This window comes from Ammodytes marinus (assembly GCF_949987685.1).
Source record: "Ammodytes marinus genome assembly, chromosome: 21".
NCBI lineage: Eukaryota > Metazoa > Chordata > Actinopteri > Uranoscopiformes > Ammodytidae > Ammodytes > Ammodytes marinus.
In genome coordinates this window covers 20,985,389-21,057,477 of record NC_137225.1, presented here as the reverse complement: position 1 = coordinate 21,057,477, position 72,089 = coordinate 20,985,389, and the positions used below count along the sequence as shown (strand labels likewise).

Here is a 72,089-nt window from a genome sequence, read left to right as displayed (position 1 = left end):
AAGTAAGTTCAGGGGATCACCAAAGTCAGCAGGCTTCATCCACAGAGGAGCATGAATGTGTGGACCCCCTGGAGATGATTCATCTCAAGGGGTGTATCCTCCTAATACACTCTATTTAAGCATGAACAACTTTTCATTACATCCAGACTGACCTCACCACCCAGAGAGCCTTGCTGTTGGCTAGTTCTGAAAACATATGATCACCTACCACAAACAAATGTAGGCTATTTATGCTACTTTACATGCAACTGCAGCTACATAAACTCTTGGTGATAGGCTATTCCAGAAGTGCAGTCATAAAGTCAGTGGTCACACTGGCGGACTCACACTCAACTGCACACCCAGACACACACATGCTCTATCTCATAGATCCCTTTTGTATGGCAACTATACAGAGGTTTAAATGGTTTCAATGTTTGAAGATTTGAATAATTTAGTAGTATCACAAATAGATGAACCTGTTTTTAGGAGTGTGTGTGTGTGTGTGTGTGTGTGCATGTGCGCACGCGTGTGTGTGTGTGTGTGTGTGTGTGTGTGCGTGTGTGTGTGTGTTTTTGTGTGTGTGAGGGAGAGTGTGTACATATGTGTGAAAGCAGAAAGGGCTTGTCTGGCTTAGCAGCGTGGCGTCAAAGGGCAGCTGCTACTCATTGCTAACATAAATATCCCGTTGTGTAAGCATGAGCGTGTGTGTGTGTGTGTGTGTGTGTGTGTGTGTGTGTGTGTGTGTGTGTGTGTGTGTGTGTCTGTGTGTCTGTGTGTGTCTGTGTCTGTGTATTTTTGGGGGTGTCCAGGCCTCTGCTCTTCTGTCAAGGGCAGCAGGTCTCTCATTGTATGTTGTTGCTCAAACAGCGCCCTGGAAACGGTTTCTAAGCGCTGCCATCAAACGCAGCGGCAGCATTAGCAGCAGCCAGAGGGCCTGGGACTGTGTGTCTTTGCTCTGAGCCACTTGTAGATAAGATAAATAAGAGATACATAGGAGATACATGGGCAATGGAAACTTAGACGTAAAGAACCACTTTGCAAAAGGGAGGGATAAGGTAGAAAATAACAAATGAGGGGGACACCCTGATGGATTAATATAGGTGTGTAGGGTTAAGATAGATAGCCTATGTATTTTACAGCAACTGACCATTTGATATGTCAGCTGCCATGGCTCTGTTTCGCCTGTCAAGCCTAATTGCACAGCCAATTGCCCATACATTATGTAGGCTACTCTTTATTTTATTTACCATTTGAAATGCGCTGTCATTTCTGAAACGAATAACATTATTGTATTTATCATCAACCACAGCTAAATGGTTAACTAAGCTAATATTAGCTCGATGAGTTGGTTACCATCTCTGGGCTGGCTGACTTTTTACTGTTTCCCAGTGTGTCATTTTATAACAAGAATCTAGTAAAAGGGGATATCATGTTACAGCTGCATGCACTGTGCATACAGTCAGAGTCCTCACCAGTCAAATTACAGTCATGTGACAATACTGTGTCTATCAGTGATAAGTGTCTGATATCAAACTCCACTGCTCCCTATATAGAGTTAACTCAGTGTAACAGGCTGTGTTTCTTTTAAAACGTATGTTTAGATATTTCTTTCTTTGGGAGACATGCTTGATGTCTATCTTATCGAAAACAAGACCTAAACTAAATGTACAAGATGTTATTTTCTTCATTTTGACTGAGCCTGTAAAAAAACGTATACATGTGTGTTCCGTCCTCATTGGGAATGAATGTGCTTCAGGCAGTTTGTAAAGTGATTATAATTTGGCCTGGAACAATCAACAAACAAGACTAAATTCCCATATAAATTGGCTGCAAGTTGAAAGAACTGGTTTTTGGCACTTAGTTACTCTTGAATAAGAATATACATACTATTTGATTACAGCATGCAGTGTATGTTGTTTGTTGAGATTACAATTGAATCAATAACCCAATTTAGAGCCTGGAAGAGTAAAGCTTAGGTGAAATGCATACAGGTCTACATTGCAACAAAAAAAAACTACACCTGGCCCATTGCAAAGTTCCTCTCGCTCGCGCACACACACACACACACACACACACACACACACACACACACACACACACACACACACACACACACAAGCTGACACTTTTATTTTGACATTTCCCTCTGTCTCTCTCCCCCTCATCAATGATTCAGAGAACAGTTCCTCTACCTGCCCCGGTCTGTATGAGTCGCTAAGCAACGGAAATGCTATCCCGGGCCTTGAGTCCCATTGACCCCAACATTCACACACACACACACACACACACACACACACACACACACACACACACACACACACACACACACACACACACACACATGCACACACACACACACACACACACACACACACACACATACACACTGTTTTAATGTCAGTGACCTGTGTTTCCTTCAGGTCAGTGGACTAACTGGAGGGATTATGTCCAAACCTTCCACCAACGTTAAGGCCCTTCAGGTAAAATATTTTGATCTCTAAAGTGTGATGTTTGCACTGCATGGAACTGTCACTTTATAGGGTTAAGACATTTTTAACTTAATATATCTCCATGAAACGTGTCCAACGTGTTAACAGAACAGATTTGGGATACAGCCTTTCTTCATTCTAATATATAAATGAAAAAATACTATATGTACAGGTCTTAGAAATGCATTTTCGGCATGTTTTTGAGAGCAACATGTATCATAAATCAGACAACTAACACCATATGAAGAAATCCTTCTGTCTAAGAATGATAATGGACATTGTAGTTAATGTAAGCACTCAAGAAGTTGATTTGTTTGGGTCAGAATATTGACAAAAACGAATTTCAAGATAATGGACGATGTTAAAGACGAATGTATAGGAGAAATACATAGATGCAGACAGGCATAAGTACAGTAAATAAACATCCAAATGATTTGTGTTGACCTTTTATGACCTTTATAAAAGAAGACATGTAATGGAAGCAAAATAGACAAAAATCCAAAAGTGAGGATTTTCACAAACAACTATGCACATGCAAAGTACACCCAGGTTATGATTGGATACACGCTTCAACTAAATGTGATAATAACTCCAGATGACAAGTGTTTCCACATTTAAGTATTTATTGGTGAAGGCAAATACAGAGGTCAGACTGTGTGCATATAGAGTATTGAGGCTTTTGTTAGTCCAGTGTTATAGAGCAGAGGATGAGGAATCGCCTGTTACACTGAGTGTTTTGTGTTTAAGTTTTGAAGTGTGTGTCTGCATTTCTGTTGCGAATGGCTGTGTGCTCGCATGTCAGAGAGGGGGTTTTCTTCCTTCCATGGTCTCCCTTCTTTTTATTGTGCACTTCTCGTTGTCATGTCTAACCATGGGACAGGTGGATGCAGGGTTTTCAAAACACAATACAGTAAAGAAACATATACGGTTCTTAATTACATCTCAATCAGTGCCCAATACTATATCAGAACAAAACTCTTAAATAAATAAAATATAATGTTTGTATGTTTGCATCAAAATGATTCACGGGTGCACCTTTTGACTCTTTTCAAAGAAGAAACAACTCATTGATGTGCTTTATACAAAACTCAGTATTTTTTTGTTCCTTTTTCTGTTTTTGACTGTTAAATTCCATCTTGTGTATAAGCATTATTTTTTCTCTCTGGTGGTTTTATTTCCATGCCCTCAATTCACCAATAAAAATATTGAGTAAAAAGGACCATAGTTGCCTTTTAATGATGAAGTAAAGAGTCCCTTTAAGTATGTTATTCAAGTAAACTGCTAGTGCTTTGCTAGACATTATAACTATTATTATTTGTATTACAACTTCTTCAGAAATGTTTAAATAAATATGCAAATTTGGCAATATGCAAAAAAATGACTTTTAAGGAATAAACAACGTGTGTTCACATACCTTTCTCGAGGTTCCTCCAAGAGTGACGGCTGTGAGTTCACTCTGCGCTTTATAAGGACTTAGACAAAGGGTGTGTTCATTTTTCACTGAAGTTTCACTTATTTCAGCATTTTGTTCCCTCAGACGATATGTCTTTGTGTGATCAGAGGCAGACTTACCATTGGGACAAGCTACCAAGGCCCCCATAAAATGCCTTAATATTTATGGTAAAGGCAAGACACTTCCTGTGATTGGGTAAAAAACGTTAACTTATAGATATCATCATGAAACTCTGAAAGTTAATTTTTTACATTAAAACAACAATTGTTTGTGATACAATTTTCTAAGAAATCTTTCAATAAATTGGCAATTAGACTATATCTACATAATTAAATGTACATTTTCATTTCTTTAAAAACCAAAAATCCAGAAGTTGCCAGAGTTAAAATCTTGATTTTACTCTTTACAACATATCCAAAGTTTTTGTCGAACGGATTTTTTGATACAGTCTTTTTTCATTTTATAAATAAAAAAATATTATGTACAGGTCTTAAAAATGTATTTTCTGCATGTTTTCCAGAAGAAAATGTATCATAAATCAGACATTTAGTCATTCAGTAATAATCTTAAGAATAGTGCTATGATTTTGAAAAGCTATCATGATGTAAGTGCTTTAGAAGTTAGGGATTTTTGGTTCAGAGAAAACAACTAAATATACATAGAATAATCTATAATGTACAGATGCAAATGGAAAGATGTATTCAAATATACAACTAAATGAGCATTGTGGACCTTTTATTATACTTTAATGAAATATGTGTTATGGAAGCAAAATAGAAAACACTTAAAACTGAGCTGGTGAACTGGACCTCTCAAGCTACCAGTTCTAAATTGCACTAGGGATACACATGAGGTCCCCTTTAGACTGTTGTGCAGGTACTCCAGGTTGGAGCTGCAAAGTGAGAATAACTGGGTTTTCCAACTGAGTGTTTTCCAATCACTGTCTGTAGGCTCTGGCTCAGCAGGTAGCGCAGGTAGCTATCACAACAAGGTTGTAAAGAAATTCTGGTACAAGCTTAGACTGAAATGGTGCAGGACTTTACACATCATTCTTTATAGTTGGATATTTTAATTAAGGCTGAGTCTCAAAGGCTTTTTTTATACTTACTAAATTGTTTGAGTTTTCAATACAAACAAGCACAGTTTCATTGATCAAGCAATAAGCTTCTGAAAAGCTTGTTTTTTAACTCAAGTCAATATCACGATTAGTTGTACATTTTACCTGGACCTTGTTTTTGAGTGATTTTTTTGTTTTTTTGCCCTGATAGATTAGATCAATGACAATATGTTCACTGTAAATATGTTCAACTGTTAAATCTGAGATATTTTTTCTAATGAAAGAGAATTAAAATAATTGTTACAAAAACAATGTTAAAATGATTGTTCTATAATAAAACATGTGACCATTATTAAATATAACTATTTAACGAGTTCAGGTCCAAATGTTGTGTTATTTCAATCGGTGTTATATCAAGTATGGTCTTGAAAATAAAAATGTCTTTAATAGTTAAAATAATTCCAAGAAACACTTGTTGTTGGTGTTTAGTTCGGCAGATAGATAAACACTTCACAAAATGACATACCAAGGCCATCCGCTGTTTATGATTGCGTTTGACATTTCTCGGAATGGGCCAAGTGTGGCACTGGCTCTGAGAGTCAAATATTAACGCGGTTGGTATAAACAGAAACAAACATTCGCCAAGTGTTCGCCGGAGATTACCTATATGCCTTTAAAACAACATAACATGATGTACTCCCCCACCTTAACCTAGGGCAGGTGGACTGGGTACCACATAACTGAGCTGAGGGGGAATGGAGGTTGGCCAGGGAACTTCTAAATCTATAATTTGACGCCTTATAAATGCCTTGTAGGCTTCCCACATAGTTGTGGCCGAGGTTCGGGATGTGTTAATCTCAAAACAAATATACATTTGTTCTCCGAGAAATTGTAGAAAGTTTAAAATATTCCAGTCTGGAATAGCTTTTATTTTATTTGAGTAACAGTACAATTCTTTATTTGATGAATTCAGGTGTCTCCATATCAGATAATAAGAATTTAAATATATTGTTGTACAGTTTTGGCTGGATTATTTTACCTCAGTCGTTCCGCTACTTTTGTCTGGGTGTTCTATCAATTGTGAAAATTATTTGGACCCCTCAGGTAAAACAGAAAACAGGTGTACCTTTTGTAGTTCTTCTACATTCTTATAAAGTAGACAGGGTACGAGTCTACAAACACGTTTAAACTCCAAACATACATTTTTGTGTCTTTGACAGCATTGTCTTCGTGTTGACATGACCAGCCAGATATAAGTAAAAAAAAAATTCCATTAGCTGCATGTAACATGCCGGACATACTACATAGACCAGACCGAGGTCTCACACCATCGGGAGGTCTGACCAGTTTTTCACTGCATTTCAGGCACATGGGGAAATATTTACACCATATATACAATATGTTATAAATAGTAACATACAGTATGTAAAGAAAACTGTGGGTCCTGTCACTGTAAACAACAGTGAAACAGTACATTTGCAGGTCCCTTCCTAACTTCAAACAGTGTTCTAGTGATAACATTTTCCTATGAGGAAAGTTTGTTTATTAAGAGAATATATCTTAGAATAAGTTCCCTTTTCCGACCCACCCAAAAATACATAGAGCACCTTTATCTTCCATTTCATCCCTTGAATATGAAAATATGTGATCTTTGGTTTTGATGTGTATGCTCATGTTGTTTATGTGGATTGATTTCTATTGTGAAGGCCTTTAATGTGACAGCAGCACTGGAGGCCACAGCAAGTTTTCATAAGGGGGACAATAAAAAGTTACTTAATTTAAAATCAATCAGTATGTGTTTAATAGTAGTAGCTGCAAAATCCAAGATTTAGGGGGATGTTGAAAGTCAAATGTAAACCATATTAAATTGTTTAAATCATTTGTATGGTGTTTTTGATTTACGTTTTACACAGCACATGCTTTTGTGACCATCAGATTAAAATGTACCATGCAGCAATAGCATATATTTAACCCTAAAAAAAGCAAATAATCCTAATGTCTGCCATTTGTTTTGTTTTCTTCATTTTGCAAATACATTAACGGAAGACATACAAAATAAATGGCCTGTATAGAACAATTAGGCTTATTTGTCTTCTGGCGACAAGAGGCTGGGCCCGCAGTTTTGTTTACGGACATATTCTTGTTCCAGGTCCCTTACACTCATTTTATTTTCATTTATGAAGACAGCATTTTTCAATACTAAGAAGTACATGTAGAGTACACATGTTTTGTAAACTAACTGCGGGCTCTCAAATTGTAAACAAATTACCCCTTCCCTTGAAACTGCATAGTGCACCTTTAATTTCTTGCTGAAGACACTAAAAAAGGGGGAGGGCTTTTCAACACAAGGGAGAAATCTTGCAGTGGCTGATTGCAACACAAATCCTGCCGGCCCCAAAGTTATTGGTCTTCCATCCTTAGCTAGACATTCCCTTCGCTTTCACAGAAGCTTTAAAGGCTCAGTTCACTTTTCAAAATAAAATACTACTCTGTCAAAACCGTCGTTCAAAACTCCCGTTAACTTTGTAGGATTAATCAACACGCTCTGTGGTTCCATCTCAGCCTCCTCCCGAATTTACGGCCACAGCATCTTTTTACAGCTTCAGAGAGCAAGCATTAAAAAAAAACCCAATTCAATTTCTTGGAACAGCTGGTGCAGCCCCACAAACAACATCTTCCAGCATGATTCCCAAAGTCCAGTATGTACTTCTCTATAATACACATCCTTCACTAACATCTGTCTATGGTAGGAAGGCAGAGTTTAGTCATTCGTTTGCATTAGTAGTAAAAAATAATTAGATGGTATTGAGTAAATATTTAGGCATTAGTGCAGATGTTTGGATACAAAACACTTGTGTGCCGTACAACAAAAAGCACATATTATTCACATAGCAGACATTTGAAGAAATAGTTTATTTTTTTTTTATTGTTTAGCCTTTTGCCTCACACTTTGCATCAAGAAAAGGCAAAAGAAACCGTTCCTTTAACTGTGCGTGCATTTCTGATGAAGAAATGGGCAATGGCCGCTCATCCAGGTTAGCTTAGCTCAAACACTGGAAGTCAAGTGTAGCGTTAGCCTGCCTCTGTTTACAGTCAGAAGAAAGTCATTACATCATCACTATACGATCATTGGTTTCCATTCAAGTCAGACTCTCACAGGTGTCCATCGAGAAATGCAAAAAAATGTTTGCCAAAGACACATTATCGTCCGCTAATCAACTCTGAATTTTAAACTGTTGAATCCAGAATTTGTTGGAGCTTGATCAAAACTAGAGACTATAAAAGTCAGGATATCTTGGCCTCCACTCTATCAGTTTGGATGATCTTATTTTAGATCTATCAGTCTTGTTGTGAGTCCGCCAACAGTGCAATGCTACACTTCGTGGGTGCCCCATTGAAGAGCTAAGACTTGCAAAGACACACTGGTATGTCCTTTTAGTAATGTAGCTTGTTGTTTAGCTTAGCATACAAACTGTAAGTAAGCTGAAACCGCTAGCCTTAAAAATAAAATTAAAACATTTAAATAAACATTTATATAAGCAAAATAAGTATTTTTCCTATGATAAATAATTACATACATATGATTGAATTTCACATTTTAGGGTGACTTTCCTATAATCTTTGGTGGAATGTCAGAAGATGATTGCTAACAGCACGCTAAGCATAAGACGGTAAACAGTCCCAGCCAAAGCAACATTACAGGGACACAACTTTGAGCAAACAGGCTGCAAAATGAGGCGATTTCTTCCAATAACACACACACACACACACACACACACACACACACACACACATACACACCAAACTCCCTTTCTGTACAGCTTTACAATATGAGCATGTATACAATACATTACAGTACAATGCAAAACACATCAAATCCAAAGGACAGGACGTCAAGGAGCAGGCAGCAGTAGAACATCAAGCAGGTCTGTGTGTGTGTGTGTGTGTGTGTGTGTGTGTGTGTGTGTGTGTGTGTGTGTGTGTGTGTGTGTGTGTATGTGTGTGTGTGTGTGTGTGTGTGTGTGTGCCACAATTTACATAAAGAAACATTGCTCTTTTATGGACATGATGATAACCAGGAAGTACCTCCTGGTCATAATCAAAACAAGAGGTTTCGAGGAAACAGAAGGAGTACACACAGACGCACCCTTACACACACACACACACACACACACACACACACACACACACACACACACACACACACACACACACAGAACATGTTTTGTTTGTTTAAGTTTTGAAGGTATCTCATTGGCTGTTCCTTGCTGTCCGTCAGGCTAATTTGAACATCCCGATGGGAGGTCTGCGTCCAGGGGCGGGGCATCCTGTCAAGAGGAGAGAGGAGACAGCAGAACACACAGAAGAGGTAAGACAAAACACACACACACACACACACACACCCACACGCACAGACATACTTCGGTAACTTTCGGGGACTTTATAATAATCTCTTTATAATAAACTCTATAATCAGTACTTGCCTATTCTCAACAAAGATAACCTATAACCCAAACCTTAACCATTGACCCAAAAGTCAGTATTTTACAAAAAGGGGACTCGGCTAATGTACCCAGTTGCACAAGGCGTCCCAAATCACTTGGTTTTAAGTATTTTATGTCCCCAAAAGTCACTTCAGTAAGACACACACACACATGCAAGAAAGTGAAAGCCAACATTGTACTTGCAGGTGTTTTGCATGGAAACAATAAGCACATATCCTCAACTGTAGTGTCTTTCACTTTGTTCATGTTGTGTCTATTCTTCAAAACTCTATAAAATAATTTTAAAAACTTAAACCATTACATGTTCAGGACCTGAAGTGGTGGTTGCAGCTATTCTGCTTAGCTATGCTAGTAATATGCACAAAGTAATTTTTACATTACTTTTTTTCCACATTAATCTTGCAACTTGTAGTGAAGTTAGCACAGTCCACATATTTACTTCTGTATAAAGGGGATTGTTTTCCCTCTCAGGCCCCTTTACCAGAGCCGCCATGCGCTGCGGCCCAGACGCCAGAGGAGAAGAAGGCGTTGCCAGGGGCGGTGAAACTACCCGGGCCGGCGGTTAACCTATCAGAACTGCAGAATGTCAAGAGTGAACTACGATATGTCACCAAGGAATAACCAACACGTAGGTGAGCACATCTTCCATATATCTTCCATATTCTTAAGGGATACCACAGACCCGACTGTTTAAGTAAAAGTAAGAACAACATCTGAAACATTTTAATAATTGAAATGTTTATTTATTTTTCATTAATCTGACCTTATTAAAGTTATACGTTGAAAGTCTGGAACACCTTCTCTTGACTACAAACTGGACTTTTGATGAAAAGCGACCATAAAGCATTTTATCCAAATTCTCGCCAAGAGAGGTTGTGAGGGCTAATGCCACAGAACAAGTATTCAGTAATGCATTATATAATTTGCACATAATGCAAAGGGAAGAAGTACAGGGAACAACTATATTGTGCTATAAGTCCTTTTTTTATTACCCAAAACATATTTATTCACTACAAAGTATTAACAGACTTGGCCTATATGTCATTTAAAAACTCATGACAAATCCAAAAAGCCAACATCCAATTAATGTCGCACTAAAAACAACAACTTTATAGTAATCAATTCTAAACCCTGTAACTACACTCCAATTATAGTGAAAGGGGAATGAACAATGGACAACATTATTTGAAAGCCCAGTATTTAACTATATCGATTTCAAATAAAAACCTAACCAATAAAACGTCAAGGTATTTTATTGTGCATGAGTAGTAATTTCCAGGTGCATGAGTAGTCATTTGCAAAACCAGAGCAGACGTTGTATTTAACCGCATTTTACAACTAGGCACGCAAGGCATGGCAAGTTTATTTATACAGCACAATTCAGAACAGGAGTCTAAGAAATGTGCCACTTTCTGTGGTGGTCTTTTGAAAAATGGTGTCAGTAAAGAATCAATCATATGTTAAAACAATGCTAATAAAGGTAGAAAAGGTCAGAAAGTGTTGAAATTATATAAAAAAACAAATGCTAAGTCAGTTGTATGAGCTGTTAACGACATTTAACATAACTAGTGTTTATTTAACTAGTGTTAAATAAACTAGCTTCAAATGTGAAGAATTTAAATAATTTTTTTCATTTATTTTAGATGATAATTTTCTTCCTAAAGTTTTAAAACAGACAGAAAAGCCTGCACATTTCAACCTTGAAGGAATCACTGAGGGGCTACTGTGTATGCTATTGTATTCAACCGCACACGTGTGTCTAATCAACAGGTGAATAGTCTATCCATTGTCATCATTACTTGGTAACACCAAATGTTCCACTGAAGCTTCTTGATAACTTTGTTGGATGCAGCTCTTTTGAGGCCGACGTATTCAGGCTTAAAGGGTCCAAAGAGACAAATGCAAATTAGAACCAAACTACAGCGACAAAGCACAAAGATGGGTTTACCAACTGAGTCACCGGGCCTTTGTGAATGATGCAAATCCAGTCATTCAGTCTGAAAACTAAATATTGATGTTACTGTACAAATACAGGTCTACACACAGTATACACATGGATACGCTTTTGGAGAAATGGTGAAATAATTATTTAGCTCCTTTACTGAAGTCAAAGTATTAATGCTTCCTGTATTGAAAATGAGTAAAAAGTTAGTTTGAGAAAATATACCCCGAAAGTATCATTTACATTAACATTTATTCTATTTACAATGATATTGTTTTGCAATATCTCCCTCTGAAATGTAGTAAAGAAATATAACGTATCAGAAAATGTAAATTCTCAGGTACAAGTATGTCTGTTCGTCACCTAATTATAAAGTCCTCTTACAGCCGCACACAATGCAATCACCAGATTATCAGTCCACGTCTACACCCAATTTCTACACCCACTTCTTTACCTAATCCGCGCGTGGTTAGACTGGAAGAGGAAATGACTGTGACACTGGGAGGACATGCAAACTGGATTAACCCCAGCTGGACAGAGCTATTCACTGGCCAGAGACAAACTAACACATTTAGCAGTTCATAGCATCTGGTCAGCAAGTCTGAAGAGAAACAGGGTCAAAGTCAAGTTAAACGTACAAGGAAAAACTTTTTAAATCAACAAACAAAAAGAACACTATATAGTCAATGTTATTGAATTTTTACTGTGAGACACTGCAGGTGAATAGGGTAACATGTTTAACTTGTAGCTATCATCATGAAACTTTGCATACATATGCAAAATGGGAACATTTTACTAATTATGTATACATTTAGGGAATGATTATGGGAAACTGAGTTGATATAAGTGCTTTAAAAGTTGAGTATTGAAGAAAACAAATGTTGAGATATTGGCTGTTAAAGATGTTTGTATTGGAGGAATATACAGATACAAACGGATAACGTTTAGTAAAATCAACACCTGAAATAGCCAAAAGACTCAAAATTGACCATTGCTTGCCCGTGCCTCACCTTAAATCAGTGTGGTAAACACTGAGATCCTGGAAGATAGCAGATAGATGCCACATGTATTACATGTAGTGGAGGAAAGTCACCACAAGGGGTCAGTGTGGGCTGCTGGAGTTTTTGTTTTGGTCCAGCGGCATGTGTTGTTGATGCCTCAGTGTGTGGGCTGGAGGGGCTGACTCCGGCTCTATATTTATACCTGTGTGTGTGTGTGTGTGTGTGTGTGTGTGTGTGTGTGTGTGTGTGTGTGTGTGTGTGTGTGTGTGTGTGTGTGTGTGTACTTGTTAATGAGTCTTTTTGTGGACTAATTTAAGCTTTTAAACATCGGAGTGAGGACATGTTTGGTAAGTGAGGACATTTTGCCTGGTCATCACTTCTTAAAAGGCCTGTTTTAAGGCCTAGGTTTTAAGGTTCATGTTAAAATAAGGTTTAGGTTAGTGTTAGTGTTAGTGTAAGGGTTAGTTTTAGGCATTCATATTTGATGTTAAGGTTAGGGGCTAGGGATTGCATTATGTCAACGAGTGTCCTCACAAATATAGAAGTACAAGGAGGTGTGTGTGTTTTACAAAATCTGTGTGACTTACTCAGCAGGACAAATGACAGTACATACTGATTCTGAGCAGTGTGCGATTACACTGGGTGTCAAAATGACTCAACTGAAACTACATCCACCTGATTTCTGAGTGAACTGCTCATGGACCGTCTTTGACCCACATTCCAATGCACTGTTAAACAAAGTTGCCCACAACACCAGAACATTTTTTTTTGGAACACGCTGACAACAGAGTATTAAAACTATTAGAAAAACTGTTTGTTTTCTGTTGGGAAGGTTTAAACGATAATAACTAATGGCAAGCCTTCATGCATTGACGTCTAACTTGACACCTGAGACCTGCAATGTAATCCGAGGAGTGTTTGTATGACGGAAACTCAAGTATGTGGGATGGAAATGAGTAGAAAAGGTGAGAATAGAAAAAGGTCAAGAGAGAGAGAGAGAGAGAGAGAGAGAGAGAGAGAGAGAGAGAGAGATAAGCACAGATAGAAAGCAGGTGATATAGATCAACCACATCTTAGATTTATTAGCCCTGCAAACCCAAATCCACAAAATCATTCCAACTATGTTTAGTTGGTGAGTTAGTTTCATGTTAATAAGCATCTGAAAAGAGTGAGGCATATTTATTAATCCAAATGAAACACATTGTCATTTATGTTGGATCCACTTCACAGAAATTAAGTTTAGATAAGGTGGGCTATACTCTGGTTTCTCATGACACAATAAGTATTTTGTACCAATCATGGCAGTTCTCTGCAAGAAAGTTCAATAAAAACAATGACTGTTGCCATAGAGACTTTTTTTATACTATATTTTATAATATGTATCGACATTTTTTTGCAATCAGATTGTTGTGAAAGCTTATTGAGACACCCAACTGTGATATCATACATAGATTTTTACAATTTCAGACCAGGTTACCAGGGGCTTTAATGGTGAACACAGTGACTCGGCCTTCACTTTCCAGCCATATCTAAGGGTTTGGCAGCTCGTAGACCTCTGATAAACGGATGGTGAAAATCCCTCACAATTTCATTATCTGTATTTTCCCTCCCAGGATCCCCGGCCAGGCGCAGAGGAAGGCGGTTAATCTTCATAGACACAGACTTGCTCCACTGCCACCGATGACTAGCAATGTACAATCGAATTTCAAGACATGTTGGGAAAACCTGTGAAGCCAACGTCCCGCCACCAAGAAGCTCTCTATCCATCAGTACTGAAATAGGTTGAAAAATTATATTTATTTAACAGCTGAGATCATTTTGTCGACAAATCCAAGTCATTATTTATACAAAAAAAGTAACTACGATCGAGGTAAAGCAAGATTATGGATTTTTCTTTTGGTTTTTTTTGCTGCAGATAAGACTCCACTTTACTTGGAATTTTTTTTAGAAGTAAGTGAGTTGTATTGCAATAACGGCATGATCTTCTGCATATTCTTTGCTTTGTTTTTTTGTGTTGGGGTTATTTTAAAACTCCAAAATAAGTTTGTTTTTGAGGACATGTGTTGAAAATTGACATCAATTTACGAAATCCATCCGACAAAAAAAAAAAAAACATGATCCCCTTCTATCCCTGTGATGACCAATGTTAAAGTTATAGTGCGTAACTTCTGCTACCCCAATGAGGACTTCTGAATGATTACAACACCACTGTTGGCGCATCTACATGAGGTAAGCCTTCAGTGCATTGTATTCCTTCTGCTGAACATCCGGGTTTTTTCGAAGCAGTAAAATCAACAACTGAAACATTGGGCGCTTTTTGAGCTTGTAAATGATGCTATACTGAGAAATACATATTTGCTTAATCAACTTTGTGTGAACTCATTTGGATATGGCTTGAATGTAACCGACAATCATTCACATTCAAAAGTTACGCACTATAGCTTTAAGACACTTCTTCCCCAGACCGTCCAAACTCCAATTATTGATTTATACTGATGCTTTCTATGAAAATATTCATTTCTGAATGTTCTTAATGGATTTTGTTTTTTGTTGTTTCATTGTTAAATAAACTGGTATCTTCAGGAAAATATTGCAATAAATCAAGATGGTTTTAAAAAATGAAAACATTTCCAAACTGTATTATCATTATTATTATTTGATGTTGATGGTGTTAAAGAAAAATACTAGTGTAAACATACCTGCAAAACATCAGCATTTAATTGTCATTTTTCGCATGATAGCATGCTGACATTAGCATTTTAGCTTTGAAATACATCCTCACAGAGCCTGTAATGTCGGCTGACGTTTTGTTTACATGTCACAATCTTGCTGTTGAGGTTGACAGCTGTATCAGCTTACACAGGCACCCCGCATAAAACCGACAGGGTGCAAAAGTCATGTTTTTTAAGATGACATGTTTAAAAAGGATAATTTCCTTGCAGAGGCTTCCTTTTTTCTCCTGTGGCTGTCAGGAGTTTGACAGTGAACATAATGCATGCACTGATTAAACATATATTTTAAAAAATCCTTCCAGGCAAAAGTTAATTATGTTAAAACAAAGAAAAAGCCAATTAAAACGTCATGGTTGCCTTGATGGAAACTGTCATGTGTAGAGTAATATTTCCAGCTGTTGTAGTTTTATATTATTAGGTGCATATGTGATGGGTATTAACAGGTTTTAGGTGGGAGTCAGGGGCATATGTGTGCATGCAGTCACCTTGATCCTGACCTAAACCTTAAAATCCAACCGTTTCAAGAGGGAATTCCATATCAATAAACACATGGCATCAGACTCACCACAAGCCAAGATAACCCCATTACAACTAGCACGTATCCATCATCGCATCACATGTCCCTTCCAGGCACACATACAAACACAACACAACACACACACGCAGCAGCTGTAGCTAAGTTTAGCCTCTATCAGGTCAACAGTGCAATACAAAGCAGGTGGTGTTTTAATAACCAGGATTTGACATTGTGTGGGAAAGAGTAAGCGACAACAAAAAAATTCTGCTGTTTTTGTACGATTGTTTTTCAAACTAGTGTTTCCCTTCCATAAAACAACAAACACACCCACACATACACACCCACATACACACAAACTAATCCCGGAGCGTGAGCCAGCATCTACTCAGAGATAATAACTCACTACAAAATGCACGCTGTAGAGGCAGAGAGAGCGCACTGCAAACGCTTGTAAGTGTGTGATAAAGTGAATGTTGTTTGCATATGCATGTGTGTGTGTGTGTGTGTGTGTGTGTGTGTGTGTGTGTGTGTGTGTGTGTGTGTGTGTGTGTGTGTGTGTGTGTGTGTGTGTCTATGTGTTTGTGTGTAGGCCTATCACACCAACAGTAGCACACACTTGCACGGTTGCTCAACATTAATCAGATGAATGTAAACCCGTTTGCACAATTTGAAACCTCACACTGAAAACAAATCCTTTCTTTATTGTTTCTCGCCCCCTCTCGCCCCCGCCTTTAACTCCGCATAAAAATAATAACGTGACATCAATCATGCATGATCCCGAAGCGATGCAGGTCGTTGCGTGGTTAAATGCCTCGTAAAAGGTCACTGCTTACTCCAATACCAAAATGCTATTTCAACCCCTATTGACACTTGCACTTTTGACATCTTGGCAAAAGTTCCTCCGGGGGGCTTTGATATGTACCTCACGCTAAAAGGCTCAACCGAGTCTGTGTCTGTGTTTCTATTTATGTGTCCAGGGCGATGAGGGCACAGATAGGCGCCGTGGCAACCCGTGCCCTGGAATCTTGGGTCGCAGACTAAAGCAGCTGTATTCACCAATGAGTTCATCCGCGGGGATAGACACTTAAACCCTGCCAAGCTCCCTCTGTGCATGATGTGTGTGTGTGTGTGTGTGTGTTGTATCTGCAGTTGGTGTGTGTGTGTGTGTGTGTATGTATGCCGGACGGATGAATGCGGGCGATACTCCCTCCCGGACGCAGAGGAAAAGGGCAAGCGGACAAAAGAACACTCAGCCATCAGAGCTGGGACATCACAGAAAGAGACAGCAGGCTTTGGGACAGACCGCATTAAAAGGAGTGGGTGGGGGGAGCGATGTTTGTAAGGGGGGTCGTAACCTTGCTATCAAATGGTGTCACATGTCCCCCGCTGCAGACAGAGCAGGACAAAAACACAGATGGAGAGACCTCGACTAAGGACACACTCTTTACTCTCTTTTCCTCACGACTCTTCTTTCTTTCATTCATCCCCTGCTTCTCGCTTTTCATCCAGTTTTTAAGTGCGGCTTGTCACTCTCACACTAGTCTCAGCTTTTTCCTAATGTGTCTGCCTCTTGCTCGCTACCTCACTGCTGCGTAGAACCTTCCGTTACCCCCATGAGGAATTCTTAGTAATTACAACAACACTGTTGGGGCATCTACATGAGGTAAGTCTTCGGTGACAAGCATGGATTTCAAACCTTCTGCTGCCTGCCAGGTTTTTTCTTAGCAGTGGTTAGGGTTAGGGTTAACTAAAACATGTCTTGGGCGCTTATACAGAAAGAGTTTTGTGGAGCTGATAGGCTTATTAAACTTTGTCTCAATCTCGTTTGGCAATGACCTGAATGTAACCAACATTCATTTATATGAACAAGTGTATGCACTATAGCTTTAGCTTACTTCTAATCCTCTCTTTGTCTGTGCTTTCTCCTTCATCACTTAAAAGGAGTCTTCTTGCTCTCTTGGCCTTCTATCTTTTGGATGGATACCAGTTACTCCGTCCTCTACAGTTCTTGCCACAGAACTGGACTTCTCTCCGGCTTCCAGCGCCTGCGCTCTCAAGGAAAGATGTGTGATGTCTTCTTGGAAGCCGGCGGTGTGTCTTTCCCATGTCATCGCGCCCTTTTAGCCAGCTCCAGTGAGTATTTCTGGGCCCTATTTGGAGAGACTACAGCAGAGAGATTAGCGGGCTCCATTAGCCTCCCAGCGCTAACCCCTGAGGGTTTAGATGCCATTCTTGACTTCCTGTATTCTGGGTGGCTCAGTGTATCCAAGTCAACACTTCCTGTCGTCTTGGAAGCAGCCAGGTACTTGCAGGTGGAGCCGGCTGTGTCGATATGCGAGCGTTTTATAACCGATGGATTAAATGTCGAGAACTGTTGTTGCTATGCTAACCTAGCCGACCATCACACCCTTTCAGATGCACTTGAAGCTGCTAATCAAACCATTGCTATGGAGATGGGGACATTGCTAAAGGAAGGCAAGGATGACCTTCTAGGGCTGAATATCCAATCGTTGATGGCGGTGCTCGATGCTGATGAGATACCTTCCGTCAAGGAGGTGGAGCTCATAAAGCTGGCTCTGGATTGGCTGACTGAGAACGGGCCCCTGTCTCTGCTGAAGTCAAATCTCCTGCTGAGTCGTGTGCGCTTCGGATTGGTCGCCCCCTCTGACCTCAATGATCTAAGCCACGCCCACAGAGCCATGGCCACTCCCCTTATCAGAAGTCAGCTGACTCGGGCGTTGGAGTACCACAGGCAGGGTCCAGCTCAGCCTATCAAACAGAGCAGGCAGACGACATTAAGAGCATCGCCCAATCGCGTGTTGCTTGTGGGCGGGGGATCCAGCCCTGATTCGCCTGAACAGCAGTTGTTGGTGTTTGATCCTAGAAGCAGGAAGTTCTCATCTGTGAGTTCATGCCTCCCGCTAAGACTGAGATTTCACTGCGTGTGTTCTGTTGGAGGCTTTCTCTTCGTGATCGGAGGAGAAGAAGTGAAAGAGGGGGATGAAGATGGGAAAAAGTCTGTCACCGTGGCAACTTCTAAGCAGGTGTGGCGCTACGATCCACGCTTCGACCAATGGGAGAAGATGGAGTCCATGCGGGAGATGCGGGCGCAGTTCAGCTGCTCTGTGGTGGACGATGTCATCTATGCCATCGGGGGGCGACACACACGACCAGACACCAACACACACGCCTCCTTAGCGTCTGTTGAGTTTTACGACTTGGTGACGGGAAAGTGGCGGAGAGGAGCCACGATGCCTAGACCCATTTACGGCCATGCGTCTGCTGCGCTTAACAACAGCATCTACGTGTCAGGTGGCTTCCCCGGCAACCCGGGCAGAATCCACGGCGGCAGTAACCAAGTCGATAACCATGGTGATAACGAGGATGACCTCAGAGGGAGAGGCTGCAGAGAAGTTCTATTCTGGGACCTCAAAGGTAAAGTGTGGGAGAAGCGAGCATCCATGTCCCTTGCTAGGTTCTGTCACCGCATGGCAACCGCCAACGGCCACATCTACGCCCTGTTGGGAATGTACGAGCCTTTCTGCGATATCGAACAATACGATTCGCAGTCGGACCACTGGACCCGCCTTCGGCCGCTGCTCGTTGGCTCCTTCAACTACGGGATGGTGACCATGCCATCTGGGAATATCCTGGTATTCGGAGGGAGACGGTGGAGCGACGGACAGGAGGTGGTAGTGAAGAGTGTGTTGGAGTACGACACAAAGAAAGACCGCTGGAGGGAGATCTGTCAACTCCCCAGACCACTCACTGGGACTGAGTGCACACTGATGCCCCTCCCAGACTGAAGTGCACAATAGTGAATGAAAATGTTAAAATGAGAGTGAGAACATTTGATATATAGTCTCAAAAGGACACGTTACAATGATGGCGGGACAATATCAAGCATTGTACCCTCAATATGAATGTGTTTAGGGAACTCAAATAATTGGGTTTGAAACTCTGCTTTATGACTATATGCTAAGCTAAGATGCTAACCTATTCTGAGATGTACTCAGAATAGGTTAGGATGCACTTTTTATGCCGAGAGTTAGATGAGAAGATTGTTACCACTCTAATGTCTTTACGCTAAATATGGGACTAGCATCTGGAGACATTTAGCTTAAAGCATGTAAACTCACATAAAAACCACAACTAAGTAACTTTTTGTACTGATAAAACAAACTAGCTATACATGTTAATTACCTTAAGAGTTGTTTGTCAAAATGTTACCCTAGCCCAGACGGAGCCAAGCCAGCTAGCAAAGCCAGCGCTCCTGATTCTAGCTATTGGACACAGTGGCAGATATCTACCCATCTAACTCTAGGCAATAGAGTGAATATGCACTCTGAATTTTTAAAGCATTTAATGATTTATGTGTTATTGTTTGTGTAATGACATGCCTGTTGCTGCCAAACTGCCTGTTTTTCAATTTTTTATTATTTATACGTTTAAGAATTTGGCATACACAGTTATTAAGAGCTAATTGCAATGACAACAACATTAATAATTGAAATACTATAGTCCAAGCTGCCTTGTCAATCATGTTCCTGTATCCATCAACATGAAAATGTTCTAAGAAAAATAAACCAGGAATTAAGAGAGAGATAAAGGGGATTTGAGCACAGGAGAGGAGAGGTAGAGATTAAGTGGGAAGAAGGTAATTCCTGAACAGATGAGTTTCCAGGAAGAGGCTGAGGCAGGCTGCGGAGGAGGCTGTCACACATAGCAACAGGGAAATGAGAATAGGTCAATACAGGAGATAAGGCAATGAATGTGGAGGAGGACATCTTTGAAATAAAAACAACAGCAAAAGCTGATCTGAATATTTTATTGGAGATAAAAGTTACATGCATGTGACATTCCTGTTTATTGATTGAGTCATGAATTATTGAAGATTTCCATAAGATAGATACAGAAATAGAAGCAAGCTTAGGGTATTGAGTGACCTTATTTTCCGGCTTCACCCACTTCCATCCGCGCCCACAACCAAACGCTTTCATCCATAGCTGCAGAAACCATTACATGGGGATTGTATGCATGATATGATGCCAATAGTTAACCTCCTGGAGTTAATTATTTATGGCTTGTATATACTTCCATTTGATGCTGAATACATGCTATGCTGTATGGTCAAACATTATTTATTTAACGTGTTTTATTATGTTTGAAAGTGATATCGGATTCAAAAATTAATTGGGTTTCTCATTACATAGGCTATTTTTCTAATTGTTAATAAAAAGTGTATGAAACCACTTGCTCAAAGCCTTTGCAACATTATACATTTAAACATTCCAATTGGTTATTGTCATGAAGTAATGAATATGTTTTATCATGTCTAATGGATAAATAAGACTGGACAACAAGATTATGAACAACTGAAAAGCAATTATGCATTCATTCAATTACTATTAATACCTTAATAAAACTACAATTTAAATGGGATTATTGTGTCTCCTTTTTCTTTGAAATTTTGATATGGTCAGGTTAGCTAACATCTAGCTTCGGTTGTTTTTATTTTCATCTCTCTTTAATATTCTGATAAACTGGGGCCCAGCACATTCCTTTTTCACTATCCATGACTGCTATCCATTAGCATATTGCCCATATAACTACTGGGGCTACTGGACAAACCTGGGAAATCATGGACCAACCAGCAAATCCAGGAGATCACCCAATGTTGAGCGCAAATCAAAAATGTGCATTGGAACCACACGGTCTATGATTAAAACATGTGGATGGGGACATGGCTAATGGAAGAAAGTCATTTAAATGGCAGCTGTTGTAGAACCGTGTCAGTGCTAGTTGCTATAGAAACAGAACGTTTAACTGAAACCCACCGCTGCTGTCAGGGTTGTGGCCATGGTTGTGGCACTCCAGAGTCGTTAGAGTTTTTACTCAGCTGTGTTTTTGTAGCTTCTAGACCAGAGGATCTCAGTTACTTTGTCATGGTCTCTCTCTTTCTCTCTCTCTCTCTCTCTCTCTCTCTCTCTCTCTCCCCATCTCCCTTGTTGACAGAGACGGTGCCGCAGCTGTTACCGATACTCATCATCATTTCTCAACAGGCCCTGTCAACCTCCTCTCCTTTCACACAAGCAACCAAAAATGAAAGAAAAGAACACAAAAATACATCTTAATCCCAATGACCACACTTTATTGATCCACCCTCTCCTTTCCAACAGAACACAGTAGAATGATCACATAAATAAACACTGTTATTTCATCACCATTTATAGGTTGAACGATAAACAATCTTTAGCCTATACTCAACTGTCCAAAGAACCCCTGATAAAATCATTATCCAAGACACTTTAGTTTGCACTCTGTAAAGAGAGGTCTACCGTATCTAGAGATTTCAAACACAAAAACCGAAAAGGAATACTGTGTTTATCTACAACAAAGACATGCTACTACAACCAATTACGGGCAGCAGCATATAAATAGCATTCAAACGGTGTCTGTGAATTCTTATTGGTATGTGCGCATGTACAGTATGTGCATTTCTTTGTACGATTGCTTTCATAGTTTTTATGTCTCTGAGTATTTAAGTCATTTGCCAGTAGCATACAAATAACAAACTAATATATTTCTATTAGATCCATAAGTCAAGTGACTCAAGTCCTATGCAAATATATCCTCATTTTCCCTATACGTGGCATGCAGGATACAGAGAGGTCAAAGGTTCTCTGAGGAAAAATCCACCCGTAGAAACTTTTACATAGTTATATAAAATATAATAGTTCTTTCTATTTTACTTATTAATTTAATTTGAGATGCGTTGGTGTTTCTAAGGGAGCTTTTCCACGGCAACCAGAACAACCTTCACAAACTGTACCATGTGGTCTTGACTCATATACTCATAGTTGTAGTTGCCATGGTCACTGTGCACTTGGCGTAAATGTGAGGATGTCCATTAAAAACGCAGGAAATCAAGGAGGAAAAAAAGGCATCAGGTGCAGAAGCAAAACAGAAAATAATCCGGTCTTCCTTTTGAAGGTACTTCTAGTTTACAAGGTCTCAAATGATGTCAGTAAACCTGATTTTAAAATAAAAGGATTTTAATCAAATCTAGATATCGCGCAACAAATTAAGATTTATAAAAACAGCAATAAACAAAAATTGATTTATTGTGATATTATTTATTTTGATCATAATGGAGGTCCTATGCCATCTGTGCTTGTAATAATGTTTTAATGCGTTTTTTTCTCGTGATCACGACCTAATCATGTTATGATCTCGAGAGAAAAAACAGTTTGAAATCATTTTCACGAGGAATCAAGCTTTGTTTTTCCAGAGATTCTGAGAAAATGGCATTTAAATGGTATCTGTTCGAACATAAGCTTTTTTAGTATCATGCATTATCACATTTAACCGGATGTTTTAAAGTGATGTTGCTGGAGGTAAAGTGATGCCTACAGTGGACTGAAGCAACATTTGAAGGATTTGACAGGTTAACGCATCTGTTTTGTGCAAAATATCACCGCGTGGGCTCACTATAGCTGGTTTGAAAACAGTGTTAAAAGTGTTTTTAGGGGTGGACTTCTCCTTTTAAAAATCCTATTTGGGAAGTTTGCATGCTTCAGGTCCAGCCCAGCACAGTACAGTACCTATTTCTACTAAACCAGCACAAACAAAAGTCTCTTAAACTGTATAGAAACCGATAATATTCCATTTAAAAAAAGACCTGTGCTTATAGATCTCTCTCTGTTACACTCACTGTACAGAAAATACCGTCGGAGACACCGAATATAAGGCTTGTGAGAATAAAATGAATGTCACTCATGGCTATTGTGCTATGCAGTCAGTATAAACATGATGTCACAACAAGCAGGATGTTGATACTGGTAATGGCTGCCTATGAAGACACTATTATTCTGAGATGTCTGTCCTCTTCAGTATGGAGCAAAAAACTGATGAATGTTGTCCAAGGTTAAGTTTGTGTCGTTCATTCTTTATATGGCGTTTTCATGTAGAGCATTCAAAGAGCACAAAAGCAATGTACATGTACAGTAATACTTAAGAATCAGTTTAGCGTCCTCCGCCCCCCTCTGAGCACAGCTGTAGTGGCTTGACCAATCAGCTTGCGGGACTGACATGATGTCATACACTCAGGCGTCTCCTCCGAAAGCTGTCATGTTGCACTTGTACACTTGTATACTGCGATGTGAAGCCAGGTTGTCCCTACTCCCCCATCACCAACGCATTGAAACGTCCGCTTCAGTTTTATTCAACTCAAGAGTGTCTCAAGCAAGTTAAAAGCGTGTTAGAGCGTGTGTGTGTGTGTGTGTTTATCAGACGTGGGTCTCGATGTAGGAGTGTGTGTGAGCGAGTGAGGGGGTGAGGGGCGGGCCTTCGTCAGGCTCAGGTTCAGTGCTGGAGTCTGGCTCCTGAGAGAACAGCTCCTGATAGGCTCGTTTCCACTCCCGGAACTCTGCCGACGACAGCGCCGGATTGGCCAAGAGCCTGTCAATCAGCGCTAGCTCCCCCTCCCTGTCCTATAGAAGGGGAGGATGCAGAAAGGCTTTTTAATTTATTATAATTTAAATAACTTTAAACTTGCTTAGCTTTTTTTTAAAACGCAGGACACACGAGAAGCAAGACACACACTTAAGGGGATGCACTAAGTTTGAGGGAGAAGGATGAGAGAATGGACCCAAGATAAGTCCTTTATTTATCAGTGGATTATTTGTTATAATGTGAGGTGAGAAGGTACAGTTTGACGCCCACAGCCACTCTAATGCTAAATGGTTAATAAGGAAGCATTCAATAAGGGTAACCGGGTTGTAACAAATGATTAATAAATAATGTACCAATTATTTTGTGGGTACTACAGGCCATTAACAAGAACAACAATTGGGTTGCCAGGTTGTTGAAAATACCCATTTCACCCCGTTCAACAGAGAACGATGTATCTCGACAAAGTAGCATTGCCGTATTCTCCCACTTCTTGTTACGTTTGTTAATCTATTCAAAACACTCTGCAAATGCATCATTACAAAGCTGTAAACAGGGCTTTTTTTCTCACCTCATGAAAGGTTTTGGAGATTTCCCAGGACACAGTGTTGCTGCAGACTAGACGGCTTTTTAGAAAGTAAGAAAAACATGAACATTTTATTAATAACTTACTTTAAGTGCCAATATCCAGTGGCTTGAGGTGTTCCTTATAGCCTATACCTGAGCTATAAAGCATTAGTAAATTATTTATTGTCCATTATTAAAGGCATAATTTACAATTTATAAACACTTATAAATGGTGCCTTACAAAATAAATAAATTAAATATATTACAGAAATAGGTTCAGATGAAATATACTATACTTACAGGAGTGCTAAAGGTTAAATGGTTTAATGAAAATGATTCTTAAGGGGAACAAGATCTGAAGCAGTCAGATATAAACACAGATATTTTTGTGCTACATTTTGTCAATCTTTGGATTAATAAAAGGTACGTTGTCTTACTAAGACGCCGAGTTCTTTGTCATTTTTTAGGAAAATGTTTGTCCAAATTGATTAACTCAAGTGAGATCAACAAAAAACTGGAAGGTGTCTTCATATGGCTATTCAAATAATAATTCTAAACTAAAATTTGTAATAACGTTGAGTGTTAAACGGCAATTCCTTTTAGACACTGAACCCTTAAAGCTGTACTTTTGTTTTGGTTCAAGCTATTTAGGGATGTCCAGGGACTCATGGTTGGCTTTAGCGTTGACTCCACACTGTATAATATCATTATTTGTCAAACGTATATTTCATCCAAACTCCCCCTTGAAAACTTGGTGTATTCCTTTAAGAGACGCCAGACAGGGAACAGACATGTAAGCTCCTCCACCCAACCTGTACCAGCAGCAGACAAAAGCCACAGACTCTCGCTACAAGCTAACGAACGAAGCTACACAGCACGAACAAGCGACAGATCCCCGCCCACGTACACGGAGGAAGCAACAGAGATATAAACGTCTAGAGACAAAAATAAATGATGAAAACAGCCACAGCACAAGAGCCATTCACAGGCAGACAGCCCAGGAACACAACCAATGTTCATACAGCAGAAAGCCACAGATGGGCGCTCCACAAATGTCCTGCAGAAATCACTCATAGCAAACCAAAGAGACAGACTGGGACAGACTAACAAGACAGAGACATTTTTCCAGCATGTGTGTGTGTGTGTGTGTGTGTGTGTGTGTGTGTGTGTGTGTGTGTGTGTGTGTGTGTGTGTGTAAATCAGTGCCAGAAATCCATGGCGTATTACAGCTAAAGTTTTATAATAGTGACCCTGCACTCGTTTCATGTAGTGAGGTGCATTCATGTGTGGATGGTATAATTGTAACCCAATGGGCCAAGAGAAATACACTGTGAGAAAAAGGTCAAGCTTTCATTCCATACTGGATTAGATTTTTTTTTAGTTTTGGTATGAAAATGAGTAGCAAAGTAGTAGCAAATGTTACCACCACAAAGTGAGGTGTATACCAAAATGCCAACCGTGTTAAAGTAAAGAATTCATAACTCGAAAAAAAATGGATGGAATAATGGCTTGTGACTATCTCCTTTTGTAATAACTGCAACAGAACAGTGGAATCAGTTATTAGGCATATTGCAATCTGAAGTTATAATCAAACCATGGTATGGACTAGCCAGTCATGTAATTATATGCATATGCATATTTGTATATTTTTGTTTGGTAGCTTGCTAGGTTCGCCATTTCTGCACTGGGTCGAGGTTGCCTTGAAATGATTCACAGAAAATTATGCAAGAATGTTGCAGGCATCCTCCCCGTCTGTCATTTTCACTTTATAGCAGCTCCACTTTTGACTGCCCACTCTCCTCCAGGTGTAAAAGAGCTGTATTAAAACCAAAATGTTCCTACTGCCGCTGATCCACATTAAACAATTTTTACCAGCAATTTTTGTCCTACTTTTTTGGGGGGTGTTCAATCGTTCTAAAAAAAAAACACGCCCGAAAAACAATGGACGGCCCTTTTCAGCATTTTTTAAGAGCGGCTCAGTTTTAAATATTGCAGTAGTTGATGAAACAAGAAGAGGCAGCCGCTGCTGTTGCCGTGCTCTGCCGTCACATCGTGTGCAGCATGAAATACAATCGCGGCTGTGATTAGTTTTGACCTAAACTCTTGACTGTTGAAACATTTGAGTTTGGCTGGCTTATAAAACAGATTCGTCACTAGCCTTTGTATTTCTGAAAAAGTGTTTGCTGTAGATTCAAACCACTCTTGGTAAAACCAACAGGAGCATGCATGTGGGACCAAATCGGCAAAGACTTTATCTTAAGGATTATAATTAATTAAAAAGCAAACATATAAGTTAAATCAAATTGAACAGAACATGTACTGAACTGTCATTTACATCTTATGTTCACTGTCTTTAGGTTTTAAGGAACTTTGCCTACATTTGGCCAACTAATTTTATTGAGCTAACTGATCACTCATATGTCATGAAAATGTATCTTCCATGTGTATAAAAACTGGAATCTTGTATGTGTTTGTTTGTGTTAAATACATCCATGTAATCTCTGCCAGTGGACCAACCTTCAGTGTGGATGTGAGTATGCGTAGGCGGTGCAGGCGGTCGTTGAGCTGTGGGTCTGCTGCCCGGCGGAGGAAGGACTGTCTGAACTCTGCCTCTCCTCTGAGCTCTGTGTCTCTGCCCAGTGGACACACTCCGCTCTGCTCACACGCACGGAACAGGTCGCCTAGAGACGCTCCCTCGCTGCCACCTTCAATCAGACAGAGAGAAAGAAAGAGATGTTGCACGCTTACTGTCGCTATTTCAAAAAGGTCACCCATTATGTAAAATGCACTTATTCATGGAATTTCAACATTAATATGGGTCCCATGTGTGTCTAGAGATTTCTAAAATGATGAGAGAAAAACCACAGTCTCTCTTTTTTTTTACCTTTACCTGTGTTCAAAAACCAAAATCAGATTTCCCTCCCCTATTGATGTCATAAGGGGAGAAGCCAAACCCCCGATTACCAACCTAACTTAGGACTACCTCCACCTGTGATAAGCCACACCCCCAGACTCCCCTGAACCTAACTGGCAGTTAGATTTAAACCACCAGACAGATTCAGGGCCAATCAGAGCAGACTGAGCTTTTTGGAATGCGGGGCTTAAAGAGACAGGCTCTAAAACAGAGCGTTTCAGACAGAGGCTGAAAAGAGGAGGTTCAGCAATGGCACTGTGAGAAATATAAAGTTTGTTTTGGGACACTACACCATGAAGCAGTTTCTACTAGAAACCCAGATTACCATTTTGAACCTGAAAATGAGCACAACATGGGACCTTTATACACCTTCACTCAGAGGTTGAAGTTAAACACAGTTTGAAGTTAAAAGCACAAAATCTTGTCCAAAAGTTGATGACATTTCTATAGTCACATCTCAAATGACCACTGGAGGACAGCAGCACAACACTCCTACCTACACAGTATCATAGTGTTCGAAATGCTGGAACAATCCTATTATCTCTATCCTCGGGGAAGATGTCTTACTTCCTTTACTTGACTAATTAGAAGTGATTTGACAAGATTATTGCAAGTCATTGTTCACGTCTTTGTCACTCTCTCTCCTCTTCGTAGTTTTAGTTTTAGCACTTTGCATTCTGTTACGCCGCTGGGCTCACCTTGGCAACCGGCTCACGACTGTCTCATTAGCCTCATTAGATCTGTGTCTGACTGCAGTGTGTGTGTGTGTGTGTGTGTGTTACTCTAATAGATTTAAATGATCATTATCTAATCGGAAATGTGTCTCTGCCTGAGAGCACTTTTATTTTATTTTTATATCTGGCACATGTACTGACGTCAACATGTTCACCTTTAAAAAATATATATATAAAACAAATTCGACTCTCTGGTGGCTGTGATTCAATTGTGAGACGCATTTTTCCTCTACGCTCTGACCTAGCGTCCACCCACACACACACACACACAATACAAAGTTAGACGTAATTGCTTTGAGCTCTCTCTCTCTCTCTCTCTCTCAGTAAACGCATGTCCCTGGCCCATACACTCACCGTTGTGTGTTTGCAGGTCCTGTCTGGCCGGGGGCGCGAGCAGAGCGTGTAGGTTGCTGTCTCGTGGAAGCGTGAAGCTGCGGGGTTTCCCTCCCTGGGTTGCCATAGGGATCAGCCTCTGCATCGCCATGGGCAACGGGACATTCCTCTGTGCGGGCAGAGTGTAAACGGCTCCGGCCATCATCGCCGGGCCGGGCTCCGCAAACACAGCGTCCTCTGTGAACATGACACAAGGGTTAGGTTTACAGGATTCTATCCAATCAAAATAATCAACTATTGGCTGTAAACAATTAAAGGTGGAGTCAGTGATACGCCTGTCAAATCAAATCACTGTTTCTTAAAATCAATGAATGGGTATGTCAACAAAGGGGGCACATCATAGCTAGCAACATGCCCATTCACAGAGCCTATTCAGTGTTATAACAATGGGTTTTTCTTTCTCAGTGCACACACAGTAAAGGTAGAGGGTCGTGAGGAGATTCACTGATTTTGACTAAATGTTTTTTTGACAAGAACAAGCATTCCAAAGAATCACTGACTCCACCTTTCATACCGCATCACATACTTGTATGTATAACTCACAACAGAAAGATGTTAAAAAAAAGTAAAGCAGCTATTTATCATGCAAGCTAAACCTCTCAATCTTATTCATGTATTTGGTGCATAATTATGAAATATCTGCAACAAAAAACAGAAGCAGCAATTCTTTGTAAGACTACCGATCACTCGTCGCCCTTAGCCCCCTTTTCAACATGAGTTATTACTTTTAATCTGTGATTTAACATGAGGCGCAGAGATTACTCTTTCATTCAGATGGTTTGAAAAGTCATTAAGCATTCTCAAAACACCCTCAGAGCAACGGTAAATTGTGTCCCACCTTCTGAGTTTTCCAAAAAAAAAAAAATTATTTATGGTTTGGATGTTTAGCTCTGTGACCTGAATGACAAGAAGGTAGAAACACGAATCATAAACAGATTTGCGTGAGAGTATTGATGTCAGATAAATGCACCAAACTTTTTCAATTTTCTGCCAACATGCACTTCTGTTAGAATGTGAACACAGTTTTTTGGAATACAAACACACAGATATTCATCAAAACCCAAACCAGGTATTCATCACGCATTAATAGCATAGATTCAAGAATTGTATTTAAAAAGAAATGGTCATCAACTGGTTGGATCCATGAACCATCTGCTTTGTGTGTGTGTGTGTGTGTGTGTGTGTGTGTGTGTTTGTGTGTGTTACCTAGCGGTCCAGTCTGTAGGTAGTGCAGTCCAGCCTCGGTCAGTGGCGTCTCAATCAGGTCCTGCCAGGAGCGTCTCTGAGAGGAGGAGGACCGACCCGGAGACCCCGTCTCACTGCTGCCCCCCGCGGGACTGGAGCGGTACTACAGGGGAAACAGCAATGATAAACATTCTATAGGTGTGACCAGGTTTTTTTTGGCCTTTTTGTTTTTTGACTGGGATCATGCTAACTGAAGCTATCTCTCAATCACTTAAGATGATGAGTGAAATTTGTCTACTGATATTATATAAATAAAACATAATGAAGCTCTGCCAGTGGTCCCTTGAAGTTTAAATAGTATCTACACCTACAAACGTGTTGGCTAAACAAACACCATAGGGAGACTCTGAGCCTTGCTATGGCACTTGGTCTGCATAAGTAGATTGTGTGGCTGGTGCTGGAACAATTCAATCCAATTCCATTCAAATCCTTTCTGAACGGTAATTAAAATCAAATAGTCCCTCCTGGTAAATTGGATTAATTCAGCTGACTGTGTGTCCCAATTATATGAAGACATTATATTTGCATGACAAATGTGACATGTAAGCCTGAAAACACCAGATTTGTTTGTGAAGAGAGTGGCCTCTTGGTGATGCTAAAAGAAAGGACAAGTGTGGCTTACAAAAAGGTACTAATAACTGTCTATGGGGATCATATATATTCACAGTTAAACGCATTTCATTTTTTTCTACGCTCTTTAATGCTCATACGTTTGTGTTTGTATTATTTAAAAATGTTCAACACATTTAAAAAAATTAAAACAATATAATAAAAATGGATATCTAGACATCTAGCTAATGAGCTACTGTATGTTGCTATGGACAGACTTGACGCGTACCTCGACAGGATCGCTGCATCTGTACTGCATGTCGCTGCTGGTGCTGCCGCCTGCTTTCCTCCCGCTGTGTGTGGTGCCTCCCCCCAGAGGCCCGGGGTGGTACTGCGGCTCGGCTGCCACCGGCTCCCCACACAGGAAGTCCTCCTGGGACGAGCGGGAACGAGACGTCTCCGTGGACGACAGGCGTGTGCGGCCCTCCAGGTAGGCACTCATCTGTAGAAGAGAGGAAAGAGTGAATCCTGATCTGGTTCAATTTTAATGAGAGATGCATCCGTTGAGGGAGCTGCTGGATTATGGATGACTGCCAAGGAGACAGAGTAATGATTGAATAAGTGTGTGAGAGACAGGAAGACAAAGAAGATACACGTGCTTGGCCATGAGTAGACTAACAACTTAGCCGCCTGTGTGTCTGGTTTCTAAAAAAATGTCTTATATATATATTTTATATATATTTGTTGTTTTAGCTTTTTCATTTTATGCTAGACAGAGGAAAAAAAATATATGCACTAACTCAAAGACAAAGACATTCAATTTGGAGCAAATCAGCGTGGGGGCCATTTATAGAATCAATTATACCAATTTTAGACCCAACACTCCCTGTAGGCCCAATTGGCAATAACTTGAAACTGTTCAAATGGACTGCGGAGGAGCAATGAGTATGACTTTTTGCCTACAAGTACAGTGTTCACTTTAGATGAGCGCGTAATACAGTCATGTGCTTTCATATGTGTGTGTGTGTGTGTGTGTGTGTGTGTGTGTGTGTGTGTGTGTGTGTGTGTGTGTGTGTGTGACTCACGGATGGAGGCCGTGGGTAGGTATCGTATGGAGGTGGGGGGCTGTCCTGTTTGGGGCTGGAGGTGGTGTCCTCCTCATGTTCACTCTCGCTCCAGTAATCTGCAGGAAACCCACACACAGACGGTCAGAGACTATATCTATCTATCTATCTATCTATCTATCTATCTATCTATCTATCTATCTATCTATCTATCTATCTATCTATCTATCTATCTATCTATCTATCTATCTATCTATCTATCTATCTATCTATCTATCTATCTATCTATCCATCCATCCATCCATCCATCCATCCATCCATCCATCCATCTATCTATGTATGTATTAGTATCTTTGGTACTACTGTATGAACCCTCACCCTGTTCTTGACGTATCCTCTCTCGCTCGGCGTAGCCCACGGCGGCCATGTTGAGGCGACTCAGCCATCTGACAGAAAAGAGTTCGGGTTCAGATTAAAGGGTTAATGTCATAAACAAGAAAATTATAAATGTAGAATCTCAAGCAGAGAAGTGGGCTATCTGGAAAGCTCACTTTTCTAACTTAAGCCAAATTGTGATTTTCTTCACATCACCCATTTCTTAGCTAAACCAGTTAGGCTAATGGTAGCCTACGCTTCTTCTCATCCAACTCTCTGCAATAATAGTGTATAACCATATTTACAAGATGTCAAACTATCCCTCAAGTCATTTTATAAAAGGTTTTCAAAGACTGATAAAACAGTTCAAAAAGAATCCCCCAGTAGGATTACATTCTTCTTATCTCCACTTCAATTGAACACATTACAGACAGTTTACATTTATCACCTTCCTCTAGTATGATTAAGTTAATTAAAACGGTTTGGAAAGCCTTTGTTCAGGTCGAAATTAGTACATCAATGGACATATCTCTGAAATTATGTTTTTCTTAAAAAAAGACCTTCTTTCTCAAAATGAATGAGCAAATGAAAAAAACATGCCGTGCTTTGTGGATAGTAAACAGGAAGCTGGCCTCTCTCTCCCCAGCGGGACTTTGCCCTTGTGCCTAACCTCTGTCCGTGTTTAGCACAGGCTGCCTTACCTGTTCATGTCATCCACTCCATCTGCTGCAAAGTAGAAGCTCTTGACCTTGGGGTGGCACGCTTTGAAAGCACTAGAGAGACACGGTGAGGGGAACAGAGGCAGTTATTCATGCTGGCAAAAACACATTCATATGTACGAGCATGTAAACAGCACATGTCAAAAGCCTACATGCATGAAGAAATATGCAATAGAGTGTTTTACTACGTGCACTTACTACTTCTTGCGACATTCACTCGCCCGGTCGATCTTAAACTCTGGAAGACTGACGAAACCCTCGGCCTTCTCATCCTGAACGCAAAGGGAAATGAAAGATATAAAAAGAAACATACGGAGAGCAAGCTAATGGGGGGTGATAGAGCGCAAAGGAAAATGTTTCAGGAAAAGAGATACAATTTGGTGTATTTTCCACACAAGTGGCTATTGCAACCTAATGGTTAAGTACAGCAAAGACTGGGTCATGAACTGAATGACTGTGGAAAAAATAAGAACTTGAAACGGAAGCCCTCCAAAAATTTAAATGTCAACCTTAAGGTGGAGAAAGTTTTAGAAGTCTGGGCCATATTATTATATGTAAAGGATTTCATGGCAATTCTTTCATAAGTTTTAGTATCTAAATCTGGACCATCCAATGTCTCTAGAGCAACGCTGCTAGCACGGCTAAAAGCCATGAAGTTCTCTTTGGTATACAGAAGCTAATACGTTACGCAAATTAAAGCTTTAATCCGGCTTGTATGTCTTTGTCTCCAGTTAAGTTGCAGCACAAACAGATTACATTGCCACATGAAATAAATGTCCTTTTTTTGTCTAGTGTCTATGAAAGTTGAGATAAGAGGCTTAAAACAAGAAGCGTATAAAATGAGACCTGCCTCTTCGTTCATGTACCAGTACAGGCATGTGTCCTTCAGAACGAACCAGTACTTCTTCCATTTCTGGGAGAAGTAACCCTTTGCGTCTCTCTTTCTCCACAGCCAGCCCTCGCAGTCTCCTCGGCCCAGCGCCTTGCAGGAAACACGCCTCCGACTCAGGGACGCCAAGCTCCGGCCTGGAAAAAAAACAAAAAAGATGGAGGAACCATGAATGCAGCTTTCGAAGGACAAGAGAGAGAATACATTAGAAAGCGAGATGAGAAGAGGTTGCTGATGAACGTTTGATTATCCAACTTCAAACTAACTTCCCTGCAGTGTCAGATGACATAGCTTTCACTGGCAGTTCCTGTTTTCCTACCAGTATATCATTCTAAAAGGACATAACGAGTAAAAATATAGTGTGCAACATAACGTGGTAAATAAACAAGTCCCAGCAAGCACACCAGACTGTTTAGTGATTATATTTGTTATGTTGTGAAGTTTATAGTTTGACTGTAAGCAGAGGCAGGCTAACGCTCCCCTTGACTAGCAGTGTTTGAGCTAAGCTAACTTGGATGAGCGACCTTTCCCTTTGATTTGTTCATCAAAAATGAACACAAAGTTACAGGAATGGTTGCAGTTGCCTTGTATTTAGAGCCAGAATGTGAGGTATAAAGCTTAACATTAAAATTGTTGAACTATTCCTTTAACATGACGGCAGCGATCTAACGACAGAGAGAGAATAAATCAGAAAGTGTCAGTCAAACGGTGGAGGATAATACTAATCCTGCTTGTAAGTGCTCATTCTTTCATAGCAGGGGCGATTACAAGCATTCACAAAATGCCACATCCTTACATAGCAATAACTCTTGGCATGAGTTCAGCATTGGGATTTTACAGACCGCTGCTGCACTGCAGTAAGGTAAGAGGTGTTTAATCAAAATCGGCTTTTTTTTCTTCTTCTCTGCCTTCCTTCTGGCAAAAAAGCCCTGTAACATTTTTCACAGCAGACTCCTCATTAGAGATTACCAGGGAAAACTTGGCTCCCAGGCAAGAAACTTTTATTGTGCCGTATCAAAAGCTTTACGGCTTTAGAGGAGAATAGGCTACAATTCAATATTCCATTTATTCCGGCGTCAACAGGGAAAAGTACAGCATGCGATGTATCTCCAAACGAAGGAACTCGCTTCCAAAAGAAGACTGAAGCTCATCCACGCAGTGTGCAAAACGTTTTAAGGCTAGAGAGACTCTACAGATAATTAAGGCAAGACACAGCAAGCAAAAACATTGTTTTTGTCAAGCACTTGCACGTTTTGAGATTTTTGGTAATTTTCTTCCATAACATGTTTTATTTCATTATAGTATCAATAAAAGGGCCAAAATGTACATTCAGGTGTTTATTTCACCAAACCTGTCTGTTTGCACCTGCATATTTCCCCTATCTATCACAGCCGTTATCTCAACATTTGTTTTTTCAACACTCACTTTCAAATCTCACCTCCTAAAGCTCTTACATCAACTCAACTTTCCATAATCATTCTTAGCATTATTCCAAATGTTAATGCTGAAGGATTTGTTCATATGTTGTGAATTGCATTTTTTTTTTTAGATCTGTACATATTATCTTTTGATTTATAAAATGAGAAAGAGGCTGTATCCATAATCTGTTAAGTAAAAACACTTGAAACTAGATTTTTTAACTTAATTTATTATTAATCAATATGTTCTGATATTGAGGAAACTGTACACCCTGAAAAGTGCACACTCCTTACTATCCCCAATAGTAGTTTTGGCTGTAGGCGAGTCGTCTTCATTTATTTAAGAAAAAGACTGTCCTCAGCCTGAACCCAAAGAATCCACAAATATTTCATAACCCGTTTGATAAAGGTGCTACTCGGGGGAATTTTTTTTAAACATTCCTAAATCGTTGTCATCACATTCAATTTCTAAAACTTTTTGGTCCGATTGCTGTAAACAGACAAAGTGGTCACCCGAAAAGAAGCGCAGATGGAGCTAAGGCTTTTCAGAGCCTGTCATGATGGCAGATGGTGAAAAGGCTTGTGGGTAAAAATAAATACATAAATCATTTCCAACATGTTGATCCTTGTTAGTGTGGTGAAAATGAGAAAATAAGATGAGAGTTGGTCAAAAAGGCAAATACACTGATACCAGGCAGTGAAAATCATCTAAACAGAGGAATCAAAGGGGTTCATGGGATATTTATTTTTTTAAGAAATATAATTAATTTCAACACAAAGTTATGAAATACATCATCTAACATTTGGACATATACAGTATGTGTCAAAATAGTGTATGCTTTCTATCATCTTTACAGTGATGCCCCTTGAGACATAAAGAAATGCTGAATCACTGGCTGCTCACACCTAAATATCCCTCCGGCATTCAGTAGAATCACAATCCAAAGCAAAAACTGCATCGCCCACAGTCCACTCTGCACTCCTGAGAATATGTGAAATAATAACGATGTTCTAAAATGCAGATACAGCCATCTGACACGCTAAAAAAAAAATGTTTCCCGGGTTAAAAAACGATTCTGTTGCAGACTCAGGTTGAAGCTGATAATCATTTTAACAACTCCACAGGGATCAATTCCCCACTTTTGCCATTTATTATCTGACGAGATGTAATAAACAAGAAGTTGATTAGATTACTGGCATCTTTTCAGCTATGAATAAACATTAATTAATGGGCAAAAGGCACAGCATCATTAGACAGCAAAATGTTCAACCATTTTGATGAGCAATTGAGCATTTATGTTGTTTACAAAGCAAATAAAAAAGATAATGTTATTCAAATGTGAAGATGTGCTACTTTGTATGTACTTCATGGCTATTTGAATGATCAAATTGCCAACGAGAGCATAACACAACGTAATAATCATTAGTTGCAGGCCAAATTCTGTCAGTTAATCAAAAATAAAAGTGAATTTGTGAATGCATAGTCTATAGTTTCCCAAAAAGGCTGGTGCTATACTACTGTAAATGAATGGCAATGTTCCTAGAAATAAAGTGGTGCTAAATGTCTTCAATGGCGCATTTCTAAGTATTTCTTTCCAGTTAGCAGCGACCATAAGTGAGTCCTTAAAATCCACTTAAAAATGTGATTTGCCAATTGTGTGGTTGTCACTGTTCAGATTTATACATGTGCAGAGTTTGACAGTAGCAGGCAGTTCTCACAGTGATTTGCATATAGCGTTTCTCTGAGCTCGCCTTAGATACGAGTTTAGGATGTGGAAATATGAGACTTTGGTGACTAGTGTGATGTGGGAACGCTTCAAACCTAAAATGCACACCCACACAAATGGAATGCAAATGGCCTTCTCACTGGAGGAGGAGAGACGTCTTGATATGAACGGTATTTGCATATATATGAGAGGCATTAATACTGTACGCAAAGAGTATTTTTATGTCAGAAAATCATGTCTGGATGGGACCTTTCTCCACGGGCAATTATAGAATAGAGAGAAGCCGGTTTTCCTAATAATGAAATGCTAATGAATGGATATTTATTTGGGTTCAAATGGAGCCTGTTATTAAATGGAAATTCATCTACAAAATCTACGACTGCTTTTAAACACAATACAACCAATACGTCTCAGGATATTACCTTGCATTTGCACTGAAACACATATCTTTTGCCAGAGCTTTTCAGGAACCATTAAAAAATTGCAAGCCCAGAAAATAGCGCCTTTCTGAGGTAATTGGTTTTAACTGGAGCAGCAGCTGCTCTCATATTTTGTGTTCAACGTCCATTAGCTTTGGCGTCCCCGAGAGAGGGAATGACCACAACTGGCGCGTGTCGTTACTTCACTCACAGCAATAAAATGGTAGGGGAAAGCGAACAGGTGGCTCACCTTGCTTACCTTTAGTCTTCTTCCTGGTCTTCGACTGCAGGGAGGACTGTTGGTATGTCTGAGGGAGAGAGAGAGAGAGAGAGAGAGAGAGAGAGAGAGATGTCAGGATGTATCAGTGGCCTTTGTTTGTGTGCAAAGACTCCCAGGATATAAAATATGACAGATCATAGGGAGCGGAGGAGACGTGGAGAGGAGGCAGGCCAATACAAAGAGACACTGTTTCTCTCTCATTATCGTCTCTTTCTTGCACACACACACACACACACACACACACACACACACACACACACACACACACACACACACACACACACACACACACACACACACACACACACACACACAAACACACACACACACACACAATAACAAACACACACACACATGTGGGGGCGGAAAAATTGTGGACCCCATGGAGGGGTTGATCACCTCTCACACTTCTAAACATAGAACAGAGGGATGAGAAGAGGAGGGGAGGGAACAGCGGCACAACGGGACATCCAGGTGACGGAGGAAATGAGAAATTGAGAGAGAGTGGAGCTCTCAGGCTCTTCTGGGATTATGCAGAAATCTCAGTGAGCTAAAACATAAAGGACGAATATCTAAACAAGGAGTTTGTCAAGGTCTGACACTGGGAGCACTCTTAGCAGGCTTAAAAGGTTATTTTTGCAATGCTCCTTCATAGTACGCAGGCAGGTAAGTGGTGGAGTTCCTTTCTTTCCAAGTGGTTTATCTGATTTGGAGGTGCAGTGTATACAGGGAATGGCCGTTTTTCAGAAAAGACTTTGTAGAAATGTAATATCCTTTGTATCATGTATGTTTACATTTGTGTATAATCGCTTGAAAATTAAATAAATATATTCTATTTTTTACCTTAGAATGAGTGTTTTATAACTACATAGGATCTGGTCGCACCGCCATGTTGCACCGCCGTGTTTCGAGGGTAGCACAGAACAGACCAACTTAACGGCCTTACGCGTTTTTTATATATAGTGGGTGACCACCAAAAATGCACCTGTTTGAAGACAAAGAAGTACTATACACTTACTATATCTATAAATATACTAATAATAACTAAATACATTTTCACCTCATCACTTGATATTGTGGAAAAAATTGAGCCAGTGGTGGATGATGCCATCTTTAGTGACTGGCTTCTTGTCCTTGAAGGCCACCGTAACTTCTGTAAATTCACTGAGCATTGCAATCTTTTTAATCTAGATAACGTATTACTCCTTTATTACACGCTGTAGCTTTAAATATATGCCCTAAACCTGCAGATACAAATAATGTGTATCACGTCTTTGTTCAGATTTGACGGAGTTATGACTCAGAGACCTAAGAGCTTTGATGCACTGCAAAATGTGTCGTTTGAAAAGCCTTCGATCTGAAACAACTCAACAGCGTACTTGAGACAGTGTCCTCGCTCGACACGGTCGCGCGGGGCAACACACCAACTCTAAGGTTATGACATTACCCATGTCAGAGGCTGGAGCTCGGCCAATCACAGCCCTGCGCTCAGCAAAACAGATGACATGGGCCCGCCCACACACAGTGACACGCCATCTGCCATCGCAGAATCCACACACACTGTAAACACAATCGCACACACACACCTACTCACACACACACACCCACGCACGCACGCACACTCACATACACACACACAGACAGACACACACACACACACACACACACACACACACACACACACACACACACACACACACACATTTGATTTACAAAAGAGATGCTGTCAAGACGCATCAGGTCACCGCCGAGGGCCCAGCTCAGACAGACAGGCGTGGAGGACACTTGTCATGGGAGTGACAGGGGGTAATAACGAGTCAGCATTCACTCACATCACAATTCACTACAGCAGCTTTTCCTCTGCCCAAAATGTTTTCTTTTTTTACCGGGTAGTATCACGAGAAATTTAGAGAGATCAATTATCAACTTTTTAAACCTAGTTTGATGGAAACATAATGAGCTACCACATGCAACTTAAAGAGACTATGAGGAGTATGTTTAGTCCACACAAAACCGTAAGTGTAAAACAAATAAAAAGCTGTTTCCTCCTGCTTTGCGTCTTTAATGTAGAAAGTTGTGAAACTCAAAAGGTCAAAACTAATTGTAAAGTAAATGAAGAATTAAAGGGATCTATTTAGATCAATAACGTGTCGACTGACAAAATGACTGACTCACGTGATAAATAGAGGCGGGGTCTCTGGGTGGAGAATCCCTCTGATTGGTCTGGAGGACGTAGTGGGAGGGGCTCTGGCTGTGGTGGCTCCGCCTCTTGGTGCGTTTGGCCGTGTCATTGGTCCGCTTGCCTGGGCGGGCCGTGTGTGACGAGTAATCCTCCGAGCCCAGCCGCTCGTCCACGCCGGACAGTCCTACATAACGCATGAGTGTCGCTTCTGCAAAGAAAAAATACCAATGTAATCAGCATAACATATATATATCAAATTCACAGATATACAGACCATGTCCTGTAGCCAAAATGGAGCAAAATACACTTCTTATAAATGAATCTGCAGTTTCCTGTGGTATTGATGTGTTGTGTGTTTTTTAATCTCAGCGGGTTAATGGGGCCCAAACTAAAAACATTTAAATATAACACAGTGGCAAAAAGGTCATGTCACTCAATGGTTCATTAAAATGACACCAGTAGTGTTTGAGATTTTTTAATTGTTTTAATAGATTTTGACCTTTAATCACGCCATCATTACTAAGTTAATTAGTAATTTTAGACAATAAGCGAACATGGCGTGGATAGCTGTAAAGCTTCAAACCGCCATAGGAAATGTTCAGAACTGATCTAAAGCCAATTATAGACTGTGTACAAAGTCAGCGCCATGACCTTAATCAACACATACAGCAGGGACAAGTAGCTGCTGAGGATGATGTGCCAACAAACATACTGTAGCAATGGAAGCAAGGACGCAGGCTAGCAAGCAAGGGTGAATGTAAACAAGGCACTATTTCAAACTTTTAGAAAATCTGCCTTTACAAATGTTTTCAGAGGAATGAAATGCATTCAATATGTTTGTAAGGGTTTAACAAAATGCTCACAAAACATGTTTATATAACATGGACGATTGGACGCACACACGCACGCACACACACACACACGCACACACACACACACACACTCATGTGTAAGCACATCATCGGTAACAGAAGGTCGCTAAAGGTATTCACAGAAAACACACACAAAGACTCTTTCAACCACCTGGATGAAGAGAAAACAGTCCGTCTGCTAAATGATGAAGAGCGATTTGAACCAATTTACCCAAGTAGCAGCTCTGAAATAAACTGACCTGAAAAAATACCGTCAGAACAGCGACCAAAGTGCTTTTAAATGAGACATCGCAGGGACATTATCTTTGTGAGAAACTGATGGTTACTGCTGCAAACAAGGGGCTAATGTCCGTGTAGAAATTCACCGGTTGTTTGTTTGAGCGATTACCACTCTGTGCTGTAGAGCCTCAAACTGTAGTATTGTGCCAAGTTTTTAGAAAAATGACAACTCTGTTTTTTTCGGGTTGTGTCAGGGTGACGGATGGGTCCACATTTACCTCCATATGTCATAGTGGCGGGGACAATGAAGCGGGGACTGTGTGTGTGCGTGTGTGTGTGTGTGTCTGTGAGTGTGTGCATAAAAGATTCTGTTAAGGTTCACACTCTGTAAGTCTCCACTAACTTTCTCTGGTGGGGGAGAAACTCTGGTCCGTCCCCCCCCCCCCCCCCCCTATATGATACCACCCTCCCCTCCCCTGGTTGCTAGGCAGCGGCCAGAGGAAAATGAGACGCAGAGAAGTGCTGCTGTCAGCGTCGCCATGGCAACTGCTGCGTGACTGATGCAGGTGGAGGTCAGGCACAATTGGTCCTTTTCTTCTGTTTCTACCTCTTCTCGTCCTTCTCATATCTCTCTCTCCATCTTCCACTCTTTCTAAATATCTTTGATTATTTTCTCTTTTCATCTCCGCCCTTTCATTTTCTGTCTATTATGCCCCCCTCTGTGCACACACACACACACACACGCACACACGCACACACGCACACACACACACACACACACACACACACACACACACACACACACACACACACACACACACACACACACACACACACACACACACACACACACACACACACACACACACACACACACACAACCCAGCATCTATCCTTCTCATCTTGTCTTATTTCATGTCTATGAGATGCTCATCACAGAGAGAATTAGAGGAAGAGATGGAGGCACATTGATCTCCACACACACACACACACACACTGATCTCATCGTAATACAGAGACGTTAGGATTCTATTGAAATCGACATTAATACTGATTTTGCTTCTCCACACCAATACTTATCGATACTCTTATCTACAAGTCAGGATGCTTACCAATTTAATGTAGTATCTCCATACCCATCCCTAGTCATAACAGGCTCTTCAGGAGGTGTGCACACACACACACACACACACACACACACACACACACACACACAGGCACTCCACACGCTGTCACTCACCTCTGCGGCTTTCTCTGTTGAGCTTGGCTGGGTCTTCGTAGTCGCCCACCCAGTTACACTCCACAGGCATGGAGATGGGCCTCAGCCTGCCTACAAGTACACACACACACACACACACACAGATACACACACACACACACAGATACACACACACACACACACACACACACACACACACACACACACACACACACAATTATTAATTATAACAATAAGTATAACAATTATACAATTGTAAAGCTTAAAATGATCCTTAGAGAGATCCATTTTACTTACAAATCATTATTTCATCTACCATGTAAACAGCTCAATCGCTTTCTAAAACTTTTTAATAAGCGCCTCGGGCTGGTAGGTGAACTCCAACCCTCATAAAAGATTTTCAGAACGAGATTGGACTTCTCTCTCTCACTCTCTCTCTCACACACACACACACACACACACATGCACACACACACACAAGAGCGTACCATAAGTGGGTGTTGTGCAGTAAACGGGCTCCTCCTCTTCTCTCCTCTGAGACTCTTGGTCCAGGAAAGAGTTGGGCGACTCGGAGCGCTTTGCAAGGCTGATACGAGACGCCTCATCTACAGACAAGGCTCCTGTCTCATCTCTACGCCAACAAAAAATGTACACATTTAAATCATCCTCAAAAGCTCATTTATTTGCTGTCACTAACTTTTTTTGGCTTTTGAAAGTACAACCACAAACATACAAACGCGCACAAACACGCACTAACAAACACACACACACACACACACACACACACACACACACAGATACACACACAGACACACACGCACACACGCAAGCACACACACACACACCTACCTAGGGGTGTAAGGCTCAGCAGGTGGAGGGGGGATGTGCAGGTCATGGAGGGCGGAGCTCTTGGTGGGCGTGCCTGGGGGCGTGGCCGAACTGCTGCCTGGGCTCCTGGTTGGCTGCAGAGAGTGAAAGTGAATATAGTTAGGACAACTTTAGTAAGACTCTGTTTTGATGCATATCACATCAAACCTGATTATTTTTATTTATTTTTATGCTTTTCATGTTTCGTACAGCTGGATATGTGTTTGGTAGATAACAGCTGTCTTTTTCTTATTTCTACTAGTTCATTTAATCGAAAATTAATCCACCGAATCAAATCAGGATTTTGAGAATTCTTCAATAATAACACCATATCGGAAACATTCACTTATTTCCAATTTTGACATCCTTAATATCTTGAATGAGTTAGTTAATTAACAATCTTCAGGATTTATTCGAAGCTTGTTCTTATATTATGTCATTCTGACAGTCATTGCTCTTGGTTGAACTAACCAAGTTGAGTTTTTGGACCCAATGTGGTTGTTTTTAGATTCTTGGTGAAGCTGTAGTTGCACTCCAGACTAGTAGGGGGCAACACCATTGATATAGTGGTGGGTACACAACAGTTCTTAAAACTACAAAACAATTGAAAGATAAGGATAGGACTACAAGTCAATATTCTCGCCCATGGCACTTCATGCCCAACACAAGCTACAACAAAATTGTTAATTTCTTTATTGTGCCAGTTGGCTGCTTTAGTAGCTTAACCGTTAGACTGCTCGCTGCCAACTGTAACCCACCCAATGAATCATCACTAAAAATAGGCAAGAAACAGTAGCAGTCATCAATCATACAGGTTTATAACGATTAAGTGGGTTGCATAAACCTATCCGGAAGTTGAAAGAAAAAGCTGAGTGATACATCTTCTCAAGACCCATTCTTTTTTGGGTTCACCACCAAATAGACTGTTGTAACAATTTTGTCATGTCCTTGGATATCAGCAGTTTCGCGAGAACAACTAAAAATCTACCCAGTCTGCCAGTAATTATGTTTCTATGCGATACATCGGCCACAGTTGATAAGCTTAGCAAGATATAATGTAAGAAGAAAGCTTTTTTTTTTAAATGAGCATATGTGCCACTGCCAAGTTATAAAAAAATATTGATACTGAGTTTATCTGCAATGTGTTGACGATGTGTTTTGTTTGGTTCCACTGCATAATCCGCTCGTTGCCAGTGAAGCACATTTTTAGGGTTATTTTTCAGCAGGGACAAGATGTTCAAATGTTTTTGTTGCCTCAGGATGTAGAGTCCTGTGAGGAACGAGAAAGAAAAGTGACTGGGAAAAAAGTAATTACATTTCCTGGGGTTTTAGGAGGTGGAGGAGTGTGTGATGAAAAAAAATCCAGTGTTAATACACAACCAAGGCTCTGTAAACAGGCATATTGCTTTAGCTACGGGGGACCCCCTTTGTATACCCTAGTTTACAGAGCCTAGGCTGTGTATTACCACCATAACCTGTACAAAAATAAATAATACCAGATTTTTTTCAGCACACACAGGTAGAGACAGGTAGAGGAGCATGCAGAGATATTCACTGATTTTCCCTACAACAGGATTTTGACAACAAGAATTCTCCAAAATGGATGACTCCACCTTTAAGTATGTTACCATCAAATGAGTTAGATATGAATAAACGTAAAGTTGAAGGGAAGAAGGGCAAGGAAAAACAGTGTTCAGTCTTCACGTCTCCTCTTGGTTGTGTTCATAATCGGAGTTAATGAGGGAGATACATTTCATAATTGCGTGGGTGCACTTGGACCGTGGGTGGAGAAAGGGTGTCATCAATTTTGTTCCCTTTTCCATGCTCTCCAGTTTGTTTCTGCCGGCAAAACAAACCATGCTGAGCCACAGAACCCTGACCTAATTACACATTTCTGGCTGCAGCGGTAGATGGGAGAGAAGTGGGAAAATGCCATGGGGAATTATGTGGGCCAGTGTGCAGTGTTTTAATAAAGTCTATATAAGGGTATTGAGAGTGTGTTTGGCCCGCGCCCACCTGCAGCGCTAGGGGTTTCCAACGCATGTTCTTGAGAAGTGCAGGGGCGGAGCTGAGCGTGCTCTGTGGACGCTTCTTGAGGGTCAGCGACACCACGCCTTTATCGGCCCTCAAAGAACCCACCAGGTTACGTAACTGCCAGCCCACCTGTGTATACGAGAGAGAGCACAATTATTAATATGATACATTAATACAATGGCAGCGATGCATTTGTATTCAGCCAGTATAGTTTAAATTCGGTCCGAGTCGTGATTGGATCTCGGTTGTTTTTAGCCTTCTGTGGCGAGGCAAGTGGGAGTGGAGGTGGGTTGGTCTATCTATAGAGATTCAGCGTGATGCAACCTGCCCTCAATTTGAAAACAAATAGATCGTGTCATAAACGTTCCTACATTTTTTCATCCAGTGTTTTCATTTCATTTCATTTCATTTATTTATTACGGCTCACGGCCATAGCACATGGCATGGAGCACACAATTCAACTGAAATCATTACAAAACAAAACAATGGTGCACGGCAAGGAAAAACAAAACAAAACAAAACAAAAACATCACTTAAACAATGGCAAAACATTTCTCAAAAAGGCACCTATTTTAACAATAACCCCTGGCCTACTTGCCCTCAAAAGTGAAATCAGTTTGGTCATGGATGGAAAATAAACATAATAATTTGGCAGATACTTTTTTCTAAAATACATTACATCCACATTTTTACACTCAAAAAGTACATGGTATTCATCTCCAACACAATTGGCATCACAAAGGTTGCATATTCTTTGGTTTCTTTCCAGCCCTTTGTATCTTCCTGTGACTTTAGGTATGCGGGTGTTATTGGTTCTAAAATTGCAGATGGCCTGTCTGGACTTTTGATTTTCATACAACAGATATTTTTCTAGTTTAAACTCTTGTTTAAATTCTATGTATAAGTCACAGGAAGTCATGCTTGTAAGCTCGCTCTGCCATTTCTGAATGAATTGATCTTTTAACCTCCGCTCAACAGTTCTTTTCAGCCAGTTAATGTTGTTGTATTTTTGTGTTATCCAGATGTATGACAACCCGCAGTCATCCAGTATCTGTTTCACCTGTGATACCCAGGGTGATGCATACACACTGCTGCTATGCAGGCTGTGTAGCTGATTGTACATGATTTTACTAAGTTTACTGTCTTTACTTTCTAACAGTCTCCCCCAATAACCAATTATTCTTTTTTTAACTGTAACACAGAGTGGGTACCGTCCAAGTTCCCCATACACCATATGACTGCAGGTTGTCATTTTTACTTTTAAGATGTACTTTAGAAATTTGAGATGTAGTTTTTCTAACAGATGAAGTTTTTCAAACCCCCACACTTCACATGCATATGAACAATGTCAACACGTATTGTGTGTAGGAGATTTGAAAGATTCATTTATTTGTCATTTTCTTGTGGAAAATAAATTGTAACAATATCACAAAAGATAACAATTAAGAATAGGCTAAAATGATAATAAGATAACAATAAAAACCATATTTGTGAACAAAACCCTGCTGTAAATAGAAATAAAAATGTATATTATCAGGTCTTGCAATTACCATACGGACTTTCAATCTGATCATACAGAAAGAGAAGGGGCTGGCTACACTGATTGCTATGCGTGCTGCGTCCTTATGCACCTTGTAGAAGTTAGAGAACAATCTGCAACCTGGATGTAAACAAACCCGTCTACCTTCCACAAGTATTTAGAAACACTCTATGTTGACAATTACTGTTTAGTGCATTTTTCCATTCTCAGACACAAAATCTATACATGAAAACTTGACTACACACACAAACACACACAGACACACACACACACACACACACACACACACACACACACACACACACACACACACAATAAGATACCCACCACTGTCTGGTGGTTGACTTGAATGACTTCATCTCCAGCGTGGATCTTCTTACAGCGGTCGGCTGGAGACTACAGGCACAGGCAGAGGAGACAACAGACGTCTATGAACTGATCTGAGTTGATCGATCCCTGCACAAGTGTGGGCAAGTCGTCCAACAAGACTGTACTTTAGTATTCTATAATATAACAGAGGGAGAGCCTCGCAGAGTCATCCCTATGAAATATGATCGTCCTTATAGATCCAAACGCTGTCATGTTTGTAGACATTCTGAGTAAGAATCGGTTTTCTATGCCCTTCAACCCCACTTGGTGTGGTGGGAAATTCACTTCACTGGTGTTGTGGAAAGTAGTTTGAAAAGCATGTTTTGTTAGAAAAGAATGCTCAAAAAAATATATATATTTATAATATTTTCTTATTTCAGAATGTCTATAGTCAGTGAAGCCCCCCATAACCCTTTTCGTTAATAATGAATACAGCTCCAAAATTAAGCCAAAAAAAGGCACAAAAATCTTGTATTGCACATTTATTTTTCAAATATTCGACCACAAAAATCAACCATTTGCATGATCAAGATGCTACAATAAAACATAAAGTTCTGTACTCCTTGGCAACACTGGGCAGCCATGTGTGTTTGTGCTGTGACATACTGTAAAGCCACATGGCATAACTTCATCCAATCTGAGGCTGCAGACTGCAGCAGACTTCAGGCCCAGTGGATGAAAGGTGCTCAGCCTTTCTAAATATAAATTGATTGATTGAGCTATTCTGGCTTGTGGCCATAGTTGTAACTTAGAGATGCAAGACTTGCAGAAAGAGTAAACAAAGTGTGTGAGTAAAAATGTGTGGACAAATGCTCAGAAACTGACAGGGGGTTCATTTCACAGATTGTCAAGATTGTTAATTGACTTGATTGTGTTTAGTATGAGAATGTGTGAAAATGGGCGTTGTAATCCTCTCACCCCTTCAGTCGTCCCTGTGATCACATGGAGGCCGTCATAGGTCGACTTGATGTACATCCCCTGATGGACAGAGGGAGGGAGAAGAGTTAGTTTAGCTCAGTAGGTGAATTAAGTCTACTTTTACAACTACTGACTAGGGATCCACACTAACAGGTAATTAAAGTCTTCAAAAACTACCGTACAACTCAAATATGTCTTATCACCTTTTTACTTTTTGAGGAGCCAGAAACTCTACCGTTTTTTTAGTGTCGGCCTAATTAATCTCCACAATCTGAAAGTGAGAGGAGCAGCAGAGTATAGGACACGTTAATTTAATATCTGACACCTTCATTTAACAGCTATGGTTTGAGAGCAGCCCACTTCTTCATTCAAAACCATGATGTTGATAAAAACCTGGATATAGAATAAAACTCAACTGGGAGATTATAATTTTCAACTTCTTCCTTTATGTTATTTTTGCATTGTCAAAATGATGAATGTGTTTTCTTAGCTTTGTGTTTTAACAAGTTTCTCAAATTGTTGCTTTTTTTCTTTAAACGCAACCTGAGTTGTCAAAGTTTAATTTGCTTGTGTTTTTATGCATTAGTATAGTTCTCTCTGCCTTTGTACACAATGAAATAGTATTCAGCCCCAAGTATTGTGTGGTTTATTTCTAATGGTCAATTTCACATCAGGCCGAGGGACAACAGCCCAACACATTAGCTTTTTGGCTAAAACTGGCACATCTACAGTGATGTAGATCAATGTATTTATGCATTTGAGAATAAACGGCTAAAGATAAAGATAGTGTTTTTGTCTTAGCCTAATTTAACTCGTCTAACAAGTTTTATTGCCATGGATGAAATAAAAGTTGTGATGAGTAAAAATGTGTCTTTCTTTGATAAGAATTAGCCAAGAATTATGATGAGGATCTCCAAAAATGTCCGCCTGAAGAACGTTAACTGTCAAATAAAATGATTTGTGTCCGCTTCTAAAAGCCTGACGGGAGAGTTCAATGTGAGTATGTGACAAGTGTGTAATTGACTTTGCGCTTACATTGTTTTATCTAAAGCTTAATTTAAACAAGAGAAAAAGGCTTTAAGGATGAGGACGCTCTCTGCTCTCCGGATTATAAGTATCTCAGGGAAACTTGCCCAGCAGCACTACCGTGACATTGTCTTTGTCTAAAAACAGCTGTTGGATAATGTAATGTTATTATCAGGATTGTCTCATATTTGGGTCAATGCAATATTTCCTACCCTGATACTGGACTTGTAATCTTAACTATGGGTGAAAGAGGTGCTATGAGCTTATAACTGAAAAGTAGCAAGTCCACCATGGTAAAAAATACTAATCTAAAGAATTATGTACATACTGTAGATAAAAGTAAAAAAAAAAGTGTTAAAATCCAGATAGGCATACTCATTCTCAAGGCCCATTTCAGAGTAATCCATACTTTTATTATTGGATTATATTCATTGATGTGAATCAGCGGTTTACCAATTTCAGACATGAAACGCATCTCATGTCCCCATTTGTAAAAGCTGTCCCTAACAGGTCTTAAAAACCAGAGTCCCCGAAAGTGACCTAAATCAGACAGAGACACACACACACACACACAGAGGTAGAGGTATTACCAGGCCTTCGGCAGGTTTGATGTTGGTGAGGTGAACCAGCTCCAGGTGGGCTGACTGAGAGACCAGCGGGTCTGACGACACACACACGATGTGCTCACACACCTCCGACAGAGTTTTGCACTGCAGAGAATAAAACAATTTAACTTAATTATACATCCCACAGCTTTGAACATGTACAATCAAAAAACAATTGAGAGCATGGCCCCGGTAGAAAAACATCTTCTTGACAAAACAGAAACCTTAAGAAAATATCAGATTTTACTCCAGTTTCCATTTCCTTCTCTATATAACCTGCCGATCTTTGCATCTTTTCCATGACATTTTTGCTGAATGCATAATCTCAATCTGAATAGAATTTATCAGTCTTTCCCAAAGGAATCCGACTGGCAGACCATTCTTCTCAGCAAAAAAAAATGTCCACTGGCCCCTGGCAGGTGAAGCGAGGGTTGGAACTGCTCCTTATTAAATAAATTGTGTCTCCGTTATAGCAATTATAGCCATGCAAGGCGGTAATTAGTGAGTGTATTAGTAACACCTGGCACGTGTCCACTGTTATAACCGTCAATTAAATTTGAAGCAGTTCATCCGGTGCAACGTGGACATAATTTATTTTCCTGGAGGGACATGCTTTTGCTGTTGAGCACCACAAACAAATTATTTCACGTTCATTGTATGAGCATATAAAAAGATGATTATCTGAAAGACTGGACAAATTAAATCAAAACTAGCTGCCTGTTGGTGGAGTAAGTAACAACATACTTTTGCTCAAGTAATATACTTAAGCGCAAAGTAAGCTAGTAGCAGGACTCACCACATGGAGGATTTTGTTCTCCGTCTCAAACACCGTACAGTCCTGAAGGCAGAAGCAGAATATATTGTAGCATAATGTCTTGCAAAACTTTCAAAAACACACACACAACCACCACTTGACTCCACACGCAAGCTACCTTTGTATTCTGTCTAGGGGCCTCACATTACTGAACCCTATTTGCACACTCTTTACCCTCACAACAACAAAAACATACCCCCCACACAAAAAAAACAGACATTTATCATTATATTTATATACGCATCTGTCATCCAGAACACAGTCTGTAAGGACATAAATAGCAAAGAATGGAGTCTCGCTCAAGGATGCAGAGTCTGAGACTGTTGCATCACACCCACACACATATATACAGTACAACGTTCTTAGGGGGGATATGACAACCATAACAAAATAAGAGCTATAAGCCTTCAAAACACACACACACACACACACACACACACACACACACACACACACACACACACACACACACACACAGGATTCCACACACCTGCTGTACAATGGTGGTGAGCTCCAGGCAGAGCTGAATGACATTATTCCGGGTTACTGAGTAGTCTGCAACGGCAGCAAAGGGAGACCTGGGAGGAATAGATAACACAACCAGCATGCCTTTAAATGTTTCCGCTGCATTTGGATAATGTACAAGAGAGACAGACAGGAGCATTGTTAATGAGAGACACGCACAACAAGGCAAGCTAAGCACACGTTCAAAGGGAAAGTTTGTAGTTTCACCACACGTTCATCAATGGTGAATCTGTCACATTGTATGTGCGTTAGAAACCAGTCAAGTCGCATGAAGAAGTTTACACGTTTTGTTTGTTCGTAATGCTATTCGATAGCATTTAAACAACAACATAGCAGTATATATTTAAATATTTAAACATTAATATTGGTCCCCAGGCAGTTAGATTCAGTTTCAGACAATTGTTTGATCAATCATCTAATTATTGCAATAGAAAAGAATGTCAGCACTTCTCAAATCAAGCCACAAATTGTAGTTAACAATTCATATTTTGTATTATATTGTGACGCTGCCAATGGTACCATTATTGAATTACCATAATGAATGGACTTCCGCAACCTCATTCATCAAACTGTACTTGACAGCACACTTGAATAAAGGAAAACCCCATTTACTACAACAATAAAGTCACAAAGGATGAATGAAATCTCTGTTGTGAGAAAGTGCACAAACATGAAAATAGCACTGGTCTGTTTGGTTGGTCTGTATGGCTCGGATGCCGTACTTTCAGGGTAACAAAACAAACAAAAAAATTACGATATTTTGTAGTCGCACAACCACCTCAGATATCGGAAACCATTACAGGTTGGCAAGAGAAAAGTGCCCCTGACGTGTGGCTCTTTTCAAAGCTGAAATTCACCCTGCAATGTTTTTCCACAGAGGAGAACAGGGACACAGCTCCGGGTGGATTTGATGAATGAAGCTGCATCAGAAAACCAGTTAAATAGGCCACTGTGTTCCGAGGGGGGCAACTCATACTGACTACATCTATACTTGTCATCTCGATCCAGGTTTTGGGATACAAACAAACAAAAAAAGGCATAACTCTTCTGCAGTGGTGGACAAAGTACTCAACCCCAGTACTCAAGTCAAAAGTACAGATACATCTGGTCAAATACTCAACTACAGGTAAAAGTTGCCCTGGCAAATTTTTACCAGAGTATTTGCGTTTTAAAAATACTTAATTAGGGGATCGCTAGTGGTGTAGTGGTCAGAGAGCCGGCCCTATGATAGAGGCTCAGTCCTCAGAAGCAGCAGACCACTGGTTCAAATCCAGCCTGGGTCGTTCTCTGCATGTCATTCCCCTCTGTTCCCCGTTTAATCTTTGTCTCTCCAACTATCTAATAAAATGCCAAAAAAATTCTTTAAAACATTTTAAAAACTTAAGTAGGCTATTCAAAAGTACAAAGTGTACTCAAGTACACATGCTCAAAAAGTGTACTTAAGTTTAGTACTCAAGTACATTAATTTCATTACTGTCAAACACTGCTGTTCTGATATAAACTTTATGAGGACGGTTATTCCCAAAGTCACCCACAGGTGTGTATGCATAGTCAGAGTTTCCAACAAAGTCTGCCTGAAGAGAGTGCCTTTAAATTCTCCTTTTTTTGTACAACCACAATGTTTTTTAAATGAGGGCATATTAACATAATAACATACCGTAATAGACTATATGCGTTTGTGATAAGGGACATGTTGCAGCTGATGGGGTGCAAAGGAATGCACACACACACACACACACACACACACACACACACACACACACACACACACACACACACAATGCCGGAAAACTAATGCATGCAATATTACTGATATACAGCAAAGTCATTATCGTAACGCACACAAAGACACACGCCATTACTTTCGCTTGGTTGTTCTAAAGACCCAGATTAAAATTCGGCCACAGCCTGCAGTGTGTGCGTGTGTGTGTGTGTGTGTGTGTGTGTGTGTGTGTGTGTGTGTGTGTGTGTGTGTGTGTGTGTGTGTGTGTGTGTGTGTGTGTGTGTGTGTGTGTGTGTGTGTGTGTGTGTGTGTGTGTGTATGATTTGGGTCATCAGTATTGAGGCTGTGCGCTATATATATGCAGGACCTAAGGCTACACAGACTGTTTTCCATCCCTCAAACAAAGCTCAGAAAATACTTAATTTCTTTCTCTCCATCCAGCTGAAATGAACAGATGCTGCCATCACATCCTAATTGTTTAAGGAAAAAGGCAATTATGGTCCTCTAAGATTACAGTCTTTACATAGCAGCAGATACTGTTAAATTAAATGTATTTATTTTGCTGTAAATTGTGTCCTGTGACTGAAATGTTATGATATATGACTTAACTAGAGTGTTAGTATAATGCATATTACCGTTGTAGTCAAGGTTCAAGGCATTTTTATCAACTGTAGCTTATAGTCAGGAACTCTCATACAGTGGTAACAAACCTAGGGCTCCTCAATATATCTACAAGATAAATATGGGTGGCGTTGAGGGGATTATAGGGAAAGGAAAGAAGGCAAAAAAAGTAAGTAAAATGGTTCAGATGAAGTTTTTTTGCTTCACATTATCAATTTCTGAGCGTTTCCCTGCCAGGTTGGTATCGATTCTCCTAATACAACTTTTGATCAATACCGGAGTGTCTGCTCACTCACTATACGCTGGTTAAAAATGCAGCAGTGGGGTTTCTGGTCTCTCTATTTTTAACCTCAATTGAGCCAAATACATCACACATAAACTGTAGTCCCAGTCGTCGTGTTATTAATTCATAAGCTGGCGCTTCCACGTGTGCATATACAGAGGGAACCTAGAGTTCAAAGAAACAGAACAATGCTGCACATTTGAGCTGTCTTAGAATGATACTTTAACATTCAGATATAGAGAAGGTTTTTCCTTCTGCACATTGTGTCTGCACATTTAATTAAAGGTGCGCTATGTAACTTTGGGTGTGTCAGAGAAGTGAACAGTTTCTAAGGTATATCCTCGTAACTGAATAAACAAACCTTACTCATAGGAAAATTGGATCCCTAGAACACTGTTTGAATTAAGAACGTTTATATTTCACTGATGTTGTTTACAGCAACAGGGCCCACAGTTTTGTTGACAAGCATATTCTAGTCGAACATTTGGTTCCAGGTGCCTCAAATAATTTAGTTTTGATTCATGATTACAGAGCTATTCAATACTAAGAATTACACGTAGAGAAAATGTGTTTTGTAAACTTACTGCAGGATCTGCAAAATGTTAACAAATTACCCTCCCCTGAAAAAGCATAGTGCACCTTTGATATAGTTTTTGCCACCGCAGAGAAAGAGAAAAGCATGTAATGTATGACAGGGATCAGACAAAGGATCTGTACTGTGTACCCACGCAGTTATTTTCTACATGAAAAGGTTGCAAAAGTGCGCCCTCGCAAGTCATTTACAGAGAAAGCCTAGAAAGTGCTGTACATTTGCTGCTTGGGCGAACTGATGTTGCACTCTAATAACTAGCAATCAGGGAGAGATGAAAGTTCAGTTTGAACACGATTTATGCAAATTTGCCTCTACTGTAAAGCTTTCAGAAGTAGAAGGCGTTTAGTCGGTTATGAAGACGAGACAAGTTGTAGCCAAACAAGCTTGGAAATCATAACCTTTTCCACATCGTTAGGACCCATTAATAAACCCTACATATCATCCAACGCGCAGCTCTCATTTCAATCAAAGGTTCTAGTTATTGTACTTCCATGTATCATTCTGAGGCAGTACAAATCAATTTAAGAAGATGAGGCTTCAAACAAAATAAAAGCTCCGGCGAGACCAAATGCATGTTTAATTGGCCTCTTTTCTTCATTTCTTTAATGTGCAATAATATGAAGGAAGAAAAGCCGAGCAGAAAGAAGTCTTTGATAATGCCTGAACACAAGGCTATGTCTCAGAAATGGAAAATAAAGAGTGAAGCTCCGTCTAGCCCTTTCTCAATGTCACTTTGCCATTTACAGTTGCCTCCTCTGGCGTGGGCGAGCTTGTGTGTTTGTGTGTTTGTGTGTGTGTGTGTGTGTGTGTGTGTGTGTGTGTGTGTGTGTGTGTGTGCTATCATAAGTGAGTGGGTGGGTGTTTTTTCTTTCTTCCTCGTGTGTGTAAGTGTGTGAGTATGGCTCTTATGTGCTTGTGTTTGTGTTAACGGCCTTAGGACAGATTTGGGGTTTCTCGTCTGGCATTTAAAGATCTGATGTAAAAGACCTTTCCCTGCATGTGTATCTGATGTGTGTGTCGTGTGCAGGAGGATCCAGTCCAATCATGAATAAACAAAGTGACAGATAGGACGTGTTCTGAGAATATCTCTTTGGGGTAAAATATACATATATATTTCTCGAAAGAAGTCAGTGACAAAAAAGTTGATGTTTTGCAGGTCGGAACTTTACCTGTACAAATATAATATATAAAAACAACACTATTACAGATTCTGGAATCTTCAATTTCAATGGAGGGAGATTTATAACTCTGGTTTCCAGCGTTTTCAATATAAGGGCTCAACATGATGATTATTTTATTACATGAGTTTTGAATTATTCAATGTCATGTTAAGTCTATAAAATTTTTGAAAAATAGTGAAAAGTGCTCATGATATTATCCCTGAACCAGAAGGGGACATCTTCCACCAGTGATTTGATTTGAGTAGCTTGCCACCCTGTCTCTAGCTCTGTCTGAAATGGGTAAGACTTCTGATTTAATGTGAATCTGAGGCATGGTTAAAGACCACATACACTCAGACCGTGTATATTTAGTGGTGAAGTGGTGCTACTTGAAATGGTTATTGGGTATCCACAAGGGTAAGAACAGCCAGATAGTAAAGGTTTTATTTGTACATTTTGTTTCTTGTATTCAGTCAGGCAGACCTTGCTAAAACACCCCCTTTTGCTTTGATGTCCTTTCCCTCTCCCCCTAGAGAGCTCGGGTCATAACACAACGATTGTTGTGTATAATCAGTAAACACAGTCGTGTCCTGACAGAGTAGTGCATTGTGTGTGTGTGTGTGTGTGTGTGTGTGTGCGTGTGTGTGTGTGTGTGTGTGTGTGTGTGTGTGTGTAAACATGTAAACACAGTACCTGTCCAGCCAAGCTAACAGGCTCTTGGCGGCGGTGATGAGGTCGACCACTGACGTCAGCAGATCGTTGGGGAGGCGCCGCGAGGATCTGCTCTCTGATTGGCTGCTGCGGCGACGCCCCGATATGAAGTTCTGAAGGTTTTTGGCCGAAGCGCCGAGTTTGTGAGCCAGAGTCCTGACGCTCTCCGTCTCCAGGCCTGAGTTCTATACACACACAAACACAGATAAAAGAACGAACACACACACACAAACAGAATGAGTCACCATGGATACAAATGAGCATATTTGTCTACATTTTTACCAGCCTTTCATAAGGAGATATTAAAAACAATCATATTTGGGCCAGAGACTCCAATTAGGTAGTAAAGGCACACAACGGGAACATTCTGATATTGTTTAAAACACCTTAACTGGTCATGAAATATACATTTTAATGATATGCCAATGCATATCTGATTCACTTGAAAAAACCATGTTAACATGTTACATTTTTATTTTTTTAACATAAGTTATGAGACATTATTCAGTTGGGTTTGGTTTATTGACTTTCTGACAAACTTTCTGTAACTATATTATCTCCTAATATTACTTGTGTCCTTGCCAATGGAACACTTAGTCTTATCTTTTTACTGTATTGAAATGTTGGCAAACCCATCACACACACTCCTGACTCACCAGAGCACAGAGCAGGTCCACAGCCTCCAGAATGAGTTCCTGGTGTCCAATACGAGAGACTCCCAATTCCTCCAGCTCGGCGTGGCTAATCCTCAGCAGCCGCTCCCCACACACACCTCCACGCTCAAACACACACACGTACTGCTGCAAGCAGTCATCCAGACCTGCAGCAAAACACACATTTTATCAATGGTTACTCACAATAAAGTAGAATCAGATTTGCTCCAAAACAAGATCATGACCACGCTGGAGAAAAAAACTACTTTATGCTTTTAGTTCTTTTTCATAGGGGTCTGAGCTGAACTGTTGAGAAAAATGTTTCTTAGTACAGAACAAAATGAAAATCTCCTGTGTGGACATCATCTTGCATCTGGTTTTCCCTATATTAAATTTACACCGCAAAATAACAATAAAAAACCAAAACAACATTAAAGTCATTCTATCTTTAAATCCTAAAAGTGAAAAAAGTTGAGGATTACACCTTGTAACAAAAAACATATAACCTTTCTGTAGTGTTCTTATTACCAAAACAAATGAGCAGAGTTTTAGACTCGAGAAAACACATGAAATAACCATAATCATAATTTGAATGAGCTTACAGCTACTTGAAGTACTGTGAACAGCAGTATAGCGATAATTCTCTTTAGGCTTATCACAGAAAGCGGACCCCTTTAACGCTACACGCAGTCATTTATATCATCGCTTATATAAAAGCCTTTGTAGGAGCAGTTTTAAAGAGTCAATTACATGACAAAAATTACCTTGAAAGGACATTTCGTTCAATACATTCCTCAGAAAATGTCTCAGTAAAAAGGTAAAATGAAATAATTATCTTTAATGGACTTTAATGGAAAAATTACCTCAGGTTTATTCTACCCTTCTGAATAGACTATTACAGTGTTACATCATGGCCAGTCTGCTGATTGAAGGTGTTTAAATGATCTAATATAGTCCTACTGCATGCAATCCTGTCCGTTTGTCATGAGAATATACATGAGGTAGATTGAAATTACAGTCCCAAGGCACAGTGAATCTCATCTCAACTCCACAAAACACAATCACTCTTCATGATCTGTCTTTGGCTTCAACAACCTGATTGATAACCAGACACGTCCCCACACTTGAAATTGTAGGTGTATACTCGACTTCACTCCACAAGCCCTAATCAGCTTTTAGTGTTTTCACCGGCAGCTTCCCCTTTGTCAGTTAGCCAATAGCGAGGACACATTTATTCTCGTCTACACAGAGAGATGCCTGAAACATTTACACTTACTCCTGGTTTGTCTGCAATAATACAAGCAGCTACTGTGGGATGTTTGTTGAGACATTTTCAAAATTGCTTTGGAGTTGTGTAGACTTCAAAAGCACAGTCGGATGAGGGAAGAGTAACAGAACCCAAGTTTGTTTTGAGAGACACCGGAAGGCCTCGAGAGAGACAGTTTCACTCTTGTTTTGTTTTCGTGGTTCCCTTTTTCTATTTCACTTAAGGCGGAAAACATTCAGTTCCTTTTCGATATCTGAGCTACAGTTTGACTTTGGGACGTGTAAACAAATAATATTCTCCCTCCCAACCACTGCTTAAGGTGCAAATGAAGGTGATAAACAGTTTTTGGAAACCACAAATAGTTCAGTAGCTTTACTTCAGAGGACAACATGTGTTTGAGAGAATTTCAGCTCATAACTCCAATGCGTGTATTCGTACCAGTTTGTGTTGAGCATCATCACATGCATGGTGCACCAGATGTCGATTTTCTACTGTCTTGGAATTCATATATTTTTTGACAGTACAGTTCTCATCCTCACATTGTCACTGCATTGAAATTGAAAAGTCTGCCGTTGTGGTGTACCTCAGTAGAGTTGGATACATTTTCAGTAGTCCTAAACAACAACAAACTAAACAACAAAACGTGTTGTTTAGTTCAGGTGTTATTCCGGAAATGTTGAAATTCGCTTGGGATAGAGGGGTGGGAAGCTCAGTGACGTAAACTGACTACGTGCTACCTCAACAATTACAAGTTATTTAACGAGTGGGCTAACTAACCCCTTAAGGTGAATGTGTGATGTTGAGCTATATTATAGAACAGCTTAGATTTTGATATGTCTATTTGCGTTGTTATGGTAGCAGAACACTAATTTACTTAGTTTGCGAAAAGTGCAAATCAGCCAATGAGGTACAATACCATTGTCAAGACGACTTGCTATTGATCGGAGGGCCAGCATTCTTGGATCACAATTTACCAAGTTGAATGTAACATGAGCAATGTGGGCCTATAAGATACTTTAAACCTAAAACAAGAGTCGAGAAACTGGAAGAAAATAGTTAATAGAAGGGCAATTAGGCAGTCTCCCAGGTAAGACTTTAGCCTCTATTGGATTGTGTAATGTCTGTGCTGTGAGTGGGAAGGTCTCTCTAGATCTGCGAGTGTGTGAGCATGCAATTGGGTAGTGTGTGTGTGTGTGTGTGTGTGTGTGTGTGTGTTTGTGTGTGCGTTTGTGTTTGTTTGTTTGTCCGGCTTGGCCAGGTTTGCTGAGTCAAAGGGAATCAGATCAAGACAGAGCTGCTCAGCTGCAGCCCCTGGCTCCCAAAACAATGAATGTATCCAGCTTCCAACCTCTTAACAAAAACACAGCCAAGTAGCACGCACGCACACACGCACGCACGCACGCACACACACACACACACACACACACACACACACACACACACACACACACACACACACACACACACACACACACACACACACACACACACACACACACACACACACACACACACACACACACACACACACACACACACACACACACACACACACACACCTCTAAGGAATGAACATTGATTTCCCCCGCTTCAAGTCCCTGCATTATAACACACTCATCTATCATAACACCACTAACAAAGATGGGGTGATGGGGAGGGGGACAGGAATAGGAAGGAAGGAAGGAGGAAGAGGAGGAAATAAAAAAAGGAAGAGGAAAAGAAAAAACCTCATACGCCAGCTGCTGAATTACTCAAGCTATTTCACACACACACACACACACACACACACACACACATTTCATCTCTCATCAGCGATAAGCAAACAGCATTTGTCGTTCTTCTCCTCCCTCCCTCGCTGTATACGTCCGTAGTAGGATTACAGAGCTTGAGAAATTTAAATAAATGATAGCCTGAAATCCATCTAAATAAAAGAAAGAAAAAAAATCATTTGATCTTTAAAAAAACATGAATAAACATGAATGGTGGTGTTGGGATGAAATACTATAGCAATCAATCGTGAAGATAATGCTGTCGTCGTGGTTTCACTGGTATCTCATTTTGGGGACGGAAATTTGACAAATTGATTCCACTATCTTGGTCCACACAAACACTTCAAGTAGGAGAGCGATATCTCTGCACACAGCTTCCACACTGAGAGGCACTTGATAAGAATAAAGACATGCAACCGCACAGTAGTGTGTTGTGAGGTTTTTTTAGATAAAATATGAGCGGGAAGGTCACAAGCCTTTGACAAAGACGATGGCTGTACCGTGTGAGATATGCCTATGTGTTGAGGTGGTTGGCACATGTTTGTTTCCATGCCGACAGGTGTAGTGGGGAATTCTATGAATGCCAAGCTAAGCTAAGCATCTGTTGGCTACAGCTTTGGACATGATTGTATTTCCCAAAATGTCATGATATTCCTTAACAAAGCTAAAATCTATATTTTTATGATAGTAAACTCTCAAACAACAATTTCCTACTGTAGACTAACATAGCAACACAATACAGACATGAATTTAGCATATAAAGCATCCTATTTCAGTCAGGAGTTAGTAGAACCAAAAACAGTTCTGAAAGAGAGTGATGTAGTTGTCGGAGTGCTCCCCCCCACATGAGGCTCAGTCCTCAGAAGCAGCAGACCATGGGTTCAAATCCGGCCCGTGGTCGTTCTCGGCATGTCCTTCCCCTCTCTGCCCCATTTCATCTCTTCAAAGCTGTCCATTAAAGCAAACAAATGCCCCAGAAAATTATCTAAAAAAAAAAAGAGAGCAATCATTTGAATCATATTTATCAGCTGGACACTCCAAATGAATGATTTCCTCGATGACGAAAAATGTGGACGGAATCACAGAATTGGGCAATAAAAACAGAATTATTGCAAAACAAGGGATGCTGGGGAACCTGCCATAATTCCGGTGAAATGCCATTTTTGGGGTAAACTGTAACGTTTTATCCTGGGAAAACAAAAACATATTGGCCACAGACAATTAAGCACTCACTCCCAGAACAGTGTCGAAGCAGCTGCAGTTTTAAAGGCAATGTGTTCAAAAAAAGCTGTGTAATCCAGCAACTTCAGGACATGTATTTTTTTTTTTTTACTTGAAGCTACTACAAAAGGGGCTTTCAATTTTTTGGCAACACAGTTTAGGGAAGTCCCTCTACTCTTTCATTATGCTCCCACCAAGTCAGTGAATGAAAATGCTGGTATTTGGTGTGCAAGAACTTGACTAGCCTGCAGAGAGCCATCTTACACCATGCTGACTGCTGGCAAGACCTTATTGCCCAACATAAATGGCCCCACACATTGTAGAAAGGCTTTCTAGATTAGTGAAGGTGGTTACCATGGTTTTGGAGTAGGATTTTTCAGCAATCAACGTGGGTGTATTTTATTCCATAAAAGTTTGGTCAATATATTTCCATATTGTGTTATTGTTGTTTTTATTCATATATACGTATACAATAAGTGCCTGGTCCCTTTTCCGTTCTAACAGCGAGATTTGTCTTTTTAATGAGCGTTGATAGCGTCTGATTTCCCTAATAGACGTGGAGCTGATTAGAACAATGTTGTCTCTCGGAGGCAAAGTGTTACTACTGCTGAGAGAGGGGAAGAGAGAGGGGAAGAGAGAGGGGAAGAGAGAGGGGCGGAGGAGCTGATGGGGGAGGTGTGCCCCGCGTAGCAAAAGTTCACTGATAATCAGTGTCGCTTATCACTGGCAGTGAGGGGAGAGAGCGTGAATGCCCTCTGAATACTGATGAGGCAAATTGTAAGTGACATCAGCGTGTGCACACAACACAACACACCCACGCAGACTTGAGACAGAAACTAAAAAAAACACTGCTGCCATACAGTTAATACATACAGGCTGCTGCTGCTGTTATAGGATTCATTATTTCACCGTAGCGGTTCAAACATAAACCCACACACAGCCCTGTCAAGTATACCCCCTTCGTCAAAAGTGACATTTGTTTCAACCATTTCTCCCATTACTTGTTGCTATGTTACCATGTATTCTTTACTTTTAGCCACATATTTCAAACATTCATCTTTGAGCTATATCTTTTCGACTCTTTGTCTTAGCTAATTACCATTTACGGATTCTTAGAGATAATTGGTAACAATTGATCTATTACTTAGCTACCTGTTTCTACCCATCACTTTTATTTAAACCATTTGTCTCTCATCTCATATGGTTAGGGTTAGGTACTCTTATGCCTAGGCTATCATACCCTAGCTACCCTAACCCTAGTTGAATTGCTGGATGAAATAGGATACAGTTTTCTACTGTATATCCCATATGTATATGCTAAAATGTACCCACTCACGATTTTCTATAAATTGCTTATCACACGCTCAATGTGTGGGTTTGTTGTATGATGGGAGGCGATCTAATCTATGCAGGCAATCATGCACTCACATGTCTGTATGTACAGTTTACATGTGTTTGACTGGTGGAGAAAAAGTGTGATTCATATCTGACTCACACTCTTAACTCCCACAGAGGCACACTTTTCACAACAGCAGGCTGGCCAAACTCCCACCAACACCCTCTTTCACTGTGTCACGCACGCACGCACGCACGCACGCACGCACGCACAAACACACACACACACACACACACACACACACACACACACACACACACACACACACACACACACACACACACACACACACACACACACACACACACACACACACACACACACACACACACGTCTAATAAAACTAGATTGTGTGGTGACTTCTGGGACTGTTGGAGAGTCCTATAAACATGACTCTCCCAGTCAGGCTATGTGTCATCTATTCCAAGCACTCTGATAGCTTCTGCAACAATAAAAAAGGTGGATGAGCTTTTCACTGGGTTGTTGGGATGAATTTTGAAGTCCAGCATCTATCAGGAGCAAGGTTATGGCCGCAAGATTTTGCATTCTTCAGAAATGCCAGACAAATTATTTTCCTCCATAACTGACAGTTTTTTGTTACTTTCTTGCAGTTATTTAAGTGCAAATGCTGATTTGTACTGTAAGTGCTGCTCTTCTAAATGCCATCTGTAGTCTCTCCATGTCATGTCAGTGTTACTGTAATATAATTAATCACGCTTTCTATATTGATAGGCCTAACCAAAGCACATTTACAAACATTGATTTATTTTTAATTGACTACACATGTTGGGTAAAATGACTATGTGTGATACGAAAGCTGTCTTTAAAAGTAATTAAACAGCTTCATGTCTGCTGGATGTGTTAGGCAAGGGTTAGACTTTCTTTTGCATCAATTGTCAACTTTCCCGTTATTGCACTGCACATATTCAGTTTAATGGTGGCCGATTTTTTTATCTTTTTTGAATGCGCTCTTGATTTCAGACAGAAGAAGACAATGTCAAGCTACTCATTTATAACGAAAGTCATCATTTATATACCGGATGAAATGACAGCAGCCACTGTAACTAACTAGCGGGCTAATGTTATCTCCTTGAGTTTGTCTGAAAGATATTCTCTAAAGATGACTTTTAAACGTGTTAGGTCGACTTGTTCACTACTTTAAAATGTATCTAACATACGCACTTGAGGGAAACATTTAGCCTATAAAGCTAACAAGTCCCAGTAAACTGTTAGCTTTGTCATCAGTTGATCATCCATGTAGAATACTTTGAATACAAAAAAAACATAGTGTTTGTGTTGCAGACAGTGTAGCGCTTTTATAAATCCATTATTGGTAATGTGATTAGTACCAAACTGTTGAAATGTAAATGAACCGTGTAATTGCATAGATTCGTCTCCAACGAGAAGGCATTCTAAACCTCTTACCGTGACGCTAATTACTCTGCCTGTTGAGAGTGCTGCCGTAGCAAAGGTATAAGCTTTTAAAAACGCTGACCTTGATCACTGATCACTAGCTGCTACAATATGCAAATGCCCCATAGCCCAGAGCTGTATCATGCAGGAGTTAATTCTACAGGCAGTATGGACTCTTTTGGTCTCTAAGTGACTGAAGCAATTCTAACCTAATCCCACTACGCACCACTTGTTTTTGGTCAGTGCACATACTAATGAAGCACAGAGTCTTACAAAGTGGAGAATGTTGTATAGCTCAGTATTAATGGTGGAGTCAGTGATTCTGGAGAAAGCTTGTTTTCAAAATCGCTTATTGTCAACATCAGTGAATTTCTCCTCACGATCCACTACCTGTACGTACTTTGTGTGTGCGCTGTTAAGACACAGCCTAGGCTCTGTAAACAGGCATTTTGATGGTGGCACCCTTTGTTTACATATTTGTTGACAAATCAGTTTACAGAGCCTAGGCTGTGAATTAACACCAGATAGTTTTCCTGCGCACACACAGTACAGACAGGTAGCGGATCGTGAGGAGATATTCACCGATTTGTTACGGTAGTGGCAGGCAGGCAGGCAAGCAGGACCCAAATGCAGATGGTTAAAGTAAATGATCATTTATTTAGCTCCCAAAAATGCTACAAATCAAAAAGGCCAAAAGGCGAAAAAACACAGAGCACAGAGCACAGAACACAGAACACAGAACACAGAGCACACGCACACGAGACAAGACTCACCAAAAAAACATAATGCAAGGCCAAAGAACAGAGGAACGACAAGGGGTATATATACAAGACACAAAGAGACACAGGTGTAGCACATCAGGGCGGGGCCAGTAATCAAACAGGAGGGAAACTTGACAGGACCAGGGGAGAAACATGACATACATACCAAACTAAAACAGGAATCACAGGGACACCACCAAAACAAGACAAGACACAGACAGACCATGACACGGTTTTGACAAAAGTGATTTTGACAAGCTTTCTCCAGAACCTTTAACACCACTGACTTTGGCATGGGGAAACCAGGGTTCGATTCCTGGTCAGGGCGGGGCAAGTCAAGTGTGGGTCCTTAGGCAAGACCCTTAATGCAAACTGCCTACCTACTGTTGTAAGTTGCTTTATATAAAAGTGCCATCTAAATGGCATGTAATGTAACGTAATGTTGAAAGCAAACTAGACCCTTTCCGTGTCTCACCATCTTAAAAAGATCAAGACCCAAAAGATTCCTCTGCTAAAGGCTGTGACTATCACCATGGAATCTTTCTCTAGAGGCAAGTGGTGTCATCAGATGTTTCATTGATGATTTTAAAGTGTAGTGATTGAATTCAGGCAAGGGGAAATTACATTTTCTTCACCCCCCCCCGGCTTCCTTTGTGAACAAATGTCAACAGGGAGCAGCGGGAATATTCGCAGTATTCCCTGCAATGCACTGTGAGTTCTCCTCTTACTATTCAACTGTACCACTCCCATATGGGTTCAGCCTCAAATGTGCCAATGCAACACTTGTGCCAAGTCAACAATGCGCCAGACCTTTTGGCCCCAAACGCCTGAGGTGAGGAATCTATAATGTTATTGTATATACACACACACACACACACACACTAACTGTATTTGTGTGTGTGTGTGTCCGTGTATATATATCATATTTCACTCTGTCGTCACAGACCCACCCAAGAGACCCAGCTTGAACCGAATACCACACTAAGGCGTGCCACGTGTGTGTTGTGTGTGTATATATATTTAAGTGTGTGTGTGTGTGTGAGCACAAATGTCCAAGGACCCGGGTGCAGCCTTCTGTTCAGAGCAAGTGTGTGTGTGTATGTCAGCTGTTCTGCACAGACGGTCTGAGATGAACAACTCACCATCAACCCACACACACACACACACACACACACACACACACACACACACACAAAGACACAGGGGCACATATAAACACATGCCATATGCACATGACCAACCAATAACCCCTCCAACGATAAGGCTCAGAGAAACTCATGTAAATAAATCTTTGACACATTTTTGTTTCATTTTAGCATTTTATAGAAGCGTGTGGGCTGTTGAATTCCCTGACCTGCTATTTATGCATTGAACAGACACGATGAATATCAATCATTACTAATATTAGAGATGATTAGTCATTTGTCTTTATGTGGGAGATTAGGGATTTGTATGATGAGCGTGCTTCTAAAGGGTCCAACATTACTTATTTAAAAGTCAACCAATTTGTTGTTTTTTACATTACTGGTCAAGCGTTTTATCGACTCCTGCGGGAAGATAAATTCTAGCGCAGTGTTTTACAGCGGTGCAGTGAATGGCATGATGTAATTAAAGGTCAAAATGTTAACTTGTCAGAATTTGCTGATGTATCTCAAAAAATTGAATTATTTTAATTCTCTATTGCATGAGATATACATGAGTTGTAGTGACAGATATGTATTTTTTTTGCCATAGGTATCCCTATAAATGAGACAATAATGTGTCAAAAACACCTCAGAAAAAAATTAACTGAAAAGGCAGTTAATTTTCAAGAATTAGTTATGATCCATATAATACTGTTCATGGCAGAACTGAAACAGTTTTGAACGTGAGAAAATGTATCATATTGTGTGTGTGATATAAACAATAATATTGTTGCAATGACATGTTTACAGTAGGAACCCTCTTAAAGCAAAAGTAACATAATCTGATGAGCATTTATAGAACTATGAAGGTCAGATGTACAACCAACTATCAGCCAAGTAAGAAGACGGTAACACAAACAAAATAATTGCTTCATCCCACGCATTCCAGTTGAGCATGCGGAGAGCCAGAGATGCCACGAAGGGGAGAGAACAACAGCTGACATGAGGTCCCAACCACCAAACCAACTGCACTGGTGAAATAATAACAACATATTAACTATCTTAATCTGTATTTTAGCTATAGGGAAAATATTTAACATATTGGTAAGTGTCCCCATTGTATACCATTGTAACAGCATCCTACAAAACAAACTACACACTTTTAAAAACCACCCTTTGTTAGGGTTTGATACTAAAAATAGACTTATTGGGCGGAATGATTTGTTTAGTGCACCCAATAACGCCCCCAGAGCCAGTACATCTCCTCGAAACTTGAAATGGTAAATGCTTTCAAAGATAGGAAGGGAAAATTCTTGTAGATTTTGATTGTTTTGCTGTAAACCCGAGATAATTTTGCATTCACAATAGATCCCTTCGTAAAGTCATGCATGACCTTAACAAAGTACTTTTTTTGGGGGGGGGGCAGAATAGACATATATTGCTTATTGTAATGGCCGCTACTTACAGTATTGGCATTACAGCTAAAGCGCGGCTATTCACTCAAACTAAATTAGGTTAGATAATAAATCTGATTCATGGACCTGTCTTTTCCTGCGGCTTATCAGCTTTTGGCAGGTGGTTTTCACGGGGAGTGCCTGATGTGTTCTATTGGCAAAGCTCATTGAGCCAAAAATGAGTAGTTGCAAACGTACTGTGTCTGGTACAAATGTGTTGGCAACAACTTCAATGACAGGTAAATGAAAAAGAGGATAAATGATTGGAGCAAGACATCGATTTTGAAACTACTGTGCATCAGTGGAAAGCAGGGAATGCAGAAAACGTTCTATTGTCTACAAAGCTGGAAAGCACAATGTATCACTAATTAGATTAGTTTTGAGCGTCCTAAACAGTTTAATAATGTTCAAACAGGCCGCTGGGTACAGACATAATCAGTGGCTCTGATTGAATTATGCATGAATATAATCTCTAGTCTGATCACCGCCATGTATCACAATCTATATTTAAAAAAACATGTATGGCATTGATTTACATCTTTAAGGACTAGTAGTGTCACTATATAAAGACAAGTGATTGATCTCAATCCTGCTTTGTTGATCCTTGTATGTAAGATGTCTCTTCTCTCAGCCTGAAAGAGGAGCCAGCCATTTGGCACCCAGCCCTTTGGAATCTGATTTGATGGAAGTATAGAGTGAGAAGGTGATGGGTAATTGACTTACTGGTATCAAGACCTTGTTGTGGGGTGACAGACAGAGTCAACATTTTCTCGTTTGAAATCGGTTCAAACAACCTCAAGGAGACGCATTAACAAAACAAAGAGAGACAAAACGGTTGCACAATCATACACAAATGGACGCATAACATATTTAAATGACACTTATCGACCCTGAAGTGACACAAAACCCGATATGAGGATATTAGACTGTGAACGATCAGAATGTGCCCACGATCTGTCATTACATATTGTTTGCATCTTGCTTTAGTGCATATTCTTTTTCTTGCAGTTTTACGCTCGTACATGCAATCAATGTTTTTTTCCACTCAACTAAATCACCCCCCCCCCCTTCCCTTCTTTAAATCTCTCCCCCCCATTCCAAAGTTTCTAAGCCGCCCCTGCTCCCAACAGTGAAGTTTGGCTGGTTCTCCTCCTGTCACTCACACATTACATCATCACCTACTGATGATCATCAGGTGCCAGCAGGATGATGCATGGACACACACACACACACACACACACACACACACACACACACACACACACACACACACACACACACACACACACACACACACACACACACACACACACACACACACACACACACACACACACACACACACACTTCCCACGCAATATCACATCTTGCCAGTTTACTGTCTCCCCTGCATCAGTCATTATCACTGTGTGTGTGTGTGTGTGTGTGTGTGTGTGTGTGTGTGTGTGTGTGTGTGTGTGTGTGTGTGTGTGTGTGTGTGTGTTTGTGTGTGTTTGTTTCCCTGCATTCGATTTTGGACTGTGCATTATATTATTATACATATTATATGTACATGTTTCATATAGACTGACCCTACCTTTCATCCAGTCCACCACCTGGCTCGTGCTCCATTTGCTCACCGGCTCCATCACCAGCGCCATCGAAGAAACTTTGCGCTGACTCTCCGTGGCGCACGAGCGGTTTCGTGAACCCCAAAACAAGGCTCGTTCCCCCGCGACCCTCCCGCCCTCCCTCCCCTACCTCCGCAGCCAGGTGGCACCTTTTATTGATTTATTTGTTTGCTCTATCCCGGTCCGGTCTTCACGCCTCTGGCCCGGTGTCGTGTCCCGTAAAAGCAGCGCCACCGCCGTCAGTGCGGGACAGCCCGTTAGTGTGTGCAGCGGAATCCGTTACATTCCCCCAGCTCGATCCGCTCTGACATGTGTCTCTCTCTCTCTCTCTCTCTCCCAAGTGCGCCAGTCTGGTCCTGCGCTCCCGATGTGTGTGTGTGTGTGTGTGTGTGTGTGTGTGTGTGTGTGTGTGTGTGTGTGTGTGGATGCGTGTGCGTGTGCGTGCGTTTGAGGGAGATAGAGAGGTGTGTGTGTGTGTGTGTGTGTGTAAGTGTGTGCGCAGCCGGTCCGATACCGACAGTAGCAGAGTCGGGAAGATAAGTCACACCGGACTCAACAACCAACCATCTCTCTCTCTCTCTCTCTCTCGCTCTCTCACTATCTCTCTCTCTCTCTCTCTCTCTCTCTCTCTCTCTCTCTCTCTCTCTCTCTCTCTCTCTCTCTCTCTCTCTCTCTCTCTCTCTCTCTCTCTCTCTCTCCACATATGACAAACCCGGCGCGCACGCGCCCCGTGGGTGGCACCGTGCGCACATACCAGCGTATTTCCCTGTGGAGCGACAGAATCATGCAGATATGACTGATGGGGGAAAGATAAGCTAGTCTCTCGGGATGTTTACTCAGGCCGTATATATGTGTATGTGTGTGTGTGTGTGTGTGTGTGTGTGTGTGTGTGTGTGTGTGTGTGTGTGTGTGTGTGTGTGTGTAAAGGTTCCTCTGGGGACAGGAAAACATGGGGTATACCTACACACTTTCTGCTTCAACTGCTGTGTGAGGAAACTTAATGAATCCTTAGACAGTCTTTCCACCTCCACACTCTGAAGATAATTAATCTGTGCTGTCAAACCATTTGTTTATTTCTGTACCCTGAGGCAAATTGTAACTTGTGATATAGTCCTATAAATAAAGAAATACAAAAAAATGTACATGACATGGCTTTCACTTTCTCAGTGATACCCTTAATTGGTTTATTGAAGCCATACCAACCAGCTCTATCACTTTTTTAAGTTGATATGGTCATCGTTCATTTGGAGTCGTGTTTGAGTCCAACTACAAATGAATTGGGTAACACTTTTAATGTATAGATATCATTATCAGCTTGCACCTATTTTAGTACAGTATTTTATTGAGTAATGTATTTTAATGTGTTCTATGTGTGTGTGTGTATGTTGGATGTGAGTGGACCATCTGAGTCCTTAATACAGATTATTATTATTATTAAACGTTGTAAGTTGTTGACTTTAAAAAAAATAATTAATGTATTACAACTTTTTCAGAAATGTTTGCATAATACAAATTTGACTAAATCTAACCAATTATGCTTTCATTTGTATTTATTTAATAGAGATAATTACAACATATTAGTGTCCAAGTTGAGAGTTGTGTTACATAGTATTGAAAAAAAGTAATTTTGAGATAATGGCTGTTTAAGATGAAAGACACTGTCAAGGTAAAGCAAGTGTATTTGTATAGCACAATTCAGACACAAGGCAATTCAAAGTGCTTTACAGGGGCAGGAAATACATCAAGATTAAAATACATCAAGTATAGAATAGACATTAGAAAAGTGAATGTATAAACATTTAAAGGTGAATGAAGAATATGACTTAAATAGAAATAAAACATTTACAACATTTAATTTAAAAAGAAATACATGTTAAAAGGGAAACAGAAAAGTCTTCAGATTTGATTTAAAGGAACAGAGTTGCAGCAGACCTCAAGTTTTCTGGGAGTTTGTTCCAGATATTTGGAGCATAAAAACTGAAAGCTGCTTCTCCTTGTTTAGTCCTAACTCTGGGGACTAGACCTGTCCCACACGACCTGAGAGCTCTGGATGGCTATCACCTAATTTTCCCTTTTAACAAACATGTTTTCTTTTTTCTTTTGCTCCGTTAAGTCTGGTGCTGCAGTGTTAACAGTCATGCACATGTTTAGACTTATTAACTTTAACCTGCGGGATGTTAAGCTAACAAATTAAAATAATTTGAGTCAGTGTGATCTTATAATGAAAGCATGATTGGAACATTATTCAATTTAATCAAATCATTAAAGATTCATTACCTGTGAAGCATTGGTAGGCTATGTGCGTGTGTGTTAAAGCAGAACTTACACACACACACGCACACACACACACACACACACACACACACACACACACACACACACACACACACACACACACACACACACACACACACACACACACACACACACACACACACACACACACACACACACACACACACACACACTATTCAGTATGACAAAGGAAGGGAGCAAAGATGAAATCATATCTGGTTTCCTATGATTTGATTCAATGCAGCATCATCTCCTCTGTAGGTGGACACACACACACACACACACACACACACACACACACACACACACACACACACACACACACACACACACACACACACACACACACACACACACACACACACACCACAGAGGCTGAATCCCAGTGAAACAGAATGGAGGCAGCAATAGTTCCCTAACTCAACTGAGACACCTGCTGGTGTCTCAGTTGAGCTTCACTCACACACTGGGATCTGTGAATACGGTACTGAGTTGTCGAAGCTTAACATTTTGTATTTAGCAAGTATATCACAGTGGTGGAACATGCGTGATTACCTGTCTGTTCAGGACTTTAAGGGTTAGCTTATAAAGGAACCTTTTGTTTAGCCTGGTCCTACCAGACCAGGGGTGTCAAACTCTGGCCCGCGGGCCAAATCTGGCCCGTTTCAATATTTAATCTGGCCCGCGAACCAATTCCGCAATTCCATTAAATTCGGCCGCCAAAAACATAAAAATAAAAATCTTTATTTTTAATTTTTTATGTTTTCCTCTCATGCAGAGCCTCTGCCATATCCGCACGTCGCACACGCACCCAACCGTTAGGACACTCGCACAGCTTACCACTAGGAATGTCTGCTGAAAGTTCCACAGCTCAGGATTTTAAGCCATGAATTGATGAACTTGCATTGAAGAAAAGATGTCAGTTCTCTAATGGCTGTAAATAGGCCAATATACTATGTGGCTAAATAGCATGCTAATATTGATGATTGATTGTGTCAAGTGTCTAAGGATGAATGCTAACATTATCTGGTTTCTAACTTTTGCCTCAAGTTACAATATAGCTCACTAGCTAACGTTAGATAGACACTGATAGCCCACCCCTTTCGTTTCCAATGGTGGCCTTGTATTTAATTACCAATGTAAAGTGTCATAAATAGTTAGCACTGGTGCTGGGTCATGATTCCTATAAAAAAATTAAATAAAAAAACGTGATATGTTTTGAATGTGCAGAAAGTTTTGAAAAATCCAAGAGAAAACATATTGTGGCTCAATCCAGAATGCCTGAGAGCCTTACTGCATTATTGGCCTTTATAATTGTTTAACCAGTAACATGAATGTTGTCTTTTCCTTTACAAAAATAAAGACATTTCCATAATAAATTGACGAAGAAGAGGCACATAAAACCGAAACAGAAAAATCCACCA

At 40.3% G+C, this 72,089-nt stretch overlaps 3 protein-coding genes across 6 annotated transcripts in view; 2 read left to right on the top strand and 1 right to left on the bottom strand.

Moving 5' to 3' along the window:
* smpx (small muscle protein X-linked) overlaps window positions 1–14,923 on the top strand; it is a 17,922-nt gene extending 2,999 nt beyond the window's left edge. For 3 of the 4 annotated variants that reach the window (XM_080049924.1, XM_080049926.1, XM_080049925.1), the window contains 4 exons: window positions 2,403–2,462; window positions 9,261–9,350; window positions 9,958–10,118; window positions 14,043–14,923. In XM_080049924.1, the coding sequence (XP_079906050.1) occupies window positions 2,427–2,462; window positions 9,261–9,350; window positions 9,958–10,107 (276 nt within the window). In that variant the 5' untranslated portion in view covers window positions 2,403–2,426 and the 3' untranslated portion in view covers window positions 10,108–10,118; window positions 14,043–14,923. The remainder of the gene's footprint in view (window positions 1–2,402; window positions 2,463–9,260; window positions 9,351–9,957; window positions 10,119–14,042) is intronic. The other variant, XM_080049927.1, reaches the window with a different exon arrangement.
* Window positions 14,924–17,654: 2,731 nt separating this feature from the next.
* klhl34 (kelch-like family member 34) lies at window positions 17,655–19,484 on the top strand (the record flags this gene model as incomplete). The annotated part of the gene is made up of 1 exon (XM_080050328.1): window positions 17,655–19,484. One exon carries the CDS (start codon window positions 17,655–17,657, stop codon window positions 19,482–19,484), a length of 1,830 nt encoding a protein of 609 aa, XP_079906454.1.
* Window positions 19,485–23,966: 4,482 nt separating this feature from the next.
* Window positions 23,967–68,400, bottom strand: cnksr2a (connector enhancer of kinase suppressor of Ras 2a; the record flags this gene model as incomplete). The annotated part of the gene is made up of 24 exons (XM_080049933.1): window positions 23,967–24,170; window positions 27,214–27,401; window positions 28,699–28,914; window positions 29,944–30,085; window positions 30,821–31,033; window positions 31,617–31,714; window positions 31,974–32,041; window positions 32,672–32,743; window positions 32,888–32,961; window positions 33,540–33,715; window positions 37,402–37,450; window positions 39,598–39,812; window positions 41,936–42,025; window positions 42,403–42,545; window positions 42,764–42,876; window positions 44,798–44,944; window positions 46,683–46,751; window positions 47,643–47,702; window positions 49,259–49,378; window positions 50,070–50,111; window positions 50,578–50,665; window positions 55,685–55,887; window positions 56,359–56,522; window positions 68,337–68,400. The coding sequence occupies 24 exons, from the start codon at window positions 68,398–68,400 to the stop codon at window positions 23,967–23,969; spliced, it is 3,018 nt and encodes a 1,005-aa protein (XP_079906059.1).
* Between the last annotated feature and the right edge of the window lie 3,689 nt (window positions 68,401–72,089).